This window comes from Spinacia oleracea, chromosome 4 (assembly GCF_020520425.1).
Source record: "Spinacia oleracea cultivar Varoflay chromosome 4, BTI_SOV_V1, whole genome shotgun sequence".
Taxonomy (NCBI): Eukaryota; Viridiplantae; Streptophyta; class Magnoliopsida; order Caryophyllales; family Amaranthaceae; genus Spinacia; species Spinacia oleracea.
The window spans coordinates 89,603,186-89,675,274 of NC_079490.1; the positions used below are offsets into that span (position 1 = coordinate 89,603,186).

The 72,089-nt window shown below is 42.0% G+C and overlaps 1 protein-coding gene, 1 long non-coding RNA gene and 1 other non-coding gene across 3 annotated transcripts; 2 read left to right on the plus strand and 1 right to left on the minus strand.

Annotated features, from left to right (window-relative positions):
- Positions 1-7,894: 7,894 nt before the first annotated feature.
- Positions 7,895-11,024, plus strand: LOC110801530 (uncharacterized). The gene is made up of 3 exons (XR_008918352.1): positions 7,895-8,133; positions 8,832-9,454; positions 10,741-11,024. It is a non-coding gene; the product is annotated as an uncharacterized lncRNA (long non-coding RNA).
- Positions 11,025-30,051: 19,027 nt separating this feature from the next.
- On the minus strand, positions 30,052-30,366 carry LOC110801527 (uncharacterized). The gene has a single exon (XM_022006887.1). The coding sequence runs from the start codon at positions 30,364-30,366 to the stop codon at positions 30,052-30,054; it is 315 nt and encodes a 104-aa protein (XP_021862579.1).
- A 41,593-nt stretch (positions 30,367-71,959) lies between these two features.
- Positions 71,960-72,066, plus strand: LOC130460390 (small nucleolar RNA R71). Its single transcript, XR_008920267.1, has one exon. It is a non-coding gene; the product is annotated as a small nucleolar RNA R71 (small nucleolar RNA).
- Positions 72,067-72,089: the final 23 nt, after the last annotated feature.

Below are 72,089 nucleotides of genomic sequence, written 5' to 3' on the forward strand. Positions count from 1 at the left end.
CTAGTCCTTTTCTAGGTGGTGATGTATTTTTACTAATTACGCATTTATTTCCTATTGTGGTGTTGCTTTACTTGTTTATTGCTTCCATCACCTCACATGGTAAATACAACAAAATGCAAAGTTACACCACGCTTAACAAAGATAATTTCTTGGACAAACCGGTCTTAGGTTCCCTAAAATTAACTTTAAAGTGAAGTGGTCACAAAATAAAGTAGAAACTCTATTTGTTTAAAATCTAAATTCAAACCCACATAGTGTCATGACTAGGGTTATTCAAAAATATTTTATGCCATGCATTCGAATATAATTTCTAACGCTCGCAGAATAAGCATCTTGTTCCCTTGCCCGCATCTCACCCATCTGTTTCTAAGATTCAATGCCTTATCCAATATAGAGTCAATTTTGGTCTTTCCAAACGGGACCCTTCAAATTTTTTGGTGGCAACTACTTCGAAATCCAAAAACATACAACAGTTCCAAAGCCTGCCGTAGGGAAAATACAAATGTGCCACGGAAGAAAAAACCCCCCTACAATTCTGGTGATTCCGCTGGGGAGTTCCTGATTTCAATTTTGATAATACGAGCATGCTTTGAGCAACAAGCCATTGCCTTGCTTAAGTTTTGGATGCCAGCTCAGGCGCCAGGCGCAGACCCCTACGCCCAACGCCACTGCCTGCATCCAGCACAGTGGCTTACAGTGGCTGGTTGCCCATGTTTCTCAAGTTTTCAAGTGGGAGTCAGTTTTGTTTTTGAATTTCGAAGGACACTCCAAAACCTTGAGAACGAATGTCGAAAAACGAGCCTTTCAAATACAATTTTCAAATGTAATTTTCAATTTTCAATTTCTAGGCATTTCATGCATATTTCGAAAACAATATTTGTGCAAAATGAATTTCTACCTTGGCCAATACGGATGTGTTCTACATTCGGGCTAGCCCCGGGGGCAACCAAATGGTGACTGTCCATACGGTTCCTGACCAAAGTGTGTGACCATTTTCGCGCCTACCGAAACTTGGCATTTGCTTGACATTCCCGATGTCAAGCATGGAGGTCGTCTGCCGACACACACGTCCCTTAGGTGGACGTGCAAGTTGTTGCCGGATCCGCCTCTTAGTCAAGTACCCTTTTGACACCAAAAGCCGACCACTTGCATCATACAAAACTTAGATCGACCTTAGGTTGAGAACTTTGCATGTCGCATTTCATATGCATGTTAGTGTGACAACTTGTGTTTATTGCATTGTGTGGGCGTCTTTGCACGTGTGAATGACTAACCTCGAGTTCTAGCCTTGCCAAAACCATTGGCCTCCAACTAGGAAACCAAACCCCTAGGAGCATTCAAAATTGCCAAAATCATTCAAAATTCATGCATCCAAAATTGCCGATTTAAAGTCTTTTAGGAGTACCACTCCATTTGATTCAAAACCCTTAAACACGCCTCACGCACAAATGACCAAATTCAAAATCCAATTCAACGACTTCATAATGTCAGATTTTCTAGTCCAAATTTCAAATTCCAAATTCAAAATCCAATCCAACGGCGTCATAATGCCGGATTTTCTAGTTCAAATTTCAAATTCCAAATTCAAAATCAAATCCAGCGGCGCCATAATACCGGATTTTCTAGTCCAAATTGCAAATTCAAAATTCAAAATCCAATCCAACGGCGTCATAATGCCGGATCTCTAGTCCAAATTTCAAATACCAAATTCTAAATTCAATTCAACGGCGTCATAATGCCGAATTTTCTAGTCCAAAGTTCTAAATGTCAAAATCCAAATTCAACGGCGTCATGCCGGATTTTCTAGTTCAAGCATTCAAACCTCTAATTACATGTTCAAAACCTCAAGTTTAAATGTCTCAACTCATGATGGCGTAATGCCGACTTTTCAATTCCATCTTTCAAACCTCAAGTTTAAATTACCAATTTCAATCTCAAAACCTCAAGGTTCAAATGTCCAAACTCATGCCGGCATAATGCCGACTTTTCAATTCAACCTTTCAAACTTCATGATCGAATTCCTAAATTCAACCATTGAAATTTCAAGTCCTATATTCTAAAGCCTCAAATTCCAAAGGAAAATTTGGTAATATTAATCCAAACTTTTGCCGGTTTTCTTTTATTAATCCCACCTACGACATATTTTTTAATAATCCCACCTTTACTACCCAACGACTTTTATTGGGCTTAAGTGACCGATAACCTTGTGAAAAATCATCGAGGTGGTGATGAATTGATTATGATGACGGAATATATCGAGAGAGAGTATTTCCACGTAGGGACATATTACCGCCTATAATAGGTTTATGACGTGTTGGGCCCAATAAAAATCGTTGGGTGGTAAAGGTGGGATTATTAAAAAATATGTCGTAGGTGGGCTTAATAAAAGAAAATCGGCCAAAGGTTGGATTAATATTACCAAATTTTCCAATTCCAAATCAATGGCGGCGTAATCCCGAATTTTCAAATTCAAAACCTCATGTTCTATACAAAAATGCATATTTTCTATGTCAAAGCTCAAACTCCGAATCAAATTCGAATTTCAAATTCATCTTCGAAGTACAAAAAAAATTCTTGCTTTCCATTGCTCCCAAATACAAAATTCAAATTCAAAAAAATCACTTCCTATCGGGTTGAAACTCCCATAAAATACTCCAAACTCTACTTTGGGTTGAAATTCCCTTAAAATATTTCTGAATTCTATTGATGTGTTGAAATCCCCTTGAAATAATACAAAATCCAATTCCCTTTCAATCGGGTTGAAACTCCCAAGAAATAATACAAATTCCATTTCCAAAATCAATTCACGGGTTGAAATTCACCTAAAATACTTCGAAATTCAACGGGTTGAAATTCCCCTAAAATCCTTCGAAAATCCAATAGGTTGAAATTCCCCTAAAATACTCCGGAATTCAATGGGTTTAAATCCCCCTAAAATATTCCAAGTCCTATCATCGGGTTGAAACTCCCCTGAAATAATACAAATCCGACCTCCTAAAATATTTCCAATGGGTTGAAAATCCCTAGAAATAGTCCAAAATCAAATGGTTGAAAGTCCCCTAAAATATTCCAAGTCCCACTGGCGGGTTGAAAATCCCTTGAAATAATCCAAACCTCATCCGAATTCTAGCGGGTTGAAATTCCCCCAAAATATTCCATGCTCCATGGTGAGTCAAAACTCCCTCATGACGTACAAAATTCAATAGGGTCAGAATCCCCTTTCAACATCCCAGGTTCTAGTGCAAGGAGAAATCCTCCACAAAAGAATGAAGCTCCTTTCAAATATTTTTCTAACGGGTCGCAAATCCCGAATACAAATACAAAATCCAAAATCCTGAATCTTCGGAGTGGCACTTAGAGCCAAGTCTAGGTCTGATTCATTGCATGCATATCATATCATGTGTCGGGAAGTCCAAGTTCTAAAATCATGTCATGTGTCTAACTAGGAGTCCAAAGATCCTGTGGGTTCGCCGAAGAGGAGAAAGGTTGAAGAGAACTCCATCAGCCCTAGCCTCCCTTATATCCGGCATCGAACGAGCAGCCAGTTCACCTTCTACAAATAAAGCTTCTAGCCCATTTCAAGAATTAGTTCAAATGGCCACTGTAGATCAAATCATTCAGCTCCTGGCCGCCATAGCCAACCTCAATACCAACCTGGAGAACGTAAGCAATCGTTTGAGTGTTGTGGAGCAGGCCGCACCGGTGGATGACCTGACCAAAAAGACCGAGAGCCTGGTTAACAAGGTTACCAATCAAGAGAACTATTTTGACACTTCAATGGAGGATAGCCTCAAAGGGAAGGCAAACTTGCCAGACAAATTCTCTGCCAATGACATTTCGAAATTCAAGTCAACTGACAATTCCAAGTATCATCTCAAGAACTTCAGAGCCACAATAGCCATTAAGGGGGTTGAACCTGAGTTGTACCCCGTGGTATTCCCTATGTCCCTAGAACCGGTCTGCTAGAAGTGGTATTACTCCCTCAAAGAACATCAAACCAGTACTTGGGAAGTGGTCGCTCAAGCATTTATGGAACAGTATCAACCCAATATTCAACTTCAAACCACTCTTCGAGAATTGGAGGTTCTCAGGCAAGGACCCCAAGAAGGTTTCACTAACTACCTCAACCGGTGGAGAGAAATGGCATCCCAAATGGTGACTCGACCCTCCGAGAGAGAATTGGTCAAGATTTTTATTGCGGGGCTTCTTCCAAAGTACAATACTCATATGAAGTACCTAGGCCTGGAAAGTTTCAAGAGAACATATGACATCGGGGTCGATATAGAGGATGATCTGATGAAAGCACCAGTAGCACCAACTCCACAAGCTGAAAAGTGGAAGGGCAAGAAAACTGAAGCAACATACAAGGTCCACGAGGTCAACGCCTTAGAATCTCCTCAAGGTCCAAAGTCGAACAATTTCAAGAGCAGCACCAATCAGAGTAACTTCCAAAGCAGGCCTCAAAGGGTCTTTATCAACCTCGGAATGTCCTACAGTGACGCCTTTGACCGATTGGCCGAGAAGCAAGTCATCACTCCTGTCGGTCCTACACTAGACCCTCTAGTCAACAAAAGATCCAAAAGCTAGGACCCTAAAGCATATTGCAAGTTCCACCAGGGGAACGGGCATGACATTTAAAACTACTTCAAGCTCAAGCATCTAATCCAGAATATGGTCGACAACAAGACCTTGCCCTTACCTCCAGGAGCCAAGCAGTCTCCTTCGGTGCAAGCTATCTCCTGTGATTGTGAAGATGAAGAGGGGGGTTTTCCATGCAACTTAATCTCTACAATGTACAAGCCAGGATTCGAAATGATGGTTTCAAGCTTTTACCATATCATTCCACATAATCAAAACTGGGTGATCCCCGAACCCAGGGTAACCACTGACATTCAAGAAAACATTTGTCCCCTTGCGACCCTGAAGGCCTTGGGCTTCTCCGAGTACGATCTAACGCTAACCACCCAGCAGACCATCAAGTTCCAGGGCATTGCATACAAAATCCTGGGGGTCCTCGATCTGGTCTTTTCTTTTGAGACTTACTACAACAATGTTGAATTCCTGGTCATCGACGTGCCTGCCAACTTCGATCTACTATTTGGAGAACCTTAGTTCGAGGAGCTATTGGATGGTCCTACCTGTCTCACACCCAAGGGTTCAAGCTTCCACGACATTTCTATCAAGCATACACCAGCCTTGCGCCAAGAGAGGAATGAATGTATCCAAGAATACTACCACGGGTGGAAAATCTCTGCTCGTACAATCCAACCTGAGCTGCCAGAAGAGAAGATGGTGAGAATGTTTCTCCTAGGCCTCAATACTTCGTGCAAGAACCGCTTCGCTGCATTTCCCTATAGTACCTGGAATCAAGTCTGGCATCAAGTCTTACAGATCTGTGGATATAGCCTCGCCTATGATGATGATGGTGATGAAGACGTTTGGGAGTACCCCGAGAACTATCTCTATGATTAGTGTCTTATGTTCAAGTCCAGAGTCTGTCTTTCAACTTTCGAGTCTAGTGATGAGTCTAAGATCCTAGGGCTAGAGTCTTGCATCAATCAAGAGCCTCTAAAGGCCAAACTTCAAGTTAAAGTTGTCGATGTAATGATTGCTAATTTCAATAATACTTCAATTTCCTCCTACTCTTCAAGTCCAAAATCAAAACACACTCCTAATCCAAACAACTTTGCTTCACAAGAAACTGACTATGAAATACTAAAAGCTATTGAAAATCATGAAAATAGGACGCCCATAATTGAGGAAACAGAAAAATTTAACCTTTCTAACAGCAGTGATCTAAAACTAGTTCAGATTGGTTTGACTCTATCTCAAGCAGAGCGGGATGATCTTATCAAGCTACTTTCAGAGTACATAGACGTCTTCACATGGTCCTATCATGATATGCCAGGGGTTGATCCAAGCATCGGTCAGGATACAATTCCCCTCATCCCAGTTTCAAAGCCCATCAAGCAGAAACTCCGTCGCATGAAGCCGGATGTTTCCCTCAAAATTCAAGAAGAAGTCTCTAAGCAGCTAGAGGTCGGGTTTATTCGAGAAGCCAAGTATCCAGAATGGATTGTAAATTTCGTCCCAGTTCCAAAGAAAGACGACAAAGTACGAATGTGTGTTGATTACAGGGATCTTAACGGGGCTAGCCCTAACGACGGTTTTCCATTGCCTCACATCGACATCTTGGTCGACAACACCGCAATTCATGCCTTACTCTCTTTCATGGACGGGTATGCGGGCTACAATCAGATTCCCATGGAAGAGGAAGATATGGAGAAAACAACCTTCATCACTCAGTGGGCTATATATTGCTACACAGTTATGCCGTTTGGGCTAAAGAACGTGGGGGCTACGTATCAAAGAATAGCCATTATGAGCGACATGATTCACAGAGAAATTGAGGTATATGTCGACGACATGATTGTCAAGTCCAAAGAGCGACATGAGCATACCACAGTACTTCGAGAGTTCTTCAATAGGCTCAGGCAATACAATATGAGGCTCAATCCTCAAAAATGTGCATTCGGGGTAACGTCAGGCAAGTTGCTCGGATATATCATCAGTTCTTGGGGAATCGAGGCTGATCCTTCAAAAATCAAGGCCATTCTAGATATGAAACCGCCAAAGAATGAGAAAGAAATTTGGGGGTTCCTTGGAAAATTACAATACATCGGTAGGTTCATCTCAAAGCTCACTATGATATGTGAACCGGTATTTCGAAAGCTCCGCAAGAGTGAGCCAAAAGTATGGGACGAAGATTGTCAACATGCGTTTGACACCATCAAAGACTACCTTTCGAGCCCGCCAGTGTGAAAGACGGCAATACCAGGGATTCCCCTCAGGCTTTACCTTACAACAACAGATTCAGCAGTGGGGGCCATGCTCGCCCAGGAGACTGAAGGCAAAGAGAATGTCGTATACTACATAAGAAAAAAGTTGTACGAGTACGAAACCAGATATACTCAACTCGAGAGGCTCAGCATCGCCTTTGTTTGGGCCACCAAAAAACTACGGCACTACATGCTCTCCCATAAAGTGTATGTAATTAGCAAAGCGGATCCTCTCAAGTACCTATTTGAAAAACCAGCTCTCAATGGACGGTTGTCAAGATGCTTGGTCATGTTAGCGAAATTCGATCTCAAGTATATTCCCCAAAAATCTATCAAGGGTTCGGCAGTCTCAGACTTCCTAGCCGACTGTCCGATTGAGGCAGAAGAGGAGGATTATGACTTACCCGATGAGCAAATTCTAATGACAAGCGATGATAGTTGGTCGTTGCACTTTGACGGTGCCTCAAATCAGAACGGGTGTGGTGTTGGAGTGATTCTAGTAGCTCTAGACGGCACTCACGTTCCTATGTCAGCAAAATTACAATTCAACGTCACAAACAATGTGCCAGAATATGAAGCATGCATTATGGGCCTGGAAGCCGCCTTAGCATTGGGTGTCCAGAAAGTTCGAGTTTACAGGGATTCCTCCCTAATCATCAATCAAATTTCCGGCAAGTGGAAAGTAGGGAGCGAAAGCTTGACCCCATACCAGTCCTATCTTGAGAAGCTGTCTGAGCAAGTAGAAGAGCTTCCCTACACATACCTCCCAATAGAGGAGAGTCAATTCGCCGACGCACTGGAATCAATGATCAACATTCCAAATGGCAAGGCTGAAATGCCACTTACAATCACTACTACAAAATATGGTATTTCTAGAAGCCAACAGCTCGACGCTGCCAATGAACCGTTGGGGGAAATTTGGAATCCCGTGTTTTGTCGACGTCTTAACTCGTCCTTCTTATTTCTCGTCCGAATAACGCGTCGAAAGGTGTAGAAATTAGTCACCTGCCAGTCACGTGTTGCGTCATTAGCCAACAAGTTCAATGTTTTGGGAGAAAATAATACCCCACTCCTTCCGTAACAAACAATCCTAGCTACCCCATTCCCATTTTCTCTCACGTCTCTCCTATCTAGAAACTGAAAAAGATATTATCTTTCTCATCTAAAAGTGCCTCTACTTGTAATTCGTTAAAGCGAAATGCCACTGACTCAAATTGCAACATAGAATATTATGTGATTTAGAGAAAAGCCTTCAATGTAGATCTAAACGGTATTGTTATATCTTAAACACAAGGTAACAATCAATTCACATATCTATTAATTATGTTATTTCGTTCTATCACTTTTCGATTTCGGAATTTTGATGGATTTTTTGGATTAATATTGCTTATTGTGCTTTTTGGGTTGTATAGAATTGATTTGAGTGTTTATGAATAATTTTGAGGATTTGACAAAATTTCCCTTGGTTTAATTGATACTGGGATTAAATGAATGGATCTACTTTTTATAATAAGTATATTTGTTGGGTGAATTTGCTGGTATTGACTTTTCTACTAAGAATTTGCTTAGCTTGGATGCAGTTCATGACCTTAATTGTTTATATTTAATTTGCAATGAAGTTTCTTTAATTTTATATTTCAACTTTGAGCTTCAACTTTCTTGCATATAATCTGACTTTCGTCAAATTACACATCCCAAGTTCTTTTACAATTTCTTTTATCATCTGCAAATTTAATTAAAAAGTAGTTTATTTCCTTCTGCCGATCAGCTAAAAGGAAAATCAAAAGTGGAGTGTATTCAATTTAAAGAGAACTCCAAGCAATAAAATAAAATATGTTTACAGGGATTTTTTTTTTTTTTAATAAGACACCCATATTTATTACTTTTGTTTCTTTCCTTAAGCTTGTTAATTGTAGTGAGGTAGTTTTTAGGGATTTATGCAGCTAGCTTCTATTTTTCAGAGATTTATGCAGCTAGCTTCTATTTTTTTAGGGATTCATGCAGCTAGCTTCTATTCATAATGGACATTGATACATGCTTCGAATGGCTATGGAGTACGGACGGAGGTAGAATATCGAGTTCTGTTCTGTTCTAGATTTATGGCAATTCAACTCTGATCTATGGCTTGAGGAAATTCAAGGTTGTATGTGCTCATTCATGAATCTTTTGTTAATTTTTTTTTCTTTGTTTTTTGGTATATAATAGTAACTCAGGAGCTGGTGTTATAGACCTTCCTCCTGGTGGACCCTCAATATAGATTTACTCCTCCCTTAATCAGTCTAGATCGATCAGATAATTAGGTTTGATTAAGTGTTTTTTTTTTTTTTTTTACATTTTCACAATCCTTCTTAGAATTTATCTCTTTCTAGTGTTATTCGCTCTCGTATTTTGTTTTACTTTTCTCTTGAAATAAAATTCTGACAGCTAGTGTATCAAGACCTAACACTAAGGGTCTTACCACTCGTACCATCAGGATAGCAAATTCTGCTCCAATGATAACCCTCACGATTCTTATCAATATTTTTGTTCAACTTGTAGGCCAAGTTCGTACAGGAAGTGCTTCAAAAGAAGCTCTAGATTGTGCACAACAAGTCTTGGGAATGGCACACAAAAGGGTAATCATTCTAATATCTTCTCATTTAACTGTTTTTGCATTTGATCGCTTCTCTAAATCTTCCTAAAGTGCCTTAAATACAATATTTTTCCTTATAAACTGATCGGAAGTTCCTTAGATGAAGCTTCTGTAATCTATTCGTCTGTCTTTTCTAGTTGTTCATACCTATTTATTTGTTTTTCCTGGTCAGTTTTGTTGGGTCCTATTACTGATTATACTTGATTAACCTCTGAAAACAAAGCAATCTAATATTTTGAGACCATTTCCAAACCCATTCTATGCTGGTTTATTTCAGTTGTTTGGTTTCAGTATTGGCTTCTTGTTGTATACAGTAGGTGATTCTGAAACAAGGCATTTCTCTAAATTGTGTTGCTTTAGTCATTTTTGCAAACCGTTTTTCATAGCTTCAATATGATCTAAAGTGAATTCATGCTCACGATGCTCCAAAAGTTCCATGGACTCCTTATAACCTGTAGAACACAAACGCTATGGGCTTTCAGTGCCAGTGGTACTCACGATCATGAACGAATGATAGGAACTATCTAGAATTGGAGGCATAGCCCCTCACAGGACTACAGGAGTATAGGACAACAAGAACATATTAGCGACTGCCTCAGAATGTCATAGCTTTGTTATTTGTGTTAGAAGAATTACTGCTTAAGAAAGATAAACCCGTCAATGTTTTTTTTATTACAGTCAGGTCAAATCTGGAGCAACGGATGAGAACAAAGGATAGTTTCTGATGCCGAAGCAGTCGCTTTTAATAAACTTTCTTGTAGTGTCTCTTTTGGATGTTGTTACTTTCTAATCCTACATTTTCTAGACATCACAATTCAGAACCCCTTTTTATTAAACGCATGCACTCGTCTCATGACAAGACATTTGTCTTTTGTATTTAAAGCCTAAAAGAGTTTCCCTTAGGCAGCCAAGGTCAACTACTAACACATCTTGTTGCCTTAGGCAGCCAAGTTTTCCAAAGAAATAATGCATTTACACTTTCTTTGGAAGATATTAATTTCCGTAAGAACTACGTACAATAAATGGTTTCTGTTATGTTAGGTGGGTTGTGGAGGCAGCTTCAATGTGTAGAATTTTAGGATGTTGTTTGTTTAGAACTTTAGAAATTTGGGAGAAATCATATTGTTTTGGGGGCCTTGTTAATATGAGAGAATTTGATGCAGTTTGTGAGTTGGCATTTATCGTTTCATGGTCGTTTTGGTTGATTTCCTATGACTAATGATTTTGATTTCTGACTCATACTTATTTCATTTTGTTTTTTTCTTGAAGATCGTCCAACGTGATAAGGAGCAACACGAGAATGAAGGCCAGGACACTTGAGCTTATAAGCTACTACCACCACAAGATCCTAGTTTTTTCTAAGCTTTAGTTCTTCGATTTCGTAGATACAAGTTGTACTTTTGATTATGTTTTGGACTATTTAGTTAGTAACATTTTTGTACTGTGGAGTATGGTTAGTAACATAATCATGTACTATCGATATATTATGGTTAATTAGTACCATTACCGTGTACTATGGATATATTATGATTAATTATTACCATTACCATGTACTATAGGTTTTAATGTACTACATACTTCTAGATTTTTACAAGTTAATTTTAATGTTACGTTGATCGAAGAGCTATTATTCAAAATTCAGGTTTCATTTATCTTGTTGCTTTAATTTTAATATTATGATGAATAAAGTTAATTTATTTACTTAAATGTTAATTATATATATATATATATATATATATATATATATATATATATATATATAGGTAGAAAAAAAAGCTCAGATAATTAAATTTGGACGCTTTTTGATGTCGTGATATCGAGCTTATTTAAATTAAAAATGCATGTCAACAAAAGTTTTTGACGCCCTTAGGCATTAAGAGCATTAAATAGTAAATGTTGAATGCAGCGGGAAAACTGATATTATGGACGCCGTTTTCAATTTCGGGACGCTTGAAAGCGTCGAGATTCTCGACGCTAAACAAAAAATGGGGACAACAAAAAAAAGCATCCTTAATTTTGACGCCTAAAAGCGTCGACAATATTCTCGACTCTAATTTTCTCGGCGTATTTCAAAAGCGTCGAGGAGAAAATTCTCGACGCTTACCGGCGTCGTTAAATGGAAAAAAAGCATAGTTGAACCGCGGATTTTGTTGTAGTGAATTGAAACGCGTCAAGAAGCAGCATATGTCCATGCTATTGACGACGTCGAGCCTGACAGAGACGATCCTTGGTTTACATAAATTCAAAGGTATCTACAAAACTCTTAGTATCCCCCGCACTTTTCAAGCAAGAGTCAAAGGGATCTACGCCTACAATCAGCCAATTTCGTCATAGAAGGCGGCGTTCTATAAAAGAGGTCCCCTAGCGGCCCCAATCTCAGATGTGTTGACAAGCACGAAGCACAAAGAGTCATGGACACCGTGCATGCCGAAGTCTGTGGTACCGACATGAATGGGAATATGTTGGCCCTCAAAGTCATCAGGACTCGATATTACTGGACCACCCTCGAACGGGATTGTTACTTCTTTGTCAAGAAATGCCGTACCTGCCAAAAGTGTGCGAATCTGAAGCACATTCCCCCATCCTTGCTATATTCTCAGTCATCACCATGGCTATTCTCAGCTTGGGGTATCGACGTCATCGGGAAAATCACTCCAACAGGCACCGGGGGTCATGAATTCACTAAGTGGTCGCAATCGACTATTTCACTAAGTGGGTCGAAGCTAGGTCATTCAAAGTGTTGGGTTCCAAGCAAGTGGCCCACTTCATACAAGAAAACATCATATGTAGATACGGAGTTCCTCACAAGTTCATTAGTGACCAGGGAACCCATTTTCAAGGAGAGTGTGAAGATCTATTCCCCGAGTACAAAATTCAACATCACCGTTCTTTGCCTTATCGCCCTCAAACTAATGGGGTAGTCGAAGCAGCCAACAAGAATGTCAAAACCATCATCATGAAAATGACAACCAATTACAAAGACTGGCCCCAGAAGCAACACTTTGCACTATAGGGTTATCGAACTTCAATCCTTACCTCGATGGGCGCAACCCCATTTTCATTGGTCTATGGAATGGAAGCAGTACAACCTATTGAGCTAGAGATACCTTCTCTCAGGATAGTCCTCGAAAGAAAAATCCCAGAAGTTGCATGGGTACAAGCAAGGTATGACGAGCTAATCATTCTCGATGAGCGTCGGCTTCAAGCCGCTCACCATGTACAAGTCTATCAGCGCCGAGTGGCCAGAAATTTCAACAAGAGGGTCAGAACCCGAAACATCAAGGAAGGCGAGCTTGTCCTGAAAGCCCTTCGCAAAAGCGTCATGGACCCAAGGGGAAAATTCAAACCCAACTGGGCAGGACCATACATTGTCAAGAAAATCCTCTCCAGGGGAGCAGTCGAATTAACAGATGTCGATGGGACAGAATTTCGATCCTTGACAAACCTCGATCAGCTCAAGAAGTTCTATGTCTAAGTCCTAGATTCAAAATTCATAGTCAAGTTCAAAAAGTTATGTATATTAGAACTACGTTCGGCCTGATTCCTTAACGAGACACGTAGGCAACCTCATTCCGAGGCCCGGCCACTTTAATACAAAAAAAATCAAACTTTCCTCAATTAAGGGCATCCTAAAAATCAAATCAAAATTCAAAATTCAATTGTTGTTGTCTTTATTCCAAATGTGCAAATTAAAAGCAAAGCATGTTCAAGCGGAATTTAACTCAATAACCTTTTTATTTGGCTCTAAAGCCTCAATCAAAGCTAATTCAAATACAAGGTTGGTATCAAGTGAAGCAAAGTTCAAAGCCTTTTCACTTCCACTAAACACAATTCCTAAACACATCTTCTTGATCAACACACTCTTAAACACACTTCCTTCCAGTACAACTTCAAAAACATTGAGCCTACAAAGATCTGGAGACGGGCGACTATGCTCTTGAGTCTTAGCACCTTGAGTACTATCCCCTTGCTCTTCCCGCAATCATTCATCAATCTTCCCTTTGCCCAAGCGGCTGGAGAAGGAACTTGCTAGTCTTCCAAGGCGGGAGGATGACGAACCTCCTTTCGACTCAGAACGGTCAAGCACCGGACGGGCCACACTCCCGTCACCTTCCTCATAATCAGTTGATGTAGGGCGTCTAGCTCTAGAACATCGGACTCTCACCGGTCTAGAGAGAGAAATGTCCCTTTGGCCTAGGCCTTTCATCCATAAAATATACCCCGCCGACAGAGTAAAGGGCTCAGGTGGGTATTGAATATTCAAGAATGGTTTGGCAACCCAATACCGCCTCCAAACTTCAAGTCGATCAACATTCAGTGCAACAGGTTTCTAATGCTCCTCAGCACAATCCGGGATTTCCTATTACAAGCCGTATTGTCTCATCACTCGAGCAGGCGAGTAGAAGACTAACATCGTGAGGCTAGGCACCCTCAAAGCAGTAGAGCCAGGTGCGTGTCTCATAGCAGCAATTCCCCGCCAAGGAACTACCCACCTGATACAAGATTCAACCCCCGAGAGTGCGCAGCGCCACTCATCCAATGAAAGCCGGCCATACATCATGGGCAGCACAGTGAACCCTTCTCTATTATAGCTTTCCATGTTCTCCGGTGGTGCCACCGGCATGAGTCTCTCCATAAGCCAAACCTTGGAGATAATACAAGAAATGCGATTCAAAATTCAACATTTAAAATACAAGTATAATTTCAACATACAAGAAAGCTCCAGATCCTTACTTGGAGTAATACCGGACTTCCCGACGGCAAAGAAGAGGGGTCCGATTTCAGCATATCAAGGCCCATCAATGTCTCACCAATCACGAGCGGCATTGGGCCCCGGCTACTAGCAAATTGCTCCACAATCTCTATTAGGGAGGCATCGCCATTGCCAAACCCCTACTTCTAAAAGAGGAAGTGAGCAAAGATACAAAAACTCAAGGCCCTCAAGAGGAAAACCTTGGGGACGTCAAGCCCAGCAAAGTAAGTAACAAGGAGGGACAAATCCACCCCTCGGCCATATACAACAGCACTCAAGAGTGGGGGCTTCAAGCCCAAATACCTTTCAAAGCCCAAGAAAAATTGCTCGTTAACATTAGGCATGCATGGCTCCATCATAACGGGCCACCTCAATATAGAACTGAACTCCTTTGGAAGGGGACATACCTCATTATTTCCAAAGCGGAAAACATGGTGATTTGGACCCCAAGCCTCCAGAGCAGCAAGAATGAAGTGCACATCAAGTTTCACAAATCGGAGAGAGGCGAGCACCCCAAGATGTATGCCATCAAGCTCCATTTTCTCCAATTTGCCTAACGAACCGAGCCAAGAGTTCAAGGCGCGCGTTTTTAAAAGATATAGCCATTTTCTTTCTTTTCATGAAGAAATAGTATGCAAAGAAAAGCAGGGAAGGATTGGTGCAAAGTATGATCCAGAATGCTCCCTATTTATACCAAAACCGGCATTTATGGTAGTACGCCTTGAACTCTTGGCTCTGTTCGTTAGGCAAATTGGAGAAAAGGGCGTCAAAAATTTTAGTTGACATGCATTTTTAATTTAAATAAGCCCGATATCACGACATCAAAAAGGGCGCAGGGGCCTGCAACAAGGACGAGGCCACCGTCCCCTTTATGATTTTGAGTACTGACAGGCTAAAGTCGTATCACCTTATCGAAAATAAACCTAAGTCCACTAACAAAATAGTAAGGGAAGTAGGGATCGTATCCACAGGGAAACATGCGTTCTTTCTACTATTAATTAACTAATCTAGATTATTGGTAACAAAAGGTTTGGGTTGGTGTAGGGGTTTTTTTTTTCCCGTTTCCTACAAGGGGGGTTTGGCACGCGGCGGTTCATTTAGAGAACCGTTTTGAACTTTTGTTTTTGCACCTCGAAGGAGTCGCCACCAAACTTTATTTTAGGTCCCGTTTGGGAAGACCGCAAAATGACTCTATTTTTGGATAAGGCCTTGAATCCTTGAAACGGATGGGTGAGATCCGGGCTCGGGAACGAAAATGCTTATTCGGCGAGCTTTAGAAATATTCAAGTACGTTGGCACAACATTGTTTCGAAAATAAACCCTAAGATTAGACTATGTGGGTTTGAAATTTAGAGCAAAATAGAATTTCTAATTGTACGGTGGTCACTTTGCTTTAAAGATTGATTTAAGGAACCTAAGGCCGGTTTGTCCAAAAATATCTTCGTTAAGCGTGATGTAACCTTTGTATTTTGTTGTATTTAGCATGTTGGTGATGAAAGCGATAAAGCACATAAAGCAACATCACAATATTAAATAAAGTGCGAAATTAGTAAATACAAGACCCCCTAGAAAAGGACTAGGGAGTAGGTCCACATTGCCTAGAAATGGACTAGGCAAGTAAAGGTGCGGAATTGAAAGTGCGAAATTGAAATTGCGGTACTGAAATTGCGGTATTGAAATTGCGGTATTGAAAGTGCGATATTGAAAGTGCGATATTGAAAGGTGCGATATTGAAATTGCGATATTGAAAGGTGCATAATTGAAATTTGTACTTGGGCACATGAGATTCGAACGCCAAGCGGCTCCTTAAAAATAAGTGCGCCCGACACGAATTCAAAGCCAAAAATATCAACTTGGGAGAGGTTGCTCAACCCAAATGTCCTAGATTTTGCATATTGAACTTGAAATTGAAAGCTTGAATATTGAAAGGTTTGAACTTGAAAAGATTAAAATTTGAACTTGAAATGCTTGAAATTCGAAAACTTGAACTTGTATATTGAAAAAATGGAGTTTTGAATCTCAAAAGATTAAACCTTTAAATGCTAAAAGGTGTAATCTTTGATTACTCCATGTTTGAAGGTGATTCTAGTTCAAAGAGATGAATGCAAGCAACTTTGAACATCCTTGAATCTTGAAAGTTTGTATTTTGTATTTTGAAAAAGTTTGTATTTTTGAAAAAGTATGTATGATTGTTGCAAGTGGTGTTTTTTATGGCAAAAAACACCAACTTGCTAATCATTTGAAATCAAAATAGCATGATTAATTGAAATGGGATTCGGATTTACCTAGTTAGGCTTAGGCACGAGCTCCCAATTGCTTTTGAATTTTGGAAATTTGTATGTGTTTTTGAGGAGTTTTGAAGTTTGTATTATGTGGAGTAATGTCGAAATTACGACGTTGTATGTGTTGTGCTCCCCCTTTTTTCGATGGAAATGAGGGGTATTTATAGGAGGGGAATGGTTCAAAACGCCAGCACACGCCAGCGCCTGGCGCCAGGCCAGCGCTGCGCGCTGCTGAGGTGGCTTGAATGCCGCCAAAAAGGACGGAAAGATGCCGTCCTTGATTTGTCTTGTATGGGTGTACCTTCGTACGAATAGTACGATGTTTGGCGTGTAGTGTTTTCTTGGAGGTTAAGACTTGAATTTGCGTCTAAATACAAGCCTTTCTCGGGTTTTTGAATTCCGGTTTTACGGGACGGGGCCCGGCATGCTCGGTTTTGTGGGTCGGCGCCCGAATTTGACTTGCCTTATATGATTTTGAGTGGAAAAGGCCTAGTAAGACTAATGGGGTGGTCCACTAGTTGAGATTGAACTTGAATTTTGAAATTGGATTTTGGAAGTTGTATTTTGTACCGAGTTCCGGGAGGGGAACGGCCTCGGGGATTGGATTTTGGACTTTGGATTTTGGAGGTGTTCTTAGCAATTGGGATTTCCGCATGGAGTTACTTCAATAGCCTAACAAGGATAATGGTATCGTCATCATCCCAAAGGGGAGACACAAATTAGGTGTCTACAGAAGCCCCTACTTTGACTGAGCGTTCGGTTAGGAAAGCTCAAGTCAAAGTATTTCGAAAGGGACGGAGAATGGTCAAGATGTTCTGCAATCGAGACCACTCTTTTTACGCCGGTACCTGCATAAAACATGCGTTAGAAAAAGGATAGAGTCTACCTCGGTACGGTTGGTGATGACTCCGATTTGTACTTGTATTTTTCCGCCTTCAGTTCAGGACGGAGCTTGGCATCCAAAATTTGAATTTTTGAATCTTGAATTTTGAACTTTGACACCCGGAGTTAATCCGTTGGGATGTACTTTGCTGGGGATGAGAGCGTTTTACTGGCCCTTAACCTTTTTGAACTTCGACTGACTTTCCCAGAGCTTGGGTCCGTTGGGAGTTGGACGCCTGAGTCGTTGTATTTTTTGGACTTTGTATTCTTGAAATATTCATCTGTTTACACTTGGAGATACAGGTGTATATGATAGGTTATGATACATATGACAAAACATAAATCATGCGGAAAAACCATAAATCCAGGAAAGCATATTATTTACACATAATCATTTAGCATAGTTTAGATGCATACACTTTGTTGCGTGCCCTCCTTAGCTGCGCCCGAGCCGAACAAGAACAAGTCTTTAGGACTCCAAGTGTCGTCCCTCCGTAGATAGTCCACAGCACGTCCAGATCCGCCTTAAGCTTGACCAACTAGAATCGCCCTTAAGGTAGTATAGATTTCGGCTGATTAGGGGCAAGAGAGTGGCTGATTTTTCTTCAAAATCTTACCTTTAGAATACTTCAATTGTATCTATAAATTATGACCCTAGGCTCCTATTTATAGAGGTATGGAAAAGGAATCATAATCCTATTAGGATACTAATTAGTCTAATTAGAATCCTGCTAGGACTCTATTAAATAAACTTTATCTAATAGGTTTAGGATTTAATCTTTTATCGAATCCCGATAGCTTTAGGATTCGCACACGAGCATCGCACGAGCACCGTACACCCGCGCAGGCCTTGTGGCCCACGCTGAGCGCACATCGCCTCGGCCCATGCCCGCTGCCTGTGTCCGCGCGCGCGCCCAAGGCCTTGGCTGGGCCTGGCTTGCGCTGGGCCTGGTCGAGGCTTGGCGTGTGTTGGTGATGCGTGTGGCTTGCTGGGCGATGGCCTGGCTTCGTGCTGGGCCTTCGTCTAGCGAGCCTCGTCCGATGCTAATTCGTACGATACGCTTCCGATTAAATTCCCGATTCCGGAATTCATTTCCGATACGAACAATATTTAATATTTCCGATTCCGGAATTAATTTCCGTTTCGAACAAATATTTAATATTTCCGTTTCCGGAATTATTTTCCGATTCCGATAATATTTCAGATTCTAACAATATTTCCGTTTCCGGCAATATTTCCGATTCCGGCAATATTTCCATTTCCATTAATATTTTCCGATACGTACCATGTTTCCGTTTCCGGCAACATCTACGACTTGGATAATATTTATATTTCTGATACGATCCATATTTCCGTTTCCGGTAATATCATCGTTTCCGGAGTATTCATTTCTTGCTTGTGACGATCTCAGCTCCCACTGAAACCAAGATCCGTCGATTCCGAATATCCATAGATGGAGTATTTAATGCCATTAAATACTTGATCCGTTTACGTACTATTTGTGTGACCCTACGGGTTCAGTCAAGAGTAAGCTGTGGATTAATATCATTAATTCCACTTGAACTGAAGCGGCCTCTAGCTAGGCATTCAGCTCACTTGATCTCACTGAATTATTAACTTGTTAATTAACACTGAACCGCATTTATTAGACTTAATGTTATATGCATACTTGGACCAAGGGCATTATTTCCTTCAGTCTCCCACGCAAATTCTTGAGACCAAGTTTAAGAAAGGCGAGCCCGTAAGTCCACATGTTCTCAAAATGATTGGACTCATTGAGAATATGAGTCGGCTGGATCAGCAATTCTCTCAGGAAATGGCTGTAGACACCATCCTCCATTCTCTTCATAACGGGTATGATCACTTCAAACTGAACTACAGTATGAATAGTCTGGACAAAACGCTCACTGAGATTCACGGTATGCTGAAGACCGCTGAAAAGACGCTCAAAAGTGATAAGCAGGATGTGCTTATGGTGCGTGGGGGCAAGTTCAAGAAACCTGGAAAGAAGAGGAATGTTAAGAAAGGTGGCAACATGTTCTTCAACTCACTGATGATTGTGAAAGCATCTGAGTAGATGAACGTTTTCTGCAGATCTGCACTCATGGTGGCGAGCATTAGACATTTCACATCCTTGTTGGCATCAATCCAACGATTGAGGGCTGCCTGAGTGACCCCGTCGCCTGCGGCTTCGGGCATCGCCTCTTCTAGAACATACTCCTTTTCTTCCTGCATAAGAACTATTTGCAAGTTCCTTTGCCAGTCAAGGAAGTTTTTCCCACTCAACTTCTCCTTTTCGAGAATTGATCAAATGTTGAATGAATTGTTGTTTGCCATAATTAAAACTACAATTGAAAAGAATAAACAAATAAATAATCATTCACAGTTTCTCTTAATAAACTTAAATTCTAGCATACATGCATAATTCAATGTTCATTAAGCATTTTATTCAAATTATGTGTTCCGGCAGGTGTGAATAAAACGATTCCAAGATCCTAAAACCATTGAAGAATTAAGCACATTATGTATTTTGACTCAATTCTAAAACATTTTAGGTAAGCAAAAACCTTTTGCTAATAGTCTAGAAACTACTCTTGGTTGATAGGTACGTCTAAGAACTTATTAGGTAAACCTATCGATTTTGCCACGACATAAAAGGACTCCTTACTTATATCGTTGAGTTTCACCAAAACTAACATGTACTCACAATTATTTGTGTACCTTACCCCTTTAGTATCGACAAGTAACACCTCGCTATGGCGGAAAACTATTACTAAGATCGATGTAAAGGATATCCAAGTAAGTGTTATTTTGGCATGGCACCTTTTAACTCAATTTTTAAGTTTGGAACTTAAGGCTCTTACTATGTTGGTTAGATTTTAAGTGAACTAAAATCCTTAATCATTCAACATAATCAAGCCACAATCTCATGCATAATTAAGACATATTTAAAGCAATAAATAACTTAAAGCATGCATAAGATAAATGTGATCTAGTATGGCCCGACTTCATCTTGAAGCTTCAACTTCAAAGTCCGTCTTGAAAATTGAAACTTCGTCTTGAATTTCACCGTGGGAGGCGCCATTTTCTCCAAATAGGATAAGCTATAATTAAAACTAATTACAACTATTTGATGGTACGCAGACCATATTTGAATTGAAAAACAAATTTGGTACTTTAGACCAATTACATTCAAATTAATGGTACGCAGACCATATTTTCTATCCTATTTGGGCCATACTAGTCACTTCACAACCTCCAAAACAGTACATATACAATATATACCATTCATCCATTCATTATCATGAATGGCCCACATAATTGGTTAGTTAAAACACATTGTATGCATCATATAAACATTTGCAGCAATTAATCAAGGGCACCAATAATCTACCAATTATTCAGTCCTTATTAATTCTAATCAAGTTGTTTAGCCTTAAAGGATTTGTAGACCTAATCAAGAGTTTATGACTAAAATTGCTCCCACTTAAACCAATAAATTCATATGCTTTACTAATTTTAAACATAAAAATGTATTTCTAGTCTAACCGGAAACATACAAATTTAATTAAAATTTAAAGCTGATATAAATTTAAAATTGAATCCATTTATTTAATTTATTTTTCAGTCGAATTTTAAATTAATTCAAGGTTTTTAATTTTAGTAAAATAATTAAAATAAATAAAATTTATAATAATTATAATATTCAAAATTAATATCCAAGAAAACAATTTAAATTATTAATTTTAAAATTAATTAAAATTACATGAACTGAAAATCTCAAATTAAAATTTAAAACTCGACAATCGTAACATGACGAGCACTTGGGCTTGCGCCCAAGCCCCGTCGATTGCACGACCCATCGCTGGCCCATGGCACATCATCGCAGCAGCCACGCGCAAACGCAGCAAGCCAAGCCACGCTTGCGCGCAGCCTGCCTGCCCATAGCATCGCATCAGCTACGATGGTGCTCGCTCGCTCGCGCAAGCAAGCGCTCGAGGCCACGCGTGTTGGTGCGCGGAGCAGCGATCGCTGGGCGACCAGCTCTCGCCCTCGCGCGCATGCGCCTCTCCTCGTGCCATGCCATCGCTCATCACCCATTGCCCACATGCGCACAGCACTCGACACAAGGCAGGGCTGCTGCCTTGTGCTCGCGCGCCACTCGCCTTGCTCGCTGCATTCGTACCGCATGGGCGACGAGCTCCCTCGCTCGTCGTTGCATGCCCGCACTATACAACACCCCTTAAGGGTAACACGTAGCGTCCATTGCTTTGTGCGTGCAAGTTTTATGAGCGAATTGCATAAAAATTTAAAATTTTTAATTCAAAATTAATGACAAATTAATAAAACATATTAATTTCATAATTTTAGGGCGAAAAATCGAAAATTTATTAATCAATTAATTTCCGATTAACATGGATACAAATCTAGGTCATAAAAATTTAAAATTTAACACAAATTAACAATTTTTATGGTGGGTTTTAATCATAGGCATCTAATTAAATTATTAATTAATTATGAAAAACAAATCAATTCTAAATTATTCGAATTTCAACAAATTAATCATAATTACAAATTAGGTTGTATAATTAACAAGGCTAGGAATTCAAACTTGTTAAACATATACAGTAGGTCAATCAAAAATTCAAGATTTATCAACAAGAATCGCAAATATTTAATTTAACATCTTAAATTTACAAACTTTTGCGTTCGAAAAACTAAAACCTCCGAAAGTCATAGTTAGGCCGAAAAATAATCTTTTTGTCAAAATTTTAGAATGCCTTTTACATGCGAAATTGACACAAAAATCACTCGATTTGGATGAGTAACGAAGAAACTGCCGAAAAACTGCGTACATATAATTAAATAAACGCAATTTGCAATTAATTAACAATTACGAAAATTAATCACCCCTTTTAATTCCTTGCAAATTTGTAATATTTAACCATGTTTATGCAATTTAGATTATGAAAACAATAAGAGGCTCATGATACCACTGATAGGTTATGATACATATGACAAAACATAAATCATGCGGAAAAACCATAAATTAAAGCCAGGAAAGCATATTATTTACACATAATAATTTAGCATAGTTTAGATGCATACACTTTGTTACGTGCCCTCCCTAGCTGCGCCCGAACCAAACAAGAACAAGTCTTTAGGACTCCAAGTGTCGTCCCTCCGTAGATAGTCCACAACACGTCCGAATCCGCCTTAAGCTTGACCAACTAGAATCGCCCTTAAGGTAGTATAGATTTCGGCTGATTAGGGGCAAGAGAGTGGCTGATTTTTCTTCAAAATCTTACCTTTAGAATACTTCAATTGTATATATAAATTATTACCCTAGGCTCCTATTTATAGAGGTATGGAAAAGGAATCATAATCCTATTAGGATACTAATTAGTTTAATTAGAATCCTGCTAGGACTCTATTAAATAAGCTTTATCTAATAGGTTTAGGATTTAATCTTTTATCGAATCCCGATAGCTTTAGGATTCGCACACGAGCATCGCACGAGCACCGTACACCCGCACAGGCCTTGCGGCCCACGCTGAGCGCACAGCGCCTCGGCCCATGCCCGCTGCCTGTGTCCGCGCGCGCGCCCAAGGCCTTGGTTGGGCCGGGCTTGCGCTGGGCCTGGTCGAGGCTTGTCGTGTGTTGGTGATGCGTGTGGCTTGCTGGGCGATGGCCTGGCTTCGTGCTGGGCCTTCGTCTAGCGAGCCTCGTCCGATGCTAATTCGTACGATACGCTTCCGATTAAATTCCCGATTCCGGAATTCATTTCCGATACGAACAATATTTAATATTTCCGATTCCGGAATTAATTTCCGTTTCGAACTAATATTTAATATTTCCGTTTCCGGAATTATTTTCCGATTCCGATAATATTTCCGATTCTGACAATATTTCCTTTTCCGGCAATATTTGTGATTCCGGCAATATTTCCATTTCTATTAATATTTTCCGATACGTACCATGTTTCCGTTTCCGGCAAAATCTACGACTTGGATAATATTTATATTTCCGATACGATCCATATTTCCGTTTCCGGTAATATCATCGTTTCCGGAGTATTCATTTCTTGCTTGTGACGATCTCAGCTCCCACTGAAACCAAGATCCGTCGATTCCGAATATCCATAGATGGAATATTTAATGCCATTAAATACTTGATCCGTTTACGTACTATTTGTGTCACCCTACGGGTTCAGTCAAGAGTAAGCTTTGGATTAATATCATTAATTCTACTTGAACTGAAGCGGCCTCTAGCTAGGCATTCAGCTCACTTGATCTCACTGAATTATTAACTTGTTAATTTATACTGAACCGCATTTATTAGACTTAATATTATATGCATACTTGGACCAAGGGCATTATTTCCTTCAGTATACCCGTATTTTTGATGGATGGTTCGATGCGACGTTTGATGCTTTGTGCGGAAGACCGTAGCAGCAAAGGACGTGCAATCAGCACGGGAGACCGCGCGCGGCAGATTCTGCGCATGCAGCAGGCAGCGCCCAGCGCGGGCCTCGGCGTTTGGCGCGGGGTTGAGATATAAAAGCTCCCCTTGCCGTGCCATTTTGAGGCACATCTTTCTTGAATTCTTTGCTCTTTCTCTCTCAAAGGTCGATTAAGCTCTTCCCTTGGTCTTGTTCTTGCCTTGTCCATGTAAGTTTTTCATGTTTTTTGCTTATGAAATAACTCTAGGATTGCATGTAGTTTTGATTTTCTCGTACTTTGAAATGATGCTTGTATGCTTAAGCTTCTTGAATCTTGTAGAAAACTGTTTGATAGCCACTTGAACTTGAACTGTTGGAATTTGTACTTTTGAATTTTTGAACTTGTATCTGCTTCGGCATGAATAGCCTAGGCATTGATGTAGGACTTGAATACCTGCTTCGGCGTGAATAGCCTAGGCGTTGGTGTAGGAATTGCATACCTGCTTCGGCGTGGGTAGCCTAGGCGTTGGTGTAGAAATTTGGATACCTGCTTCAGCGTGGATAGCCTAGGCGTTGGTGTAGAACTTGTACCTTGAATTAGAGGACCACCGGGGATTTTGTTTTGAAATTTTTTGACTTTGTTTAGGCTAGTATAGGATAGCCCCCAGTTTAGAATTTTGACTCTTTGTATGCTACTTGATTTAGTATGCCCCGTCACACTCGGAGAAAGCTCGCTGAATCATTTGTGGTTCGAGCTGCTAAGGAAGACGCTTCGGATGATGAAGCGGCTGCAATAAATGCGCCGGGTGGGGGTATGGTTCCCCGAGATGCGCCTGCTTTCCCTGGTGCTGGTTGGACCCCTTCCGACCTGGTGTTTCGGCCGGATTGGCACTTGTCTCAGCGGCCTCGCGCTGGCATGGTGAGTCTTGTACTGTGTTTTGGGTTTGTACTTTGTACTTGTATGGGTCTTGAGCTAACTCGTTCACCTGTAGGCCGACGAAAAGCCGTTTCGTACTTACTGGTCCTTGGTGGAGGTTCAGAGGGCCTTTAAAGCTCTCCATGCTGATGAGGAAGCTATGGTGATTTGGTCGCAGATGGCCTGGCCGATTTCTGGCGCACCATGGGAGGTTCCCCGAGGAGAACGGGGATTAAAAACCGTTTGTGGGCTTTGTTGGAGCTGTGGTGGAATACCACCAACACTTTCCACATGGCATGGGGAGAGATCACTGTTACCCCTCTTGAGTTTGCTATGATTACGGGTCTTCCTTTTTCTGAGAGGAATGTGACCTTTGACTCTGAGCTGACGTGGCGCTCCGCCGCTGCCAGGGACTTGCTCGGCCCTGTTGTTGATTTGTAAGAGGATGACTCTCACGCTTCTGTGACGGTGCTTGTCGATGCTATATGTGGTGAGGGTGTGTCCGCGGAGCAGAGGGTTAGGCTCTTCCTCCTTGTCTTGGTTAGCCGAGTGATTGCCCCGAGTAGGAATAGTCGGGTGCATATCAGCTTCTTGTCTGCTCTGAGGGACTTGAGAGCTGTTTCGAGCTATAACTGGGGTGGTTTGGCATATAGCCACCTCTTGTACGAAATGGGGCGGGCCTCCCGGACTGCACTGTGGAGCGACCCGAGCATGGCTGCTCTGTGGAGCGTGCTGGAGGTATTCGAGACTCCTTGTACTTTGTACTTTGTATTTGTATGCTTGTATCTTGAACTTGACTGATGTTTTGTTTGTTCCTTGAAATATTTGGATCTATGAGCACTTTCCGACTATGGCGCCGGAGCGTACTAGAGATGCGGCTTACCCGTATGCTGCCTCTTGGATAGGAGCGGTGCGCGTGGGTGCGTCCCTGGCAGCTTCTCGCAGAGCTTGGAGAGTTTTACCTGCTGATAGGGTAATATTCTTGTACTGTTTTGCTCTCTTGTATTCGTATTTGTACTGTTGCCTGAGTTGTCTGCTTTGTAGGTGGTATGGCGTCCTTTTGCCAATGCGGTTGTACCTGCATCTGCTGCTCGCGCCCATTTCCTGTCTGGGCGGCGGGTTTTTCTTCCCGGCGTGTATTGCCATATGTGGTATCTGGGGGAGCGGGTGTCCCCTCAGCACAATTCGGGGGAGAGACTCATCCCTAAGGACCCACCAGAGTCCATGCTGGCGTTGAATGGAGAGTTGGCCCGGCTCTATGTGGAGGCTAGGGGCGATGCTGTTTGCCGCTCTTGGAGGGAGCTTGTACACAGGAAGGGTAGCTATGATGAATTCCTGAGGAGGTTGGCTCCACCAGTACGCTTTGTACTTCCGGTGAGCTTTTGAATCTTGTATCTTGTATTCTTGTATTCTTGTATTCTTGTATTGATTGCATGATTGTATGTAGGAGGAGGAGGAGGTTGATCCTGAGGACATTCCTCATGTTGATAGGATCCTCCGCTATGAGAACTCGGACGGGGAAGAGGTGGTGGAGACCATTCCTTGGGCTTCTCTGATAGGGTTTTTTTCCGTCATTGAATAGAATAACACCTCACCAAACAAAATTTATAAAACCACTCAACTACCGGCTAGCGGTAAGCAAAGGGATCGTCCCAAAGAAACGGTGGTTATTGAGTTTGAAAGTCATTCTAGTTCGATCAAGGATTTGGTTTTGAATTGTCACTTTTAAGAATCTAAAAACTAAGAATTATGCTAAATTGAATCAAGAAAGGGAAACGTTAGGAAGTCGGGGATAGGCTAGGGAAACCGGGGGAAATGAATTCAACTATCTAGCAATGGTGATCATGCAACGAAATGGTGATTAGGCAAATGGCATCTAAAGACGAACCCGCCACCTCTCGGATAGGGAACGCTAAGCGTCTAATCCACGGAAGAGCTTTCGCCTAATCCTAGATTAAACTAACTAGCATATAATAGGTACCGCCAATTGATCACACAAGATAGGCCCACAATCTCTCGCCAAACCTATCCTATGGTTCCAAGGTGAATCTAATCGAATAGCATTTGCAACTACCACTCAACTATAGCATGGATATCCTATCATCAAATCATATTTAATCACATGAATCAACCAACAATCAATCAACAATTTTCCCTAATTAAGCCCCTAGATTCTCCCCTTACCCTAACCTAATTCTACTCACTAGCCATTCTAGAAATCAAGCAATCCATTAATTCTAAACTAGCAAGCATGAAATTGAAGTGGTAGGAGAAGAGAATTAAGAGTTCAATTGCACAATCAAATCACAAATTGAAAATCAAAGTAACTTCAATCAATGAAATCAAGAATTCAAGAAATTAAGGAATTGAAGAACAATCAACAACAAAGCAAGAGTAAGAATTAAGAAACTAAGAATTAAATTTCAAGAAAAAGAGAAGAGTTGAAGGAATTACAGAATTGAAGCTTGAAAATCAATGAGTTTCTCTCTCTAGAACACTAGCTTGAAGAGCAAAATATCTAAAAACCTCCTAAAATCTATTTCTGAAATTAATTGTTAATGAAAATAAAGAAAATTCTATTTATACTAATCCCCAAAAATAAGAGATTTAAACTCGAAAAATGAATCCCGCGCAGCTGTGCGAACGGGCATACCCAGCTGCGATCGCACCAGTGCGATCGTGCTGTGATCCATGGGAACGAGCTCAGCGACGATTCTCCTCCTTCGTGTCGTGCGATCGTGCTTCGCAACCGTGCGATCGCACGGTTCTGACTTGGCCAAATCTTCACAAATCCTCATGTGCTCGCACAGGAATTCAGTGCGAGCCCACCAAAATTCCGTGCGAGCAGGCTCCTCTGTGGTGCGATCGCACTAAATCACTCAAAGTTCCTGCATCGATTGATCGCACAAATTCCCATATAGTTCCTGCATCGATTTTCCAAATTTGTGCGAACACACACTCCTAGGGCACGAGCACACAAACCTGCTTGACTTTGGAGGCAACTTTGCTGACCCGTGCGAACGCACATAAATGCCATGCGATCGCACGGGCCCTGTTCGAGCAATACTCAGCCATTTTCCATCATTTTTAACATTTTTACCTGAAAAGTACAAAGATTGAATAAGGGGATAAAAATGCAACAAAACTACACAAAACTATCAAAAAGCTTAATAAAATTCTATAAAATCCTAGGCTTAGAGCGACATAAATGCCCCTCATCAAACTCCCCCAAGCTAAGCGTTTGTTAGTCTCTAGCAAACAAAACTCAACTAGGGAAGAATGAGCAACTAATCGAGTTCTAAAAATTTACCAAAACCAAAATCTAGCAAATCTAATCAAGGCAAGACTAAAAATGGAAAACACAAACCAAGAAAAGAAAGAAAGAAAATAAGAAGAAAAGAAAAGAGAAGAAAAGAAATTAAACTACAAAATCCAAGATGAGGGCCTTATTATGGAACAAGTATAGAAGAACACTAATATTCTTAACCAAATAAATGAGTACACGCTAACTAATGTCCTAAATCGAGTGAAAGATTCGAGCATCAAGCAAAGCGAACTAAGGGCAAGCACTAGTCAATCCCCCTACATCCGGGCATACCACGTCAAATCTCTAGATCTTATCTACCCTTGAGAATAGCGTCTCAAGACACCGCGAAGGCGCCAGAAAATGAATAATAGGCTACCCGACATCTTAGCATGACAACCTTGTTCCTTAAGCTTGACCAAATCCTCCCTCCACCGACAATTACTCAACTCTAAAGGGTCAAGAGGGCTTTTAGGGCGTAACGTAGGCTAGGGGTAAGGTGTAGAACAAATTTGGTAATTTGGTGCTCATACCTAAAGTGAAGCGCAATGATAGAACTCAACTCAAGCAAAACGAACCAAATACAAACTCATACCACTTATTTGGGGTACCCCCAAGCTTATTCAACAACTACACTAAACTAAACACTCTTTTTGCACTTTTCTTGATTTGATTTTCTCTTTTTTTCGTGTTTCAATTGAAACTTTTCTTATTGCCTTGTTTTTCTCTATTTTTGGCTTTTTCAAAACTTTTGCTTTTGCTTATTTATTCACTATATACAACATTCTTCCAAAACTTTGCCATTCATACCAATCAACATTCATTCCTCAACTTTGCATATTCAATCAAAACCAACAAGCATCATAACTCAAAGCTTCACTATCACTTCTAAGGGTGAAAACAAAACAAAGGCTATTGGGCTTGTAATGTGCACATAAGAAATGAAGGGTCAAGGCTCAAATGGCTAGCAAAGGGGCAAATGCAAACAAAAACGTACATATGAGAAAAATAAGAAAATAAAGTCCTAAACTAAAAAGAAAAATAGTCACCGAAAGAAATGCCTCTATCGTCCCCTAAAGTAGTTCGGTCGCGGTCTAGGGAAGGAAATGGTCAAACTCAGGAGACAAGAAAGTCAATGCTAAGGATCCATGCTACTCAAAAATATATGAATATGTGTTTGGGCTAATTTGAACATGAACCTCACAAGGGAGCAAATACCACTCTCTCCGGTTTCAAATCACTAGAGAGATCGACACCATCTTACCACAAGCCAAAGGTTCAAGACGCATGCTACCCATAGTTCAACCAACTTTCTTGACACCAAATCCTAGACTCGACCCAAGACATTAAGAACCGTGTAAAAATCTACCAATTAGGAATAAAAGCACTCTAATCTACAAGTTCCAATTTTATATGCCCCAATCAAGAATATTGCCTAAGAAAACCTTTAAAAACTTGCCTTGACAAAAAGGAAATCAAAACAAAAGATAAAGGAAGAAAATAAGAAAACACACCAAAAAGGGAAACAAAAAGAAACAAACAAAACAAACAAAAAGAAAAGAAACTAAAATCAAACTAAATCAATCTAAAAACAAAGAAACAAGCACATAATGGTATGATTCAAAGCAATGAGCATCAACAAGTAGCCAACCACACAACAAAACTCCCCCCAAGCTAGAATTAGGCCATGTCCTCACGGCCTAAAACCAAGCAAGGAGGGGCACAACTACCCATCCAACCAAATGCCCCAACATGATGTATGCCCGTCCCCTAAAGTATGCAATAGAGTTAGAAGGATGTTACCGGAATTGTCGTGGGAGAAAGTCCCGCAAAGAGCCGTTAAAACCCAAACAAACTCACCAAAATAAAGACGGACAAGGCATAAGGTGGGAAGTGTGAACCCACCGCGATGAAACATACCAAAACAATGCATAGAAGCCGCGGGGTGCCTCCCGGGAGCGCTCGTTTAACGTCATTAGCTTGACGAATCCCCCCTAAATTCAAGGGGGGTCCTTGAGATCCAAGGAAGCAAAAGAGCCAATAGAGTCTCCCAAGAAATAGTGTTTGAGCCGATGCCCATTCACTTTGAAGGACCCGGAATCATCATTCCGAATCTCGATAGCACCATGGGGGAAAACCCGAACAACATCGAACGGACCACTCCACCGGGACTTTAGTTTTCCCGGGAACAACTTCAAGCGAGAGTTATAAAGGAGGACCTTCTCCCCCTCCTTGAACTCCCTCTTCTCAATCTTGGCGTCATGATATTGTTTAGAACGCGCCTTGTAGATGCTTGCCGTGTCATAGGCATTCATGTGGAGTTCCTCTAACTCATGGAGATCGAGAAACGTCGCTCACCCGCACTAGTGAGCTCAAAATTCAAAGTTTCTATGGCCCACATGTCCTTGTGCTCAAGCTCCACCGGCAAGTGGCAATTCTTTCCATAAACAAGTTTGTAGGGAGTCATCCCAATTGGCGTCTTGAAAGCCGTTCTATACGCCCATAAGGCTTCATCAAGTTTGATTGACCAATCCTTGCGGTTTTTGGCAACCGACTTCTCCAAGATAGACTTGATCTCCCTATTGGTGACTTCCACTTGGCCCCTAGTTTGAGGGTGATAGCCCACACCAACTTTGTGACGAACACCATACTTCCGCAAGAGAGCCTTGAACTTACCATGGGCAAAATGAGACCCTCCATCACTTATCAAAGCCCTAGGGACCCCAAAATGCGGAAAGATGTTCTTCTTGAAGAGGTTGACTGCCACTTTATGATCATTGGTGGGACATGCAACGGCTTCCGCCCACTTGGAAACATAGTCCACCGCTACAAGAATGTAGAGGTTGCCATAAGAGGAAGGGAAAGGGCCCATGAAGTCGATTCCCCACACATCGAACACTTCCAATTCTAGGATGGGATTTTGTGGCATTTCATGTCTCTTGGAAATATTACCCGATCGTTGACAACGATCACAAGATTTGACAAATGCCCAAGCATCCCGAAAAAGGGTAGGCCACCACAACATGCTTTGAAGAATTTTGGAAGCGGTTCTATCACCTCCCATATGGCCACCACAAGGGGAGGAGTGGCACATACGAAGGACACTAGGGAACTCTTCATCCGGAACACATCTCCTTAAGAGGCCATCCGGGCACCGCCTCAACAAAGTGGGCTCATCCCAAATGTAGCGCCTAGAATCATGCTTCAACTTGCGGCGCTCTTGAGTGGTGAGATCTTCCGGGATTGCCCCACAAGCTAAGTAATTAACACTGTCTACAAACCAAGGGAGTTGGGAACTCCCAACCATATACAAAGTATCATCTCTCAAAGCATCCTCGATTGGGACATCATCCGGAGCAACACTCCCGAGTTCAAGCCTAGATAGGTGGTCGGCCACCACATTCTCGGCTCCTTTCTTATCTCTTATCTCAATATCGAATTCTTGAAGGAGTAGAACCCAACGAATGAGTCTCGGTTTGGCCTCCTTTTTTGCCATAAGATAGCGAATAGCCGCATGATCCGTGTACACAATTGTCTTTGACACTACTAAATAAGTCCTAAACTTCTCAAATGCATGCACAATGGCGAGAAATTCTTTCTCGGTCGTGGTGTAGTTGGCTTGAGCTTGATTGAGAGTCTTGGACATATAATAGATCACATGGAGCTTTTTGTCCTTTGTTGACCAAGAACTCCCCCAACCGAGAAATCACTTGCGTCGCACATGAATTCAAAAGGTAGAGACCAATCCGGAGCTTGAACTATGGGAGTAGAAATAAGGGCACTCTTGATTGTGTTAAAGGCCTTGAGACATGCGGAATCAAAGTGAAAGTCACACTCTTTTTGGAGAAGGTTAGTGAGAGGTCGAGCAATAGAGGAAAAGTCTTTAATGAATCGCCTATAGAATCCGGCATGCCCGAGAAAGGACCGGATCCCCTTAACATTCACCGGGGGAGGCAACTTCTCTATGACTTCGATTTTCGCTCTATCCACCTCGATCCCATGGTGAGAGACTTTGTGCCCTAGAACAATTCCTTCCTCCACCATGAAGTGGCATTTTTCCCAATTGAGCACCAAGTTGACTTTCTCACACCTCGCAAGGCACTTCCCAAGATTGATGAGGCATTCATCATAGGTGGATCCACCCACCGAAAAGTCATCCATGAACACCTCCATTTCTTCTTCAAGCATATCACCAAAAATACTCATCATACACCTTTGAAACGTCCCGGGGGCATTACAAAGCCCAAATGGCATCCTCCTATAGGCAAAAGTCTCATAAGGGCAAGTAAATGTAGTTTTCTCTTGGTCTTTCGGGTTAATGGGGATTTGAAAGAACCCGGAATAACCATCAAGAAAGCTAAAATACTTGTGTTTGGTTAGACGTTCAAGCATTTGATCAATAAATGGTAGAGGAAAGCGGTCCTTCTTAGTGGATAGATTGAGTTGGCGATAGTCAATACACATGCGCCACCCGGTTACCGTCCGGGTGGAAATGAGTTCTCCGTGTGAATTCTTGACTACCGTCATCCCACCCTTTTTTTGAACCACATGGACCGGGAATACCCATCGACTATTAGAAATAGGATAGATAATCCCGGCCGCCAAAAGCTTCATTATTTCCTTCTTAACCACCTCTCCCATAGGTGGATTAAGTTTTCTTTGCCTCTCACGATGTGGGACGGCGTTGTCCTCAAGCTCTATATGATGCATGCAAAGGGTTGGGCTAACACCTTTCAAATCTCCAATAGTGTAGCCCAAAGCCCTTTGATGACGTTTCAAGACATGAGTGAGCTTGAGCACTTGCTCGTCATCTAAAGAGGAATTTATAATCACGGGATAAGAAGAGTTTGGTACGAGAAATGCGTACCTCAAGCTCGAAGGTAGAGGTTTTAGCTCTACCTTGGGAGCTTCCTTACCAATTTCGGCTTCATCCAAAGCTTCTTTCCCATCCAACACAAGCATGCATTGCTCGGGTTGAGTGCAAGGTGGTGGTGCATTCAAGAGCTCTTTGTAGTTAGCCACTTCGATCCTTAAAGTACCTAGACCATGTCTATTCTAAAGAACAAGCTCAAGTGGATCATTAGTGGTGAGAAAATGCTCGTGTATGTCATTCACAATGGGATCAAATGAGTCAACCAAGAGACATTTCTCATTAGTGGGACTAGGATAACGCATAGCTTTATTCAAGTCAAAAAACAAACTATCCTTCCCAACTTTCAAAGTAATGTTCCCTTGCTTGACATCAATAATTGCCCCCGCCGTAGCCAAGAATGGGCGGCCTAGAATAATAGGGACATGCACGTCCTCATCTATGTCTAGGACTACAAAGTCGACGGGGATCACTATCCCACCAACCCTCAAGGGCACATCCTCAACCTTGCCAATAGGGTACTTGACCGAACGGTCGGCAAGTTGCAAGGTGATGTTGGTTGGGACAAGATCTCCAACGTCAAGCTTGGCAAACACCGAATAAGGCATTAAAATAACGCTAGCACCCAAATCACACAAGGCATTGCTTATTTCAAGCTCCTTAATAGCGCAAGGGATAGAAAAACTACCCGGGTCTTTGAGTTTGGGTGGCATTTGGTTGAGAATGATAGCACTACAATTCTCGGTGAGGTTCACCGTCTCCTTTACGTTGCAATCCCGCTTCCCACTCAAGATTTCCTTGAGAAATCTTGAGTAAGTAGGCATTTGTTTCAATGCTTCCGTAAAGGGGAGGGTGATGTGCAAATTTCGAAGAACATCAAGGAATTTTGAGAATTGCATATCCAACTTGTGCCTTATGAATCTTTGGGGTTAGGGAAGTTTAGGAGTGGGGAGAGGTAGGAGAGTTGCCTCCTTTGGTATAGGAGTTTCACCTACATCATTGATGGGAGGCTCCTCTTCTATCACATCATTGTCACTAGACTCAATGACTCCCTCTTGATCCTTCCCATTAGGCTTAGAATCCTTACTAGCTCGAGGAACATCATCTAAGATCCTCCCACTCCTTGTCACTATGGCATTCATTTTCCTTGGAGCATGACTTTGGGGTGGGAGACTAGCATGCACATGATGTTCCCTAAAGGTATTTGCAAGTTGAGCTAGTTGGGTCTCAATCATCTTCAAGTGAGTGTTGGATTGTTTGAATACCACATATAGCTTCGAATGCCCCCGGTATTCCCAAGTTCTTAACCGGGAGCGCCATGTTCTCAAAAACTTGCTCACTTTCTTGTTGTTCCTCACCAACAATCAACGATGCGAATCTGTTATGGCTTGATGAGCTAGACCGTACACGCCTTAGTCTCCTAAGTGTCCTCTCCAATTCGAGGTCAAGAGGATGGAGGGTCCTTTGACGAGCACGTCCCCTAACAAGCATACAAACTCAAGAAAAACCGTGAGCAATGCCAAGGAAAAAGAAACCTGAGCGAAATTGCAATGTTTTTGTATTTTCTAATAATGAACTAGTCTCAACACAAACTCAAAAACAACAACCGTTCCCCGGCAACGGCGCCATTTTGATAGGGTATTTTTCCGTCGTTGAATAGAATAACACCTCACCAAAAAAAACTTATAAAACCACTCAACTACCGGCTAGCGGTAAACAAAGGGATCGTCCCAAAGAAACGGTGGTTATTGAGTTTGAAAGTCAATCTAGTTCGATCAAGGATTTGGTTTTGAATTGTCACTTTTAAGAATCTAAAAACTAAGAATTATGCTAAATTGAATCAAGAAAGGGAAACGTTAGGGAGTCGGGGATAGGCTAGGGAAACCGGGGGAAATGAATTCAACTATCTAGCCATGGTGATCATGCAAGGAAATGGTGATTAGGCAAATGGCATCTAAAGACGAACCCGCCACCTCTCGGATAGGGAACGCTAAGCGTCTAATCCACGGAAGAGCTTTCGCCTAATCCTAGATTAAACTAACTAGCATATAATAGGTACCGCCAATTGATCACACAAGATAGGCCCACAATCTCTCGCCAAACCTATCCTATGGTTCCAAGGTGAATCTAATCGAATAGCATTTGCAACTACCACTCAACTATAGCATGGATATCCTATCATCAAATCATATTTAATCACATGAATCAATCAACAATTTCCCCAAATTAAGCCCCTAGATTCTCCCCTTACCCTAACCTAATTCTACTCACTAGCCATTCTAGAAATCAAGCAATCCATTAATTCTAAACTAGCAAGCATGAAATTGAAGTGGTAGGAGAAGAGAATTAAGAGTTCAATTGCACAATCAAATCACAAATTGAAAATCAAAGTAACTTCAATCAATGAAATCAAGAATTCAAGAAATTAAGGAATTGAAGAACAATCAACAAAAAAGCAAGAGTAAGAATTAAGAAACGAAGAATTAAATTGCAAGAAAAAGAGAAGAGTTGAAGGAATTACAGAATCGAAGCTCGAAAATCAATGAGTTTCTCTCTCTAGAACACTAGCTTGAAGAGAAAAATATCTAAAAACCTCCTAAAATCTATTTCTGAAATTAATTGTTAATGAAAATAAAGAAAATTCTATTTATACTAATCCCCAAAAATAAGAGATTTAAACTCAAAAACTGAATCCCGCGCAGCTGTGCGAACGGGCATACCCAGCTGTGATCGCACCAGTGCGATCGTGCTATGATCCATGCGAACGAGCTCAGCGACGATTCTCCTCCTTCGTGACGTGCGATCGTGCTTCGCAACCGTGCGATCGCACGGTTCTGACTTGGCCAAATCTTCACAAATCCTCATGTGCTCGCACAGGAATTCAGTGCAAGCCCACCAAAATTCCGTGCGAGCGGGATCCTCTGTGGTGCGATCGCACTAAATCAATCAAAGTTCCTGCATCGATTTTCCAGATTCGTGCGAACGAGCTCCTCTATGGTGCGATCGGACAAATTCCCATATAGTTCCTGCATCGATTTTCCAAATTTGTGCGAACACATACTCCTGGGGCACGAGCACACAAACCTGCTTGACTTCGGAGGCAACTTTTCTGACCCGTGCGAACGCACATAAATGCCATGCGATCGCACGAGCCCTGTTCGAGCAATACTCAGCCATTTTCCATCATTTTCAACATTTTTACCTGAAAAGTACAAAGATGGAATAAGGGGATAAAAATGCAACAAAACTACGCAAAACTATCAAAAAGCTTAATAAAATTCTATAAAATCCTAGTCTTAGAGCGACATAAATGCCGCTCATCATTCTCCTCCGCACCGGAAATCATATGATGCTGTACCCGAGCATTATGCCCCTGTAAGTACTTGTTGCATTTTTGAAACTGTTTGTAACTTGTATTCGGAAATTGATCTTGAATTTTGTATGCAGGCGCCTCGGGTGAGAGTGCGTCGCTGGATGCTCTTGTTGATTCTTGGAAGAGGCAGTGCGCCAAGCTGACCTGGAAGCTTTCTGGCCGGAACAGAGAGGTACCTCACTTGATCTTGAAACTTGTATACTGGAAATTCCAACTGGGAAATTGATTCTTGAAATTGTATCTTGTATAGGAGTGCCGTCGAGACCGTAGAGACTCTGTTGACAGAGAGCCTCAGGCGGAGACGTCCTCTAGACAGGAGGGACCTAGCTTGGAGCTGGGACAGGGGTCCGGTGCTGGTGCTCATCAGAGGCATTCTGATGCTGAGTGGGGAGCTTCCCCTTTTGTACATGTTGACCCCACCAGGCATTCATTTGGAGGTGCCAGCGGTTCACGGCCCTTTGTTCCTCCTTCCGGCTACTACTTCGGTGGAAGTGGTCCTCAGCCTTGGGGTGCAGGTTCATGGGCTTGCTATGCGGAGATGGAGAGGATGTGCCAGACACAGATGTTTGGGTCATACCCGTATATGCCGATGCCGCCGCCGTATCAGTATTCCTCTCCTCGGCAGGGAGTTCATCCCTCCACTGGCACACTTCGTATCTCGGAGCAGGATCCTAGTACCCCTGGAACGGAGATGGATCAGGAGTTGGAGCGCCTCAGGAGGCGGAACAGGGACAAGGCACCTGTGGTTGATATCACTGCTGATGATGACTCAGATTGACCCTGCATGGTAGCGAGTTCCAGCTTGCCTGGGTTGATATTTGTATAGGCTGGATTTTATTGTTTTTGTATGGCTTGAAACTTGAATTTGTATGGTTTGTATGGTTTTGAACTTGAATTGGTTTGTAAAGTTTTGAAGATTGGGATTTGTATGTTTGAATACTTGAAATTGTATGCGTTGTGTGTGCCTTGAAATTTTGTAGCTATATGCATGCATGAAAATTTTGCGAAAAATTTTGAAAAAATTTGCTCATTTTTTCGGGTGTATGTACCCACTATAAGCCCCCACTTTGACTGAGGTTTTTTGGTTAGGAAAAGCGCAAGTCAAATTATATTCAACTCTTGCTAATGCATATGCAGACTCGACTTAGGACGCCGATCTAGGACTAGAATGCTTGAATTTTGAAAGAAAAAATTGATCTAAAATCTGCCCGAAGCGTTGATACGGACTGCTTGAAATTGCGCGGCTTGCGGCTTTGGAATCTTGAATAATGGAGGTTGTACTCTGCTGTCCGAAACACTAAAGAGTGTGTACTCGGAGTCATAAGAGAGGACGGTGGCCTCGTCCTTTGATGCAGGCTCCCGGCGTCTGGCGCGGGCTTGGCGCCTAGCGCCTGTGAGCTGTCGTGCAAGCCAATTCTTGTATAAATAGGGAACATTTCTGATCATTTCTTGCATCAATCCTTCCCTGCTATCATTGCATATTGCTTCCTCTCGAAAAGAAAAGAAAGTATGGCTGTGTCCTTTGAAAGTGCCTTGAACTCGTGGCTTGGTTCGCAATGCCATTTGGAGAAAAGGGAGCTTGATGGCATGCATCTTGGGGTGCTCGTCTCTTTCCGGTTTGTAAAATTGGATTTGCACTTCATTCTTGCTGCTCTGGAGGCTTGGGACCCGAATCATCATGTCTTCCGCTTTGGAAATAATGAGGTATGTCCCCTCCCCGAGGAATTTAGTGCCATATTGGGGTGGCCCTTGATGCTGGAACCATGCAAGCCTAGTGTTAAAGAACACTTTTTCTTGAACTTTGAAAGGTATTTGGGCCTGAAGCCCCCACTTTTGAGTGTTGTTGTATACGGCAGAGGGGTGGATTTGTCCCTCTTTGTCACCTACTTTGCTGGGCTTGATGTTCCCAAAGTTTTCCGCTTGAGAGCCTTGAGTTTTTGTATATTTGCTCGCTTCCTCTTTTCGAAGCAGGGGTTTGGCAATGGCGATGCCTCCCTAATTGAGATTGTAGAGCAGTTTGCTAATGGTCGGGACCCAATGCCGCTCGTGATTGGCGAAACATTGATGGGCCTTGATATGCTGAAGTCGGACCCCTCTTCATTGCCGTCGGGAAGTCCGGTATTACTCCAAGGATCTGGAGCCTTCTTCGTATTGTTGAACTTTGTACTCGTATTTGAATTTTGAATGTTGAATTTTGAAATGTGCCTCTTGTATACTCCCCAAGGTTTGGCTTATGGAGAGGCTCATGTTGGTGGCACCATCGGAGAACATGGCGAGCTATAACAAAAAGGGTTTCACTGTGCGACCCACAGTGTATGGCCGGCTTTCATTGGATGAATGGAGATGCGCACTCTCTGGGATTGAATCTTGTATAATGTGGGTAGTTCCTTGGTGGGGAATTGCTGCTATGAGACATGCCCCTGGTTCTACTACTTTGAGGGTGCCAAGCCTCACAATGCTAGTCTTCTACTCGCCTGCTCGAGTGATGAGACAATATGGCTTGAAATAGGAGATCCCGGACTGTACTGAAGAGAACCCAAAACCTGTTGCGCTTAATGCAAATCGACTTGAAGTTTGGAGGCGGTATTGGATCGCCAAACCATTCTTGAGTAACCAGTTCCCACCTGAGCCAGTTACTCTGTCTGCGGGGTACATTGTATGGATGAGAGGCCTAGGCCAGAGGGACGTTTCTTTCTCAGGAACAGCTAGAGTTCGAGGTTCTAGAGCTAGACGTCTAGCATCAACTGACTATGAGGAAGGTGACGGGAGTGTGGCCCATCCGGTGCTTGACCGTTCGGAATCCAAAGAAGGTTCATCATCCTCCCGTCTTGGAAGGCTTGCAAGTTCCTTCTCCCGCCGCTTGGGCAAGGGGAAGATTGATGATTGATTGCGGGAGGAGCCAGGGGATAGTACTCAAGGTGCCAAGACTCGAGAGCATAGTCGCCCGACCCTAGATCTTTGTAGGCTAAATGTGTTTGAAATTGTATTGGAAGCAATTGTGTTTAAAATGTGTTTGGAAGATGTGTTTAGAAAGATGTGTTTGGAAATGTGTTTAGGAAGTGAAAAGGCTTTTGAACTTTGCTTCACTTGATCCTGACTTTCTATTAGCTTTGAAGGCCTTAGGGCCAAATAAAGAGTTATTGTGTTAAGTTCCGCTTGAACATGCTTTGCTTTGAATTGGCACATTTGGATAACAACAAATGAATTTTGAAATTTGATTTGATTTTTAGGATGCCCTTAATTGAGGAAATTTTGAATTTTGTTTTTTTGTATTAAAGTGGTCGGGCCTCGAAATGAGGTTGCCTACGTGTCCCGTTAGGGAATCAGGCCGGACGTAGTTCTGACTACCTTACAAGACCTGAATTTGGATTCTTGAACTTGAACATGGAACTTAGACATAGAACTTCTTGAGTTGATCGAGGTTGGTAAGAGATCTGAATTCTGTTCCGTCGATGTCTGTTAGTTCAACTGCTCCCCCGGAGAGGATCTTCTTGACGATGTATGGGCCTGCCGAGTTGGGTTTGAATTTTCCATTTGGGTCCATGATGCTTTTGCGAAGGGCTTTCAGGACAAGCTCGCCTTCCTTGATGTTTCGGGTTCTGACCCTTTTGTTGAAATGTCTGGCCACTCGGCGCTGATAGACTTGTACATGGTGAGCGGCTTGAAGCCGTCGCTCATCGAGCATGACTAGCTCGTCATACCTTGCTTGTACCCATGCAGCTTCTGGGATTTTTCTTTCTAGGACTATCCTTAGAGAAGGTATCTCCAGTTTGATAGGTTGTACTGCTTCCATTCCATAGACCAATGAGAACGGAGTTGCACCTGTTGAAGTGCGAATTGAAGTTCGATATCCCCACAATGCGAAATGCAGCTTTTGGGGCCAGTCCTTGTAATTGGTAGTCATTTTCATGATGATGGTCTTGACATTCTTGTTGGCTGCTTCGACTGCGCAGTTGGTTTGTGGGCGATAAGGTGAAGAGCGATGATGTTGAATCTTGTACTCGGTGAACAGATCTTCACACTCTCCTTGAAAATGGGTTCCCTGGTCGCTGATGAACTCGTGAGGAATGCCATATCTACATATGATGTTTTCTTGTATGAACTGGGCCACTTGCTTGGAACCCAATACTTTGAATGATCTGGCCTCGACCCATTTGGTGAAATAGTCGATGGCGACCAGTATGAACTCATGACCCCCGGTGCCTGTTGGAGTGACTTTGCCGATGACGTCGATACCCCAGGCTGAGAATGGCCACGGTGATGAGTGAGAGTATAGTAGTGATGGAGGAATGTGCTTCAGATTCGCACACTTTTGGCATGTGGGACATTTCTTGACAAAGAAGTAGCAATCCCGTTCAAGGGTAGTCCAGTAGTATCGTGCCCTGACGATCTTGAGAGATAGCATTTTCCCATTCATGTGGGTGCCACAGACTCCTGCATGTATGTTGTCCATGACTCTTTGAGCTTCGTGCTTGTCAACACATCGGAGGTTAGGACCGTTAAGGGACCTTTTGTATAGAATGCCGCCTTCTATGACGAAATTGGCTGATTGTAGTCGCAGAGCCCTTCGATTCTTGCTTGAAAAGTGTGGGGGATACTACGAACTTTGTAGATACCTTTGGATGTCTGTAAACCAAGGTTCATCTTCGTCCTGCTCGACGTTGTCAATAGCATGGACATATACTGCTTCTTGACGTGTTTCAATTGTAAGTGGCATTTCAGCCATGCCGCTTGGAATGTTGATCATTGAGGCCAGTTTTGCCAGTGCATCGACGAATTGATTCTCCTCTCTCGGGAGGTATGCATAGCGGAGCTCTTCTATTTGTTCGGACAACTGCTCAAGGTAAGACCGGTATGGAGCCAAGCTCTCGCTCCTTACTTTCCATTTGTCGGAAATTTGATTGATGATTAGGGAGGAATCCCCGTACACTCGAAGTTTCTGGACGCCTAGGGCTAAGGCGACTTCCAGGCCCATGATGCATGTTTTTTATTCTGTCGCATTGTTTGTGACGTTGAATTGCAGTTTTTGCTGATATAGGAATGTGCGTGCCGTCTGGGGCTACTAGAATTACTCCAACACCACATCCGTTCTGATTGGAGGCACCGTCAAAATGCATTGACCAACTGTCATCACTGGTCATTAAGATTTGCTCGTCAGGTAAGTCGTAATCTTCCCTTTCTGCCTCGACAGGACAGTCGACTAGGAAATCTGAGACTGCTGAACCCTTGATAGACTTTTGTGGAATGTATTTGAGGTCGAATTCTGCTAGCATGACCAACCATCTGGACAAACGTCCGTTGAGTGCTGGTTTCTCGAATAGATATTTGAGAGGATCGGCTTTGCTGATCACATTTATTGTATGGGAGAGCATGTAGTGCCGAAGTTTCTTTGTGGCCCAAACCAAGGCGATGCTGAGTTTCTCGAGCTGAGTGTATTTGGTCTCGTACTCGATCAGTTTTTTGCTTATGTAGTATACGACATTCTCCTTGCCTTCAATTTCATGGGCAAGCATAGCCCCCACTGCTGAATCTGTTGTTGTGAGGTAGAGCCTGAGGGGAATCCCTGGCATTGCTGGTTTTAGTACTGGTGGGTTGGAAAGGTAGTTTTTGATGGTTTCGAATGCATGCTGACAATCGTCATCCCACACTTTGGGCTCGCTCTTTCTGAGCTTTCGAAATACTGGTTCACAGATCATTGTGAGTCTTGAAATGAACCTGCTGATATATTGTAGTCTGCCGAGAAAACCCCAAATTTCCTTTTCATTCGTTGGTGGTTGCATTTTGAGAATTGCTTTGATTTTTGAAGGGTCAGCCTCTATGCCTCGAGAGCTGATAACATATCCAAGCAACTTGCCTGACGTTACCCCGAATGCGCACTTTTGAGGACTGAGCCTCATATTGTATTGTCTGAGCCTGTTGAAAAACTTTCGAAGTACTGAGGTATGCTCGATCCGTTCTTTGGATTTGACAATCATGTCGTCGACATATACCTCAATTTCCCTGTGAATCATATCGCTCATGATAGCTGTCGCTGTTCTTTGGTAGGTTGCTCCTGCGTTATTTAGTCCGAACGGCATAACTGTATAGCAATATGTACCCCACTGAGTGATGAAGGTTGTTTTCTCCATGTCTTCCTCTGCCATGGGAATCTGATTGTAGCCTGCGTACCCGTCCATAAAAGAGAGTAAGGCATGATTTGCGGTGTTGTCGACCAGGATGTCGATGTGAGGCAATGGAAAGCCGTCTTTAGGGCTGGCCCTGTTAAGATCCATGTACTCCACACATATTCGTACTTTGCCGTCTTTCTTTGGAACTGGGACGACATTTGCGATCCATTCTGGATATTTTGCTTCTCGAATAAACCCGGCCTCTAACTGCTTGGAGACCTTTTCTTGAATTTTGAGGGAAACATCCGGTTTCATGCGACGGAGCTTCTGCTTGATGGGCTTTGACCCTGGAATAAGGGGAATTGTATGCTGATCGATGCTTGGATCAACCCCTGGCATATCATGATAGGACCATGCGAAGACGTCTACATACTCTGAAAGTAGCTTGATAAGATCGTCCCGCTCTGATGGAGAAAGAGTTAAACCAATCTGAACTAGTTTTGAATCACTACTGTTAGAAAGGTTGATTTTTTCTGTTTCCTCAATTATGGGCGTCCTGTTTTCATGATTTTCTATAGATTTTAGAAATTCAAAGTCAGTTTCTTGTGAAGCAAAGTTGTGTGGATTAAGATTTGATTTCGAATTAGGACTCGAAGAGTAAGTAGAAATTGAAGTGTTATTGAAATCGGCAATTATTACATCGACTGTTTTGACTTGTAGCTCGGCCTTTAGAGGCACTTGATTGATGCAAGACTCTAGTTCTAGACACTTAGACTCATTGCTAGACTCGAAATTTGAAAGACATACTCTGGACCTGGACAAAGATACTAATCGAAAAGATAGTTTTCAGGGTATTCCCAGACATCTGCATTGTAATCGTCATAATCCTCGAAGATGGGACTGTATGCACAGATTTTCAAGACTTGATCCCAGACTTGGTTCCATGTGCTGTAAGGAAATGCGGCGAAGCTGCCCTTGCATGAAGTGTTGAGCCCTAAGAGAAACATTCTCACCATTTTTCCCTCTGGTAGCTCAGGCTGAATTGTACGAGCGGAGATTGCCCATCGGTGGTAGTATTCTTGAATGCACTCATCCTTTTCCTGGCGTACAGTCGGCTTTTGCTTGATGAGAGTGTCTCGGAAGCTTGAACATTTGAGGGTGAGGCAGGCAGGGCCATCTAGTATTTCCTCGAACCAAGGCTCTCCGAATAGTAGGTCGAAGTTAGTAGGCACATCGATTACCAGAAACTCAGCATTGTCGTAATAGGTGTCAAAGGAGAAAACCAGCTCAAGGACTCCCAAGACTTTGTATGTGACACCATGGAGTTTGACAGTTTGTTGGGCACTCAGCATGAGATCGTACTCGGAGAATCCTAAAGCCTTCACGGCGTCGAGTGGACAGATGTTCTCTTGAATGTCGGGGGTTACCCTAGGCTCGGGGATCACCCAATTTTGAGCACTCTGAAGTAGATGGCAGAAACTTGGAACCATGAGCTCGTAACCTGGCTTGCATATTGTGGAGATCAGATTGCATGGAAACTCCTCTTCTTCATCTTCGCAGTCATAGGAGATGGCTTTTACGGAGGGGGTTTGCTTAGCCCCTGGAGGTAAAGGTAAAGTCTTGTTGTCGACCATGTTCTGGATCAAGTGTTTGAGCTTGTAGCAGTCCTCGATGTTATGACCCTTCCCTTGATGGTATTTGCAATGAGCTGTCGGATCCAAACTCTTGGATCTTTTGTCAACTGGAGGATCGGGTGTTGGACCGATTGGTGCTATGACCTGTTTTTCGACCAGCCGATCAAATGCCTCACTGTAAGACATCCCGAGGTTTGTGAAGACTCTTTGGGGCCTGCCTTGATAGTTGCTTTTGAAGTTTTTTGATTTGGGACCTTGAGGAGCCTCTAGGGCGTTAACCTCATGAACTTTGTGTGTTGTCTCATGTGTCTTCCCCTTCCATTTTTCAGTTTGCGGAGCTGGGGCTGCGGGTGCTTTCATTAGGTCATCCTCTATGTCGACCCCGATGTCGTAGGTTCTCTTGAAGCTTTCTAGACCTAGGTACTTCATGTGAGCATTGTACTTTGGAAGAAGACCGGCGATGAAAATCTTGACTAACTCTCTCTCGGAGGGCCGGGTTACCATTTGGGATGCCATTTCCCTCCACCGGTTGAGGTAAGTAGTAAAGCCTTCCTGAGGCCCTTGCCTGAGAACTTCTAGTTCCCTTAGAGTAGTGTGTTTAGCTGAATGTTGGGCTGATATTGCTCCATGAATGCTCGAGCAACCGCTTCCCAGGTATTCGTTTGATGTTCCTTGAGTGAATAGTACCACTTCTGGCAGACAGGTTGCAGAGACATAGGGAATACCACTGGGTATAGCTCAAGTTCGACCCCCTTGATGGCCATTGTAGCTCTAAAGTTCTTGAGATGGTACTTGGGATTGTCAGTTGATTTGAACTTTGGAATGTCATTAGCGGAGAATTTGTCTGGCAGATTTGCCTTCCCCTTGAGGTTGTCCTCCATTGAGGTGTCAAAGTAGTACTATTGATTGGTAACCTAACTGATAAGACTCTCGATCTTCTTAGTTAAGTCATCAGTGGGCGCACCCTATTCCACGACACCCAATCGGTTGCTTATGCTCTCCACATTGGCGCTGAGGCTGGCGAAAGCCGCTAGGAGTTGAGCGAGTTGATCAGAGGCAGACATTTGCACTGTTCCTTGAATGGGGCTGGGAGTCTGATTTGTAGGAGATGATATGGCTGCTTGCTCGACACCGGTTATGCGGGAGGCTAGGGCTGCTGGAGTTCTTTTCAACCTCTCCCCTCTTCGGCGAACCCACAGGATCTTTGGACCCCTAGTTAGGACACACCAGACAATTTTAGAACTTGGACTTCCCGACACATGGTATGACATGCATGCAATGAATGAGACCTAGACTTGACTCTAAGTGCCACTCCGAAGATTCGGGATTTTTGGATTTTGTACTTGTATTCGGGATTTGCAACCCGTTGAAAATTTTTGAGAGGAGCCTTCATTCTTTTGTGAAAGTTGGCTCTTGTACTAGAATTTGGGAAATCGAAAAGGAATATTTCGACCTATTGGAAATTGGACTTATTTGAAGGGGATTTCAACCCGCTCTAGGATTTGGAAATTGGACTTGTACTAGGAAATTGAATTTTCAAGGGAATTTCGACCCGGTGGACTTGGAATATTTGAAGGGAATTTCAACCCGATTGAAAGGGATTGATTTTGTATTATTTAAAGGGAATTTAAACCCGTCAATATTTTAGGGGAATTTCAACCCATTGGGTTTGGAATATTTGAAGGGAATTTCAACCCGATTGAAATTTGTATTATTTCTGGGGATTTTCAACTCGATTGAACAATTGGACTTGTATTATTTCTGGGGATTTTCAACCCGTTGGAAATATTTGGAATGGGGTTTGTATTATTTTAGGGAATTTTCAACCCGTCAATATTTTAGGGGAATCTCAACCCATTGGAATTGGAATATTTGAAGGGAATTTCAACCCATTGGAATTTGTATTATTTCAGGGGATTTTCAACCCGTCGGAATTTGAGTTTGACTCGAAGTTTGAATTTTGAAATGGAAAAGGACGCATTTTGTATGTAGAACATGAAGCTTTGTATTTGGAAAATCCGGCATTATGTCGTCGTGGATTTGAGACATTGAATTTGGGAACTTGAAAGTCCGGCATTATGCCGCCGTGGACTTGGAGTATAGGATTTGAGATTTGAAGGTTTGGAATTTTTGAACTTCAAGCTTGAGGTTTGAAATACGGAATGGAAAATCGTCATTACGACGGCATGTATTTGAAGTTTTGAGCATAGGACTTGAAATTCGAATGATTGACATGGAATTTGAGGTTTGAAAGTTGGAGTTGAAAAGTTGGCATTACGCCGGTCATGAACTTTGGCATTTGAACTTTAAGGTTTTAAGACTTGGAATTGGCAACTTGACTTTGATGTTTGAAGACTTGAATGTTTGAAATAGGAAATCCGGCATGACGCCGTTGGATTTGTGGTTTTCGACTTTGAAGTTTGAAACTTGAAATTTGGACTAGAAAATCCGGCATTAAGGCGCCATTGGATTGAGTCTTGACTTGGAACTTGAAACTCGAAATTTGGACTAGAAAATCCGGCATTATGGCGCCGTTGGGTTGTATTTGAAAATTAAAGTTTTGGACTAGAAAATTTGAATTTGAACTTGAAGCTTGAAGACTAGGAAATCCGGCATTATGACGTCGTTGGGTTGAATTTGATTTGAAAATCGAAGCTTGAGTTTGGAAAATCCGGCATTATGGCGCCGTTGGATTTTGACTTGAAAATCGAGGTTTTGGACCAGAAAATTTGGATTGAACTTTGAAACTCGGAATTTGGACTAGAAAATCCGGCATTATGACGCCGTTGGTCTTGACTTGGAAACTTGAGGTTTTGAAAATAGAAAATCCGGCATTATGACGCCGTTGGATTGCATTTTGAACTTGGAACTTGGAATTTTGACTCGAAAATCCGGCATTATGGCGCCGCTGGATTGAATTTTGTACTTGAAAGTTGGAATTCGAAATGGAAAATCCGGCATTATGACGCCGTTGGATTGAATTTTGAATTTGTAGCTTGGACTTGAAAATCCGGCATTATGACGTCGTTGGATTGATTTTGAATTTGTAGCATGGAATTTGGACTTGAAAATCCGATATTATGACGTCGTTGGATTGAACTTGAAATTTGACATTTGTGCGTGAGGCGTGTTTAAGGGTTTTGAACCAAATGGAGTGACACTCCTAAAGACCCTAAAATCGGCGATTTAGATGCATGAGGTTTGAATGATGCTCCTAGGGGTTTGGTTTCCTAGTTGGAGGCTAATTGGTTTTGGCAAGCTAGAACACGAGGTTAGCCATTCACGCGTGCAAAGACGCCCACACAATGCACAAGTAGCACGTTGTCACACTAATCATGAATATGAATGCGACATACAAAGTTCTCAACCTAAGGTCGGTCTAAGTTTTTGTATGATGCAAGTGGTCGGCTTCGGGTGTCAAAAAGGTACTCGGCTAAGGGAAGTGTGTGTCGGCAGACGGCCTCCATACTTGACATCGGGAATGTCAAGCAAATTCCAAGTTTCGGTAGGCGCGGAAATGGTCACACACTTTGGTCGGGAACCGTATGGAGAGTTATCATTTCGTTGTCCCCGGGGCTAGCCCGAATGTAGAACATATCCGTTTGGGCAAAGGTAGAAATTCATTTTGCACAATATGGTTTTCGAAAAATGCATGAAATGCCTAGAAATTGAAATTGAAATCGTACTTGAATTTGTATTTATAAAGCCCGTTTTTCGGCACTCGTTCACGAGGCTTGAGAGCGTCTTTCCAGATGCAAAAACAGACTAACTCCTAACACGAAAAGTTGAGCAAAAGTGGGCGACAAGCCACTGTGAGCCACTGTCCTGGATGCAGGCAGTGGCGTTGGGCGCAGGGGCTGCGCCTGGCGCCAATGCTGGCATCCAGTACTTCGGCAGATCAGTGGCTGGTTACTCGAAATCTGCTCTCATTTTCGAAATTGAAATTAGAAAAATCCCCAGTGGAGTCGCCAAGAATTGTAGGGGGTTTTTTTTCCCGTTTCCTACAAGGGGGGTTTGGCACGCGGCGGTTCGTTTAGAGAACCGTTTTCAACTTTTGTTTTTGCACCTCGAAGGAGTCGCCACCAAACTTTATTTTAGGTCCCGTTTGGGAAGACCGCAAAATGACTCTATTTTTGGATAAGGCCTTGAATCCTTGAAACGGATGGGTGAGATCCGGGCTCGTGAACGAAAATGCTTTTTCGGCGAGCTTTAGAAATATTCAAGTACGTTGGCACAACATTGTTTCGAAAATAAACCCTAAGATTTAGAGCAAAATAGAATTTCTAATTGTACGGTGGTCACTTTTCTTTAAAGATTGATTTAAGGAACCTAAGGCCGGTTTGTCCAAAAATATCTTCGTTAAGCGTGATGTAACCTTTGTATTTTGTTGTATTTAGCATGTTGGTGATGAAAGCGATAAAGCACATAAAGAAACATCACAATACTAAATAAAGTGCGGAATTAGTAAATACAAGACCCCCTAGAAAAGGACTAGGGAGTAGGTCCACATTGCCTAGAAATGGACTAGGCAAGTAAAGGTGCGGAATTGAAAGTGCGAAATTGAAATTGCGGTATTGAAATTGCGGTGTTGAAATTGCGGTATTGAAAGTGCAATATTGAAAGTGCGATATTGAAAGGTGCGATATTGAAAGTGCATAATTGAAAGGTGCATAATTGAAATTTGTACTTGGGCACATGAGATTCGAACGCCAAGCGGCTCCTTAAAAATAAGTGCGCCCGACACGAATTCAAAGCCAAAAATCTCAACTTGGGAGAGGTTGCTCAACCAAAATGTCCTAGATTTTTCATATTGAACTTGAAATTGAAAGCTTGAATATTGAAAAGTTTGAACTTGAAAATATTGAAACTTGAACTTGAAATGATTGAAATTCGAAAACTTGAACTTGTATATTGAAATTTGAATACTTAAACTTGTATATTGAAAAAATGGAGTTTTGAATCTCAAAAGATTAAACCTTTAAATGCTAAAAGGTGTCATCTTTGATTACTCCATGTTTGAAGGTGATTCTAGTTCAAAGAGATGAATGCAAGCAACTTTAAACATCCTTGAATCTTGAAAGTTTGTATTTTGTATTTTGAAAAAGCATGTATGATTGTTGCAAGTGGTGTTTTTTATGGCAAAAAACACCAACTTGCTAATCATTTGAAATCAAAATAGCATGATTGATTGAAATGGGATTTGGATTTACCTAGTTAGGCTTAGGCACGAGCTCCCGATTGCTTTTGAATTTTGGAAATTTGTATGTGTTTTTGAGGAGTTTTGATGTTTGTATTGTGTGGAGTAATGTCGAAATTACGATGTTGTATGTGTTGTGCTCCCCCATTTTTCGATGGAAATGAGGGGTATTTATAGGAGGGGAATGGTGCAAAACTCCAGCACACGCCAGCGCCTGGCGCCAGGCCAGCGTTGCGCGCTGCTGAGGTGGCTTGAATGCCGCCAAAAAGGACGGAAAGATGACGTCCTTGATTTGTCTTGTATGGGAGTACCTTCGTACTAATAGTACAATGTTTGGCGTGTAGTGTTTGCTTGGAGGTTAAGACTGGAATTTGCGTCAAAAAACAAGCCTTTCTCGGGTTTTTGAATTCCGGTTTTACGGGACGGGGCCCGGCATGCTCGGTTTTGTGGGTCGGCGCCCGAATTTGACTTTCCTTATATGATTTTGAGTGGAAAAGGCCTAGTAAGACCAATGGGATGGTCCACTAGTTGATATTGAAATTGAATTTTGAAATTGGATTTTGGAAGTTGTATTTTGTACCGAGTTCCGGGAGGGGAACGGCCTCGGGGATTGGATTTTGGACTTTGGATTTTGGAGGTGTTCTTAGCAATTGGGATTTCCGCCTGGAGTTACTCCAATCGCCTAACAAGGATAATGGTATCGTCATCATCCCAAAGGGGAGACACAAATTAGGTGTCTACAGTTGGTTTGTAGATTAAACTAAAGAAATAATTAAAATGGAAAATATCAATGCTAAGGGAATCTAGGGCAGCGGTTCACCACAAATGCAGACCGGGATTGGACAACGGACAATAACAATCAATTAATAATCATAACTGGGAAAACATGCATCTCTCGAATCTTATGAATTCCTTAGGATAATAAACCTAGCAGGCTCTCGCTATGTACTAGAAATAATTCCTATCTAATAGCCACATACCAAAAACATCAGATTTATACCTCTCGGCGCATAATCTAAGGTTAATCAAACTCAAATCAAAATAGTCCGGCCGAACAGAATTGACGAGCAATAATAATAAGCTATAGAAATTACAATAATTAATCAACTAATCAAGTCCACAATTAATCCCAGTCATGCATTCATGGATCCCCCAAATCCTAGAAATTGAACTACTCACTCATGATAACAAATAACAAAGCAATCAATATAATAGAAAACATGGCAAAATAGAAATCAATACCTAAATGAAGGACAAAAGGATGAACTAAAAATTGAAGCTTTGATTCAAATTAAAAGTAAGTGTTTGGAACAATTTAGAGAGAAAAACTAAAATAAAACTAAGTACTAATACTAGAATGAAAGATGTTTACTAAAAATAAAAGGTCTAGTATTTATATATAGTTTGCCCAAAATACAAGCCAAAAGCCGGAAATAAAACTCGCGATATACGCTGGAGGTTGGCGTCGCCCGATCAGGCAGAGCTTCGCCCGATTGGGCGAAGTGCTCGATAGTCGGCCCGATCGGGCCAAAATCCGCCCGATCAGGCGGTTTGCGAAAAGTCCACAGCAGCACCAGAATGACCGCCTGATCCGGACCGGGCGAAGCCCGCCCGATCGGGCGCGCGTTGACCACTTCAAAGTTCCTTTATTTCCCCGATCTTCTCACTTTACCCTCAACTCAAAGGGCGATTTGCAAAAGTCATCACCCTTCGCCCATATCACCGAGTCTAACTCCCGGGGCTCAACCGTAAGCATCTAAGGCTCCCGAAATTCGACGCTAGTTGTCCTGAACTTCCTCGGGCTCGTGTAGTGGCCTAAATCACCATGAAACGGGTCTAAAAAGACCAATTTCTCACTAATCAATCCTGAAACTCAAGGCACACTCAATAAAAGTACTAAGGGACGGGGGTAAAACTCTATATAAAACACACATATCAAACTCCCCCAAGCTAGATCCTTGCTTGTCCCTAAGCAAGGAAATCATCGACGAATACAAGATAAACTTCACCCCTACATATTCCAAAATGAAAGACATAATTCAAGGCAAAATTCAACGAGAATGCATCAATGTTAACCAATCGAATCCACCCAACCACAAACCCTCCCTACCATTCGTCACGCAAAGCGAACCACAAGTGCACAATGGAATTCAAGACTAGTGCTCACACACTCATCACTCATTTATGTGGCGGGTAAAAGATGTACCCGTTCGCTCTCCTCCCAACATATAAGTGAACAATGCCCTCCCAAACTCACAACACTTGTGTGTCTAGAAAAACATACACTCAACCTAGTAGTCGACTCGAAATGTGTCATGTCATAACTTGCATTGATAAACAACTACTTTCATATTAATATGACTCTATGCACAAAGGTTGGAAGGTCTTCAAAGCTTGTAATGATAGGCTTAGTTAAGGGTGCGGTAAATTTGGCTAAAACGTGAGCTTGAAGCCTTGGCTTTGGGGAGCATAAATCCTAAATAAAACCATGATCAACCAAAATAATGACCACACTCTCCCACTCAATACATGACAAAACAACAAATAATCTACACCATACTTTCTTTCCTTTTTTCACAATTATAACCAACCACTCATAAGGATATGAACTTACAAAACATGAGTGAAACAATACTTTGAAATTTTTCTGAGAGTAATAGATTTTTCTCTTTTTTTTTCAATCTCTCTTTTTTTTTCTTTCTTTTAGAAACCTTCTCATTTTTCATTCTTCTCATCTCTTTCATTTTTCAACTCATTTTTTTCCTTTTTCAACAACAATCATGATCAGAAAAACTCCCTTTTTTTTCAATACTCAATATGCTCAAAATGTATCACACTACAACTCCCTCACCTCACTACTATTAGCTCCCCCAAGCTAGGCTTGGGACTAGTAACCAATGGGGCTTTCAAGGGCTTGTAATATGGTTAGTCACCGAATAAAGGGCACAAGCACAACATGGGTAGAAAAAGAGGGAACAAATGTATCTAATTTCATCTGAAGGCTACCTAAATGAAAAATGTCTTCGTCCTTCTCAATGTGCATGTATATGAGTCATAAAACACTACTAGTAGTTGCAAACCAATACTCAAAATCAATGACACACCAGGAACCTATCACACATTCCTAACCAAGTCAACTAGCCAAGCACCAAGTCCACAAATAGTTAGTCATAGTTGACTCATGTTACGGCATCAAAGTAATCGAATATCAAATCATGGCTAACACATCCACATTGCTCGTCATCAAATACCAAGAATCAAAACAATTTTCAATCAAAGGGGCACAGGGAAGCATGATTTTGTATTCATCGGAACGTATTTTTGTTTTGTTTTTTTTTTCAAAGCGATAAACTAATCTAGAAAGCAATAACACACCAAAATAAACACACAAATAATAAGAAAATACAACAATGAAAAGAAAACATACCTAATATGTACAGGTAAGTGAAACACCCCCCCCCCCAAGCTAAATCAGATAATGTCCTCATTGGCTCAAGGGGTACCGAACCATCTCGATCATCCTCAACATCATTGATGGCCTTGACCATCATCACCATCATCACCACCGCAACCACCATGACCGCTAGGGCCCTCTCCATACCCACCGTAGTAGTGGGTGGGTGTGAAAGTGCCCATGGCACCGGGAGCTCCATATCCCTCCGCGGGATAGGCAAACCAGGAAGGGTGCTGGGCATCCTGAGGAATATAGCCCTGCCTGGCGTACTGATCATAAATAGGGAACATGGCTCTCTGGTGATCACTCGCAAATTCCCGGAATCCGATCTCGAGCCTGTCAAACCGCTCCCGAATGGAGCGCTGCTCCTCCTCTGGTGTCGGGCCACCCTTTGGCCTCCCCTCATCCTCACGACGCCCCCTCCTAAAGTAGGTGCGAGGCTCGGGCTGAAACTGGTGGGGCTCTGGCTGTGGGTCGGGTTGGGGCTCAGGCTCCTGCTCTTGCTCAACCCCAACATACTAATAGTGAGCCTGGCCGGGTCTAAAACGGGTGCGGCCCTGAGGGTCAGGCAAGGTAAAAAGCCTGTTCCCCACAAACATCCAATACATGGCACCCGGGCGAAATAACCCGTGCTCGCCCTGCAAACGGCAAAGCCCAACAAAATAGGCCAAATCCAGCAAGTTGTTACCCAATATCGGTATCTGGTTGGCCTCTACAAACCCCACGGTGGCCATATCAATGTGGGTGATCAACCCACCAATGGTGATGCGGGTGGTGTGTGAGCTAGTGGCTACTGAGTAAAGGGGGAAGCCGTGTGATGGGCCAGGTTCATCACGTACCTATCCTCCCCCTCCAACACATAACCTCCCAAAATCTCCAACTCCGTGCTCCTAACATTTTGGTTCTCCTCCCTCCCAAAGATGGTGAACCCTAAGAATCTGTAGAACACTATGGGGACAGGGTGTTGAATCCGGGAAGCATGCAAGTGTTGCATACTCCCGGGATCACTATTACCGGTCAGCTTTCCCCACATTTCATTATTGTTATGAGCATTCCCAACCTTCCTACTGGGGGTAGTTGACAAACCAAAAATCCTACCAAAGTCATCAATACTCAAATGTACATCACGGTTCATCAAACGAAAAATGAAGCGAAGACTCATCCCTATAACCATTCTTACGCAAATGCAAAGAACTCAAGAACTCCAAAGTTAATCGCCTAAAAGTAAGACTCAACATGCTATACATACTCTTCATACCAACACCATAAAAGACTCGTTTGAAATCCTGTTCAATACCCATATCATATAATGATTTTTGAAAAATAAAACGGGTAGGAATTACCTCCCTCTTTTTGAGGTGGACGAACCGATCCCGTTGCCACTCCGTAGTAAAGATAATTTCCGGAAAAACCGGATCCGAAACGAACTGGGGCGGAAGCGGTTGTGGTGTCGGCTCACGAGCCCCGATTGTAGAAGCCTCTTGCTGATTCCTTGCTTGGATGGTGCAATTTCTTTTAGGTCGACTAGCCATTTGTGAAAATCTGATTTTTTGGGAGTTTTTGGGGTTTTTGGTCAAATTTGGAAATTTTGAGGAGAGTTGAAGAATCTGAAATTAATTGGGTGGAGGTTGTAGAGGATGATGAGAGGACGATTTTGATGTATAGTTTGTTGAATTTGGTGGAGAAATGAGTGAGATATGAGGGTTTGAAGTTTTATGAAGATGGGGTTTAATGGAGGAAGAGAGAGAGATTGAGGTTGAAGATGAAGAATAGAATGAGGGAAGTGAAGTGTCCGTGCTCTTTTGTTCGCAGAATCGAATTTCGCCCGATCGGGCAGCAGCTCGCCAGATCAGGCGATTTTGAGCCTTTTTCTTTCCATCGACACGCGCCCGATCGGGCGCACCTCGCCCGATCCGGATCGGGCGATTTGCGAACTGCCTCCAGATGTTCATTCTTAAAACTCAGATTCCTCCCCCAGCCTTCATATGAGGTCATCAATAACCACCCGATCGGGCGGAATTTCGCCCGATCGGGCATTTTACTCGACAACCAGCCCGATCGTGCATGCATGTTGCGCCCGGTTGGGCGAAATTAGAGTATTTTACGAACGTCGACACGCGCCGAATCGGGCGCTCCTCGCCCGATCCGGATCGGGCGATTTGCAGGCTACTCCGTTTCAGCTTTAATTTCACTTTTTCGAACTTGGAGCATTAAACCTGCACACTATTAAACACCCAAACAGCGTAATTCCCTCTTCTCACCTCTCCAATACCAAAAACTACACCGAAACACTTACTTAAGAGAAATTACACTAAAACACACAAACGAAAGCAAAAAATTATACTACCAAAAGCGACAAATGGATAGTGAAGTACTCATCCCCCAGATATATTGATGCAATGTCCCCATTACACAATCCCAGTTTACTGCGCAGAAACGAAAGGAAGGGGATGAGAGCCACGACAACTCATCGAATGGGGGCACCAAAAATGGTGCCATCTGGTGTCAAATCAGTTTCCTTGGATGAGTTATGTGGCACGGAAAGTGACAGATCACGACCCCGATCATGAATAAGGTGCCCACCTTTGAAAGAATCTTCGGCCTTTTGGGTCTCAAAGTCATCAAGTCGTGCCCCTTTTTGAACCCATGCCAAAGAGTTGATACTCTGGTCACCTCCACCTGCAAAGCAATTCGAAACACGTGCTTTCTCTGAAGAGTTGTTAGAGTTAGTGTGAGCCAATTCATCATTGAAACAACCATTAGACACATTGACACCACAACATGACTCCTCTATCATGGGACTCTTAGCAACATGGGTTAAATTGAAAGTAACTTTGTCATCCCCCACATTTAAAGTCAGTTTGCCATTTTTGACATCAATGATTGCCCCTGCGGTGTGTAGGAAGGGTCTACCTAATATAATGGGAATCCGTCTGTCCTCTTCCATGTCCAACACAACAAAGTCAACAGGAATAAAAAATTTACCCACTCTAACAGGCACATCTTCTAGAATACCTAGGGGGTATTTCACAGATCGGTCAGCCATTTACAGAGTTATGTTGGTAACTTTTAAATCACCCATGTTCAATTTAGTGCAGACAGACAGGGGCATGACCACTAACACTAGAACCTAAATCACATAAAGCTTTGTCAATAAAAACATGATCAATGTGTGAGGGGGTCGAAAAAGCACGAGGCTAATGCGTGACCTCGTCCCTCGTGGGCGTGGCGTTGTCAGATCAAGTATATTTGGATTTCCTGTGAGTTTACACCCAATCGACTAGTAATATAGGAGTCGTCATTCAGTTTTTAACGACAATGAGAAAAACTGACAAAACCCGGTTATCGTGACATAAAGGGAGTGCAATTATGTTCGACCACGACGGTCATAGGTTCCCTTGTGATCCCTGGTGTGGGGATCTCTCAACGTACACCCGCAGGGCGGAGATTGAGAGTTCGGGGGACTGTAGCTACGGAGAGGAGTGCTCATCGATAATACTCCAGAGGCAGGTTATCCTTACTAGCTCAGCATAAATAATTGAAGGGACATGCGTTAAACTATTAAACTATTCTGAATTGATTTTAGAAATATGCAACACATAACACTAAATCGATCGTGATTATCTTATTTAGATTGATTTAAGGTACCTAGCATGATAATTCAATTGTCCAAGGTATTATCTTATTAGGCATGATAGATCAATCAAGTTAATAGTTTGACAATTTTATAAAAGCGTGATAAAAGAGATTAAATCATATGAGGGACACATTACAACGCACCCTTGAGAGGTGCGTTGTGGTTCTCAGAAAACTAACCACTTGGCTTTGCTATTTCTCCTTTTATTTAACGAATCTCGGGTTTCTAAGCAATGTTCCAGTATTTAGGCTTAATTCATCAAGCTATAAGGGGCAGGATGCGTTCTGTTCTACTTTTGGGTCGATTGCGACAGAACGCCGGATCAATTTCGCAGCGTGAGGCTTAGGCTTAAGGCTAGAGTCAATACTCAGGTTATGCAATTGTGTGTTCTCTTCACGTCGGTTTTGAGGGTGTATTTATAGGAAAAGGGTGTGTGGAAAGATAGATTTTACAATAAGGTTCCAAAAAGAATCCTGAGATAAAACGGCCCCAGGCATTTCCAGCGCCCACATCCAGGCGTTGAAAATGGGATCCGGGCCGAGTTCTTTGTCAGATTTGGACTCTTAGAACACGGAGCTTTTGAGATTTATCCGAGTCTTTTAGTGCGTATTAACTTATGACGGAATGCGTCTGGGCCCGTTACGAACTCTAGGTTCGTTAGGAATTTAGTTCATACGTGACTCTTATCTTCGAATTATACCAGGAATGCAAATTCTATCTTTTTTAGGATTTATGTTGGAGTGCAACACCTAATTCTGACAGGTTTCTATCTTTTATGACTTTTCCACTTTTAACAACTACCTTTTACGGCAGTTACTATTCTTAGCAGGTTTCTATGAATAGCAGTTTTGACTGAAATGAAAGGGTGATTGAGATTCGTTATTTTATAGGAGATGCGTTGCCAAGTGGAGATTTATGTTCTCATCATCGAACCTTCCCTTTCGGGAATGGGGACAAAAGTAGGTGTCTACAGTTAGCCCCCACTTTGACTGAGTCTCGAGATGAGACGATGGTCAAAGTACTAGACGGAGTGCGTCATACAAGCCATGGTGTATGTGACCTGTTTTGCGAGGGTCTCATGAGCCCCCGAGTGATAACATTTGACTTAAGGGTCATCACTTGAAGTGTTAACACATTCCTCACGTGTCATTGGAATTTGTTAACCGATAGTATAGAAACTCCCTCACTTTGTCATTGGAAGTATCTAAAGATATTTTCGAAATCAAAGCTATAAAGTGTAACTAGGCCTGGCCAAGCCCAATCACGAGGTAAAATGTTTTTAAAGATTCTCATTTTCAGGGTTAGCTAAACGAGAAAACCCCCTTGTTTTTATAGGACGTAAAACTAAGGAAAATCCAGCACATCGCTCTTTTTTGGAAAAGCGGAAAACCAATCCTTTGATTTTTGGAAAAGGGAAACCATCTTTTGATTTTTGGAAAAAGATAAACCATCCTTTGATTTTTGGAAAAGGGAAACCATCTTTTGATTTTTGGAAAAAGATAAACCATCTTTTGATTTTTGGAAAAAGATAAACCATCCTTTGATTTTTGGAAAAAGATAAACCATCCTTTGATTTTTGGAAAAAGATAAACCATCCTTTGATTTTTTGGAAAAGGATAAACCGGAAAAACTTATCGCTGCAGCGACTAAGGACCTGCGCGGTTAGTGGCGCAGACCCCGCCCGCTGAAGGTGGGCGAGCCTGTCCGCTGAGGGTGGACGCCCCGTCCGATAGAAGTGGACGAATCTGTTTTGATGTTTTAAAAATAAGGACCTACGCGGTTTGTGACGTAGACCCCGCCGGCTGAAGATGGCGAGCCTGTTTTTGTTTTGAAGATTTTATTTTCTTTTCATTTTCGAAAACTGAGGACCTGCGTGGTTAGTGACGACAGACCCCGCCCGCTGAAGGTGGGCGAGCCCTGTCCGCTAAGGGTGGACACCCCGCCCGCTGGAGGTGAGCGAACCTGAATTTTCGATTTGGGACTCGCGTGGTTCGTGGCGCGATCTTGCCCGATTGAGGTGGGCAAGTCCCTATTTCATTTGTTCTTGTGATTTCTTTTGAGAATTTCTTTTTATTCATTCTTGTAAGAGCGAACTCTTTCGAGGGATGCTCGGATTTAGTTGCAACCTGAATGTGGGTTGACAACGTGCTTAGACGGACCATTATCTTGTGGTCATCATCTTTTATGGTTTTGAGCTAGTCTTTACGGCTCAATTTTGCCACTACCTCGGTCCTTGATTAGGGGACTATGTATAAGTATCAACGGCGACCTTTGTCTTGAGGTCGTAATCCGGTTTTATCTTTTGAGATTATCCAAACACGGGACTTCGTACAGCGTAGTCTGGGAATATTGTTTTTAACTTTGCATACTCTCTTTTGAAATATATATTTTCTTTCGAGCCCCCAAGCACTCGTGCTTGACCGTCATTTCTTGTCAAAGAGGTTCCTTGGGGATACGCATTTTGTAATGTCCTTGATCGCGTTTGGGATCGTGCTCGTAAGTGTGAGCGATCTTTGTAGTGGTGTGCTACTCTTAACAAAGCCGTGAGGTGCGACTTTTGGTAAAGAACTCGGCAATTTTCGAGTCGAATGGATACGGCAGGGCCCTATAAAAGGCAGGGCTTCTTTTGGGCCTGGGCTCATTTTCGACACCCAGGCCTGGGCGTTAGAAATAATTCACGCCCAAGTGGGGCGTTGAAAATATTGTTTGGGATGGTCTTTTGATGACACAGTTGGCCTCTTGTTCGTTCGTTTATTTCACTTGGAAATTCTACGTATTCTCTTCTCTTTTGTTTTTCTTTATTTTTGGAACATAGAATTTTATTGGAGATCACAATGAGTTGAGTGATCGTGATGATTTCTAGAGAAGCCATAGCCGATTGGTGGACTACGGTGTTTGTCTCTTTGGGGCAATTATTTAAAGGAACTGTTGCTGTGTTGGGGTATAGTTATTGTAATAGTTGGGCGAGTCTATATGGCCCGAGGAACATACCTTGAGGCGTAAGACTTTGATCGCTCTTGTTGTTATTTTGAACGTATATATTTTTCTTTTGAATGTGTTCGTGAATGTTCGATACTTAGAATGTACGTGCGAACGAGCGTTCATGGAATGGCCGTTGCGTGCGGTCCATTAATCAGTTCGCTTGAATTATTTTTTTATTTTTTTTATTTTTTTGAGCAATGGCTGATGTTGAATAGTTTGCTTAGAAGCTTGATAGGGTTCAGGCCCATTCATGAAGTGGGCTCAAGCATCGTGCCCTTTCGATCGTTCAAACATTTGCTTTGAGATTTTCTTTTTTTATTTTGCTACGGTCGTTTCGTAGCTTGGAGCCCCCAAGTATGCATGTTGGGATGCTTCCTTTTGGCGTACCATTTTTGTAGGTTCTTTCGAGAAAGATGCCTTGGGGTTCCGCTCGTGTAGGTGCGAGCTATCCCTTCCGTGGTAGGTAATGTTTTACTACCTTTAATCCTTAATGTACAAGTCGTGTGGCTTGCATTTTGAATTTGGGCGATAAGTAGTCTTTGCCTCTTTTGCACATGCTCTTGGTCGTGTCCGCATTAGTGCAATATGCCTTACTCTCTTTTTTTTAGACTTGTACCGTGGGATGGTTGAACTTACGGTGCGACGTAGGCTTGTGTGGCCTAACATCGTGTCTTAGAACATTCCTCCAGGTGTTGGGATATCATTATAATTTTGGAGTACTTCATCACGCCTCGTTCAGGTGCTCGAACAAGCGTAGCGCCTTCTGCGTGGGTGTGCACGGCTTATTACTTCGTTCGATGCGAGGATTCATAGAGGTTTCTTTCTTGTTTTTATCCTTGATTTTTCTTTCGCTTTTGCTTTGGAATGACGTAGACTGTGTAACGGGCGCTTGTAGGGCGGGCGTTATGTGCAGTATTTTGATCGGAGTTTTGGTGACTCGCGATTTTCAGTTACCCTTGTTAGTGGGGTGACTTTATATATTCTAAGTAGCGCTTAGAATTTGGGAGGGGTCGTAGCCATTCTAAGGTTTGTTTTACACGATCAAACCTTAGGATTGTGCCCCTATGACGTGTGTATAGCATTAGCGTCGAGAATTTGCGATAAAATTGTCATTTCGAGCATTTTTAGAGTGTTTTTCTCAAGCCCCAAATTGTAGATACGGGATTGGCTTGGTGCTATAATGCTTGGCATACGTTTTTATGCATTCATGGTGACATGGATCATATATAGTTTGAACCAGACTCGTTTAGTGTGAGGTAAGTTCGAGTAGTGATTTGCTACTTTTGTAAATGTCGTATTGTGTGACATTGCCATGGTCAAGGTAGTCACATGTTGAAGTGTGCCTTGACCAAAAGCTAGGTGTCTTTCTTTACCCATAATCATATTTAGAAATCTTTTTGACTCACTTGCAACATCGAGATAAACGCATACTTAGCTTAAACCAACGACACTTTATTATATTTGAAGAAGTCTTTGAAAATTATTTGAAATCCGAGTCCTACTGTGTACAATCCGAGGTGTCCTAAGTAAGTTGACTTATAGAAGGGTTCGTACAGGATTACATGAGTGAATCAAAATACTGTTACGATTTTCGGAATGCTGTCTAAGGATTTGCTGGAAGCCAGGGTGCAGGCGTCAAGATATTACTTGTGCCCGTGTGGCACATGCTTTAGGCTTTTAGGGCCATCTTTTCTAAAATTGCGGGAATATAAACCGCTTTCAAATTGACTTAGATTTACTTGGTGTATGTCTACAAAAGGTCAAGGCATACTTAGTTCTTTCCCTAGCTCTTTCATTTCAATTTTTAGCCCCCAGTTGCTATTATGTCTTCTCATTAATGATGCTTTCAGATTTCGATTTTAGATGCCCGTGTCATATGTCTGAGTAGGGTGTGCCTTGGTTAAGTGCCAAGTCCTATTGACAATGTCTTATTTTTTCAAAGGGGATTCGCAAGCATTTGAATTACCATGAACGGGTGCCCTGAGTTCGCAGGAACGATGGGGCGATGCCGTAGAACAATCCTCTTTATTGCAAGCTTACTGCCTTTACTACTTGTTGGCGATTATGACTGTGTCTAGTGGTGAAAGAAGGTCTTTAAGTGAGTTACTTTGCCTTAGGGAGGGTCAGGTCGAGTACTTTAGAGGTCACGGACGCTCGCGCTAGCCCCCATTCCATTGAGGCAAAGCGATCTTTTGAGTATTGGCTAAGTGCCTAGGAGTGTGAGTGCTCCTTCTGGCAAGGGTACGTGCCCTTATTATTTTTCGATGTGTGCTCATTTTGGCATCTTGATGACTTGGATTCTTCCTTTGACTTAAATTTTTCTTTCGACTTGGATTGCAAGTAATTAAATTTCAATAAGGGACCCTATTTTTTATTCTTGTTGTTCTATAGGCTTTAACATTTTTGCAAATTGGCTGGACCGAATCATGGATTGCCTACGTATCCGCCTTAAATAGGTTTAATTTGGAATCAGGTCTTGCGTAGTTCTTAGCCAGGAAATGGTTTCTTAGAATGTCGATTTTAAACAAGTACGTTCGAGTGGAATCGTAATGTTTGAAATAGGGTGAAATAAGTGTACGAAAATTTTGGAGCGCGCGTATTTTGTGTATTTTATATGATCTTCTACCCCCCAAGTGTTCGTTATTCTTCCGCATGTATATAGGAAAATATGCGAACACTTTTAGGAATTGGGAGTTGAAAGGGATAAGCAAGAACGGCGCCCAGGGCTGGGCGTTATTATTTTTGGCGCCCAGGTCTGGGCGTTGAAAACGTGTTCTGGGCTGCTTTTTTGCGCTTCTCCTTTTCGTTTTGTGCCAAATATTTGCGAATCTTTTTTGTGCGCTAAATGCTTCTTCTTTTTTTTTTAGACGAACTTTAAAGGCGCTTTGCAAAGTTTCTTTTTTATCATTTATGTTTTTTTTTACGTTAAGTGTAGAATGTACTTTTCATTTGTCTTCTCCTTTTTTTTTTATTCGTGACTCAAGACGGCTTGAAAGATGGGTTGAACGAGATAGGATAATTTGTATAGGTATTAGTCAAGCATGAGGATTGGAAAGGGTAGAAGATTGTAGAACTTTATGTAGTTTTTGTGGTATGATTTGGATTGGTTGACTCAATTCTTTTCCTTCGTTTACTTGGGTAAATTTCGCACTTTGGGAGGTACGGGCTAAGTATTTCATGGCTCGCTCTTTTCTCACTCCCTTTTCTCTTTCTCTTTTTTCTTTTTTTGCTTGGGATTTCTCCCCCTTTTTATTTGGGCTAAAAGGTAGATGGTTGTGGTCTTTGAGTCACGAGGCGAGACTGAGTGAGCCTCGTTTGGTAGGCCTATAGTGGACCTTTAATTTTAGTAGGCCTAGGGTGGACCTTTAATTTTAGTAGGCCTAGGGTGGACCTTTAAATTGTCTTACTTTGCAAGCGTATTTAGTCGTTTCTTAAAATGTGCAAATAGCGTAGATTCAAAATGTTGTTTTTACTTTATTGAAATTTAACGAAATAATTACATCGAAAATAATTTTTTGCTTCTTTTCAGATTCCAGTTTCCCGGATTTAATTGGAAGTTGTGATTTACACTCGAACTTTCATTAATTTTTCTGATTATAACCCGTGTATGAATACAAGGAGGTGGCCTAGACTCAAAATAATGACGTGGCGTAAGCCTATAATACTTGACCAAGCGACTTTCAGACTTAGGCTAATTGGACCATAACTTTCGTTGGTTGACACTTTAGATTTTAACCCTTGGGTGTTCATTTGTCATGCGCCATTTTGCTTAATGTTGGCAAGGTAGTTAGTTGGGGAGATCGAATTTTCATTTTTGCAAGACTAGAATCATTAGTGCGGCTTCCCTCTTAGTGTGTATTGCTTTACCCCAATGGTAGCCTTATGGCATGCCGATTTGGGTATTTTCATGGTTCGTCATGTTGCATTCATGGAAAATCTTTTAGTCCGTACTTAGGAGTACTTCAAGGAGCGAGTGGCTCGAGAGGACTATGATAGTCGTGACCCAATGTGATCGTAAGCCTTGAGGCCATTACTTTTTTTTCGCCAATGGTATTGACACCTTAGGCTCACTTTGGGGGTTGTGCGACTATGGAGGAATGATTTTCAGAATGTGACTGTTTCCATTTTGCAAATAATTGAATTACATAATATATTATTTTTATTGGTGAGAGAGAGTATTAAGGTCGTAGATTCTTAGCAAGGGACGACAATACATATGGGTGCTTATTGATTTATTTTAAATGTTAGGAAGGGAGACTCAATATGGTTTAACCTTTTAACTTGCAGAACAACACCAAGCATTAGGACCGATTCTATGTATAAGACAACTAAGACTTAGGATTTAGATTGTACTTTGGCATAGCCTAGTCTAGACCCGGATTTATTTATTTATTTTTCGAACATTATTTTTCCTTGAAAACTTTATTTGAACATCATTTTTTGAATACTTTGCCCATGTGACATTCAAGGTCATTTAATTAGCGTGCTCGGTTTAGTGCCGAACATTGTCATCATAGGAGGCCTAATGACGACACAAGGAGTTGTTTATTTTATAAGTCGTTCTTAGAATCGAGTGCCTTTTTTCATACGTCCTCGTAGCGAATTTGTTACGAATTTTTTTTATTGCTACGTATACTTTATGCGCGGGTACCGAAGCTGCTGTGCCTGACCAAAAGGCCAGGCAGCAACTTCAGCGCCCAGCTCTGGGCGTTGAAAATGATTGGCGCCCAGCCAGGGGCGCTGAAAATGCGTCCCTGACTGGTACTCGTATTATGTTCGCGTATCCTTTTTTCGTATATACGACTTGATTTTGCGTGCTTTACGCGTTGCGCGGCGTTGTGGGATCCGTTACGGGCTATCCTGGGCGTCGCTTATTTTTGTGGCGATCGCCCGGGCTACGTAACACGTATTTTGGTATAACCCTTTGGCCAATTGGTGTTTATGAATGTTTGGGCAATTTTTAGGGTCGTTGGTTTTCTAGTATTATTTATCACACACAATCACATAATTCGTTACACATAACTAACATTACAACATGAAGCAAAATAATATGTCACGTAATAGGCTTCTATGGGTAATATTTGCGCCAGCTTGGTACCGCTTCTATTGTCGATCCAACACATGCCCCGGTCGAGGTAGTGCATTCACGAGCGAATTTCGTCCCAAGAGGCCAATCACGATGTAAGCCAAGGGGGCATGCACCAATGAGAGGGACCTAGTGGGCGAGCGATTGGGTTTGGGATAGGTGTACTACTAGCGAAAGTGCCGAGTGGACAACATTCGGATCGTTTGCACCCCCCGGTTGGCGATCGGTATCCTTGTTCCCAACTCCCGAGATAAAACATGCCAAGGGAGCCAAGATTCGTTATGCGGTTCTGTCCGTTCACATTAATATGCTGATTTTCAGGTCGTCCCAACTTGATAGGGAAATAAACGCGGGGTAGGATCGTTTCACCCTTCGGCTAATTTGATTACCTACGAGCACGAGTATTTCATTAACATCCACAGCGGAGTTTCCACTGTGAGGGGGGTCGAAAAAGCACGAGGCTAATGCGTGACCTCGTCCCTCGTGGGCGTGACGTTGTCAGATCAGGTGTATTTGGATTTCCTGTGAGTTTACACCCAATCGACTAGTAATATAGGAGTCGCCATTCATATTTTAACGACAATGAGAAACACTGACAAAACCCGGTTATCGTGACATAAAGGGAGTGCAATTATGTTCGACCACAACGGCCATAGGTTCACTTGTGATCCCTGGTGTGGGGATTGCTCAACGTACACCCGCAGGGCAGAGATTGAGAGTTCGGGGGACTGTAGCTACTGAGAGGAGTGCTCATCGATAATACTCCAGAGGCAGGTTATCCTTACTAGCTCAGCATAAATAATTGAAGGGACATGCGTTAAACTATTAAACTATTCTGAATTGATTTTAGCAATATGCAACACATAACACTAAATCGATCGTGATTATCTTATTTAGATTGATTTAAGGTACCTAGCATGATAATTCAATTGTCCAAGGTATTATCTTATTAGGCGTGATAGATCAATCAAGTTAATAGTTTGACAATTTTATAAAAGCGTGATAAAAGCGATTAAATCATATGAGGGACACATTACAACGCACCCTTGAGAGGTGCGTTGTGTTTCTCATAAAACTAACCACTTGGCTTTGCTATTTCTCCTTTTATTTAACGAATCTCGGGTTTCTAAGCAATGTTCCAGTATTTAGGCTTAATTCATCAAGCTACAAGGGGCAGGATGCGTTCTGTTCGACTTTTGGGTCGATTGCGACAGAACGCCGGATCAAGTTCGCAGCGTGAGGCTTAGGCTTAAGGCTAGAGTCAATACTCAGGTTATGCAATTGTGTGTTCTCTTCACGTCGGTTTTGAGGCTGTATTTATAGGAAAAGGATGTGTGGCAAGATAGATTTTAAGATACGGTTCCAAAAAGAATCCTGAGATAAAACGGCCCCAGGCATTTTCAACGCCCAGGGCTGGGCGCCGAAGATTTCGACGCCCAGATCCAGGCGTTGAAAATGGGATCCGAGCCGAGTTCTTTGTCAGATTCGGACTCTTAGAACACGGAGCTTTTGAGATTTATCCGAGTCTTTTAGTGCGTATTAACTTATGACGGAATGCGTCTGGGCCCGTTCGAACTCTAGGTTCGTTAGGAATTTAGTTCATACGTGACTCTTATCTTCGAATTATACCAGGAATGCAAATTCTATCTCTTTTAGGATTTATGTTGGAGTGCAACACCTAATTCTGACAGGTTTCTATCTTTTATGACTTTGCCACTTTTAACAACTACCTTTTACGGAAGTTAATATTCTTAGCAGGTTTCTATAAATAGCAGTTTTGACTGAAATGAAAGGGTGATTGAGATTCGTTATTTTATAGGAGATGCGTTGCCAAGTGGAGATTTATGTTCTCATCATCGAACCTTCCCTTTCGGGAATGGGGACAAAAGTAGGTGTCTACACAATGTTACATGGGATAGAGAAACTCCCAGGGTCCTTCAACTTGGGTGGAGACTTCTTTTGTAGTAAGGCACTGCACTCTTCAGTAAATGAAACAATCTCCACCTCACTGAATGCTCTCTTCCTAGTCAAGATGTCTTTCAGGTATTTAGCATATGCATGTACTTGAGTAATTAATTCAGTGAAAGGGACTGTTACCTGCAAATTCTTTACCACTTCTAAGAACTTACCAAACTGCTTGTCTAGCTTGTTCTTAAGCTGACGGTGAGGGAAAGGAAGTTTGATAGGTGGGACTTGTATCTCAACTTTCTTCTTAACCCTTGTGCTAGCTTTCTTCTCCTTGACCACCTTCTCGCCTTCTTCTGGCACAGCATTACTGACAGACGCTTCAACATCTCCTTCAATAGTCATAGGCGGCCCATCATACTCATATCCACTCCATAAAGTGACAGCATTTACAGACTCTCTGTTCTCGGGCTGTGAAGGGAGATGACCTTGGGGTCTCCCTGCAAGAATAGTAGCCATTTGTGCCAACTATGTATCAATGATCTTATTATGGGCAGTAAGAGCATCAATTTTGGCATCCTTTTCGCTCAGAGACTTCTGCATTTGCAACATCATATTTCTCATCTCTACAAGCATAGGATCAGACTGTGTGGGTTGAGGTTGTGGTGGTGGAGGGGATGTGTTTTGTCTAGGGAACCCAGGTGGTCCACTAGACTGCTGGTTGTAGTTACTCCGCGGTTGGTATGATTGTGAAGGAAATAATTCCCTTGGTCCAAGTATGCATATAATATTAAGTCTAATAAATGCGGTTCAGTATTAATTAACAAGTTAATAATTCAGTGAGATCAAGTGAGCTGAATGCCTAGCTAGAGGCCGCTTCAGTTCAAGTGGAATTAATGATATTAATCCACAGCTTACTCTTGACTGAACCCGTAGGGTCACACAAATAGTACGTAAACAGATCAAGTATTTAATGGCATTAAATACTCCATCTATGGATATTCGGAATCGACGGATCTTGGTTTCAGTGGGAGCTGAGATCGTCACAAGCAAGAAATGAATACTCCGGAAACGATGATATTACCGGAAACGGAAATATGGATCGTATCGGAAATATAAATATTATCCAAGTCGTAGATGTTGCCGGAAACGGAAACATGGTACGTATCGGAAAATATTATTGGAAATGGAAATATTACCGGAATCGGAAATATTGTCGGAAACGGAAATATTGTCGTAATCGGAAATATTATCGGAATCGGAAAATAATTCCGGAAACGGAAATATTAAATATTTGTTCGAAACGGAAATTAATTCCGGAATCGGAAATATTAAATATTGTTCGTATCGGAAATGAATTCCGGAACCGGGAATTTAATCGGAAGCGCATCGTACGAATTAGCATCGGACGAGGCTTGCTAGACGAAGGCCCAGCACGAAGCCGGGCCCGCGCCCAGCAAGCCGAGCGCCCAAACACGGAGCTGCAACAGCCTCGCCAGGCCCAGCGCAAGGCCTTTGGCGCGCGCGCTGAGCGCGCTCGTGGGCTGCGAGCAGCGACTGCTCGTGTGGGCCACAAGGCCTGCGCGGGTGGTGCGATGCTCGTGGCCATACGACGCTCGTGTTAGTAACGAATCCTAATCCTATCGGAATTCGTGTATTGATTAAATCCTAATCCTAATAGATTAAATTTATTATTTAGAGTTCAAATAGGATTCTAATTAATAAATCCACATCCTAGTAGGATTATAATTCCTTTTCCATATCTCTATAAATAGGTGCCTAGGGTCATAATTTATAGATACAATTGAAGTATTCAAAGGTAAGGTTTTTAAGCAAAATCAGCCAAACACTTGCACCATAATAGCCGAAATTCCTAGGCAACCTTAAGGGCGATTCTAGTTGGTCAAGCTTAAGGCGGATCCGGACGTGCTGTGGACTATCTACGGAGGGACGACACTTGGAGTCCTAAAGACTTGTTCTTGTTCGGTTCGGGCGCAGCTAGGGAAGGCACGCTGCAAAGTGTATGCATCTAAACTATGTTAAATGATTATGTGTAAATAATATGTTTCTTGGCTTTATGGTTTTTCCGTATGATTTATGTTTTGTCATATGTATCATAACCTAACAGTGGTATCACGAGCCTCTTATTATTTTCATAATCTAAATTGCATAAACATGGTTAAATATTACAAATTTGCAAGGAATTAAAAGGGGTGATTAATTTTCGTAATTGTTAATTAATTGCAAATTGCGTTTATTTAATTATATGTACGCAGTTTTTCGGCAGAATGTTCGTTACTCAACCAAATCGAGTGATTTTTGTGTCAATTCCGCATGTAAAAGGCATTCTAAAATTTTGACAAAAATAGAAATTTTTGCCGAAACCCAGAATTCCCTAATTCGAAGCCTAACTATGACTTTTCGGAGGTTTTAGTTTTTCTAACGCAAAAGTTTGTAAATTTAAGATGTTAAATTAAATATTTGCGATTCTTGTTGATAAATCTTGAATCTTTGATTGACCTACTGTATATGTTTAACAAGTTTGAATGCCTAGCCTTGTTAATTATACAACCTAATTTGTAATTATGATTAATTTGTTGAAATTCGAATAATTTAGAATTGATTTGATTTTCATAATTAATTAATAATTTAATTAGGTACCAATGATTAAAAACCACCATAAAAATTGTTAATTTGTGTTAAATTTTAAATTTTTATGACCTAGATTTGAATCCATGTTAATCGGAAATTAATTGATTAATAAATTTTCGATTTTTCGCCCTAAAATTATGAAACTAATATGATTTATTAATTTGTCATTAATTTTGGAAATAAAAGTTTTAATTTTTTTTTTTGCGATTAGCTCATAAAACTTGCACGCACAAAGCAATGGACGCTACGTGTTACCCTTAAGGGGTGTTGTATAGTGCGGGCATGCGACGACGAGCAAGGGAGCTCGTCGCCCATGCGGTACGAATGCAGCGAGCAAGGCGAGTGGCACGCGAGCACAAGGCAGTGGCCCTGCCTTGCGTCGAGTGCTGCGATGATGCATGGGCGGATGGGCGAAGAAGCAAGGCGAGCGAGTGATGGCAGGCGCGCGCGCGGGCAGCGAGGGGTGCCTCACAGCACGAGCGTTGCCTCGCCCAGCCTCGCCAAGCAGCTGCTGCGCTACGAAGCCAGCGAGCAATGCTGCGCGCAAGCGTGGCTTGGCTTGCTGCGTTTGCGCGTGGCTGCTGCTCGTGCCTTGCTGTGCGATCACTCGTGAGGGGCGATGCTGCCTCGTGGACTCGACGGGGCATGGGCGCAAGCCCATGGCCTCGTCTTGACCCGATTGATGCGCTTTGAATTTAATTTTAATTTTCAGTTCGGAAACGATTTTAATTAATTTTCAAAATTTGTAATTTAAATTGTTTTCTCGGATTTTAATTTTGAATATTATAATTATTATAAATTTTATTTATACTAATTATTTTACTAAAATTAAATTTTGAATTAATTTAAATTCGTTTAATTCAACTGAAATAAATTAAATTAATGGATTCGATTATAAATTTATATGAGCTTTAAATTTTAATTAAATTTGTATGTTTCCGGTTAGACTAGAAATACATTTTTATGTTTAAAATTAGTAAAGCATATGAATTTATTGGTTTAAGTGGGAGCATTTTTAGTCATAAACTCTTTATTAGGTCTACAAATCCTTTAAGGTTAAACAACTTGATTAGAATTAATAAGGATTGAATAATTGGTAGATTATTGGTGCCCTTAATTAATTGCTGCAAATATTTATGTGATGCATAACGTGTTTTACTAACCAGCTATGTGGGCCATTCATGATAATGAATGGGTGAATGGTATATATTGTATATGTACTGTTTTGCAGGTTATGGAGTGACTAGTATGGCCCAAATAGGATAGAAAATATGGTCTGCGTACCATTAATTTGAATGTAATTGGTCTAATGCACCAAATTTGTTTTTCAATTTAAATATGGTCTGTGTACCATCAAATAGTTGTAATTAGTTTAATTATATCTTATCCTATTTGAAGAAAATGGCGCCTCCCACGGTGAAATTCAAGACGGAGTTTTCAATCCATTTTCCTGACGGACTTTGAAGTTGAAGCTTCAAGATGAAGTCGGGCCATACTAGATCACATTTATCTTATGCATGCTTTAAGTTATTTATTGCTTTAAATATGTCTTAATTATGCATGAGATTGTGGCTTGATTATGTTGCATGATTAAGGATTTTAGTTCACTTAAAATCTAACCAACATAGTAAGAGCCTTAAGTTCCAAACTTAAAAATTGAGTTAAAAGGTGTCATGCCAAAATAAACACTTACTTGGATATCCTACGAATTAGCATCGGACGAGGCTTGCTAGACGAAGGCCCAGCACGAAGCCAGGCCCGCACCAAGCAAGTCGAGCGCCCAAACACGGAGCTGCCACAGCCTCGCCAGGCCCAGTGCAAGGCCAGGCCCAGCAAGGCCTTTGGCGCGCGCGCTGAGCGCGCTCGTGGGCTGCGAGCAGCGATTGCTCGTGTGGGCCGCAAGGCCTGCGCGGGTGGTGCGATGCTCGTGGCCATACGACGCTCGTGTTCGTAACGAATCCTAATCCTATCGGAATTCGTGTATTGATTAAATCCTAATCCTAATAGATTAAATTTATTATTTAGAGTTCAAATAGGATTCTAATTAATAAATTCACATCCTAGTAGGATTATAATTCCTTTTCCATATCTCTATAAATAGGTGCCTAGGGTCATAATTTATAGATACAATTGAAGTATTCAAAGGTAAGGTTTTTAAGCAAAATCAGCCAAACACTTGCACCATAATAGCCGAAATTCCTAAGCAACATTAAGGGCGATTCTAGTTGGTCAAGCTTAAGGCGGATCCGGACGTGCTGTGGACTATCTACGGAGGGACGACACTTGGAGTCCTAAAGACTTATTCTTGTTCGGTTCGGGCGCAGCTAGGGAAGGCACGCTACAAAGTGTATGCATCTAAACTATGCTAAATGATTATTTGTAAATAATATGTTTCCTGGCTTTATGGTTTTTCCGCATGATTTATGTTTTGTCATATGTATCATAACCTAACAGATTGCTGTGGTGGTGGTTGGTAGGGTTGTTGTGGTGGTGGAGGATGTTGAATCTGATGGGGGTTCTGGACATTAGTACTCCTATATGATAGCAGGGGGTTATTTTTATACCCCTCGTTGTAAGAGTTGGAGTACGGATTATTCTGCTTGTAGGACTGGAATGCATTGCATTGTTCGATGGAGCTCCTACATTCCTACGCATAATAACCTTGCACCCCACAACTATCACAGACATTGGAAAATTGGGCACTCATTGCAGCGACACTAGCATGATGGGCGGACTGAGAAGATGCAGTTTGCATATTATCAAGTTTGTGATGTAGGGCAGTTAGCTAAGCAGTAAGTTGTTCAATAGAATTCATCTCATGCTTAACACCCCGGTCATCAAAGCCTCTAGGACTCTCATATTGGGCACTATGAATGGTCATCTCCTCAATCACCTCCAAAGCTCTAGGCACATGGAGTTGCATAAATCTCCCACTAGCAGCAGAATCTAGAATAAGTCTAGACTCGTTACACAGACCGTTGTAAAATTGTTGGATCAAGAACTAGTCACTCAAACCATGGTGTGTGCACTCTCTCTGCAAATCCTTGAACCTTTCCCAGACTTCAAACAAGCTCTCGTATGCCTGTTGGGTAATGGAAATTATCTCTCCCCTCAGACGAGCCGTCTTCTCAGGTGGGAAGT

What these genes read in the sequence shown, in the direction of transcription:
- LOC110801527 (XM_022006887.1), bottom strand. Translation starts at nt 30,366, where the DNA reads ATGAATGCCTATGACACGGCAAGCATCTACAAGGCGCGTTCTAAACAA.